The 72,089-nt window shown below is 37.5% G+C and overlaps 1 long non-coding RNA gene across 1 annotated transcript; it reads right to left on the reverse strand.

Annotated features, from left to right (window-relative positions):
- Positions 1-943: 943 nt before the first annotated feature.
- On the reverse strand, positions 944-54,370 carry LOC133597504 (uncharacterized). Its single transcript, XR_009814681.1, has 3 exons — positions 54,244-54,370; positions 15,753-15,807; positions 944-6,529 (listed from the first exon to the last, which is right to left on the reverse strand). It is a non-coding gene; the product is annotated as an uncharacterized lncRNA (long non-coding RNA).
- Between the last annotated feature and the right edge of the window lie 17,719 nt (positions 54,371-72,089).

The following is a 72,089-nucleotide window of genomic DNA, read 5'->3' on the forward strand; positions in this document are numbered from 1 at the left end:
CCCCCACCAAGGACTGTTTTCACTGCTGGACTCTAGAAAGAGGTTCCGCAGCCTCCGAAGCAGAACCTCCAGGTTCTGTAACAGCTTCTTCCCTCAAGCCACAAGACTCTTGAACGCATCATAATTAAATTATCCTCTCAACTCCTCCCAAAATGGATTAACTCGCTGGAATAAAAAAGACCATAAACGTGGACGCATGTGGAAAAGTACAATATATTTATTTATTTTATATATATTTATATATTATTTATATGTATTTATTTATTTATATATGCACCTTATTGCTTTTTTTTATCCTGCACTACCATGAGCTTATGTAACGAAATTTCGTTCTTATCTGTGCTGTAAAGTTCAAATTTGAATGACAATAAAAAGGAAGTCTAAGTCTAAGTCTAAGTCTATTGGAGGACATTTAGACTAGCTGTCCAGCTTTGCAAAAGTAAACACACTGTAACACTGTAAACACACTGTTTGTATTTAAACTTATATAAGATATTTTACATGCGAGACGATCTCATTCCGATACTTGTATTTTTGCCATATTGATATCGGGTTGGGATACACCTAGTAATCTGTGCATCGATAACTCAGACATATGTGTGTCTGTATTTTTCTGTTCAATTCAAACTGAGAGCATCTATTTTGTGAACACGTAAGTCATTTAATCAGCATTCATCACTTTCAATACTTTTAAAATGATATTATGTTATATGGGTCAAGTTTAATCCTCTCTAACCTGGTTTATCGCAGTAAAACTCTCGGCTGCAGGCCATGTGAGGTTAAACATCCCATTTAGTTTGATCCTGGAGATCCAGCCAAAGACTAATCCAAAATGCATGTGAAATAACCCAGCATCCAAAAGGCTGGCCGCGCTGAAATAACACAGCTTTTCCCCTTTCCAAAGCTGCTGTGGCTCTCCACTGACCCAGTATAACAGCACATCCGGAAGTCCAGCATTGCTCCTCAACAGGGGCAAGGGAATCTTAAGTCTGTTGGAAAAGCAAACGAGGTAAGTAATTACAGTATGAATCTTATTATTATGACAATTTGGGTAAACATTTTGAGAAGGCCCTTATGTGTTCCGTGGCCCTAATGCTCGAATCAAATCCTTGGATGAGACCCCGTCTAACACCTTTAGGATATAACAGTGAGCCAATAGACCGTCTCATCCAACATCATTGAGTATTAACCGAAGAAAAACTGATGAATGAACAAATATTACCAAAGACAAAGAAATACAAGTTTTCTTCTGCTTCACATTTTCAGTTGCGGGTAGGGTAAGGTTAAGTTTGGGGTTAGAGTTAGGGGTTTTGGGCTTTTTTGTTCTGTGCTATACCTCCATATGTAAAGAGGCAGAGAATATATAGAAGTATGAGGGTGTATTTGTATAACATAATGCATTTTCTTTGACGCTGTTTATAGAACTTCTCTTTTACAGATGTACTGCATGCACGGTATAATGATGGCTGTCACAAATAGCTTCATGCAAGCACGAATATGGCTAAAAGAAATCCCAAGAGAGTGGAACACTACACACGTATGCAGCAAACTAAGGCCCCAAGGAGTGTGGTTCTTTTCTCTAACTGTGAAAGAGAGGGGCTGGACACAGCTATAGATGGGGGCAGACAAAACACACTTACACACACACGCACACACACTTACATAGAACAACTGTAGCAGCAGGTCAGAACATCTTTGAAGGAATGTTTGTTTTGGACTGACACTCCTGCAAAGGATTGCAGCCTTCTTGATAATGGCTAAACAATGGATGCACAATATAAATGGCTCAACTTGTTAAAACAATTTGAAAGATGCTTCTACAAAGGCTTTTTAGACAAATGGGACCAAATGCAAATGTAAGTTGACTCATGCGATTAACCACAAAAAAAATATTGCATTAATCATGTATATGTGCAGCTTAATCACACCATTCGTTTCAACCACACGAGCTGCTTTACTTTAAATGTGGATGTTTACATTGCGAATATGAATGAGAAGACTCCCACTGTTGTGCTCGCTGGCAAATTTCACTTCAAAATAAACCCCGATGGGAATTTAGATACAACTGTTATCAAGCTGTGAGCAAATACATGACATGCATTTTAGTAAAACTTAAAAAAGTGTTTATTTATGACATTCTGACAATAAAATAGCATTTTGGGCTCTTTTTTAAGTTAATTTAGATGTTGCAAGCAAATAATAACCTGTGATTAATAATGATAAAAACAAATTCAAAAGTAAGATTATTCTGATTAAAAAATAAATAAATTAGATTTCACTAATTTTGTATGTTCAGCACTTTGTGAAACTTTTTTTTATTTTTGAAATGTGCTATATAATTTTATAGTGGACTGTATTGGATTGTATTGGTAAGCGATCTTAAATTAGGGGTGTCCAAAGTGCAACCATTATTGGATCATGGCACATTCTAAAATTAAAAACAGCAAAAAAGGTGGGAAAAAAAAGGCCTAAAGTAATGAGAACATGTAGAAAGGCCATTCCACTGAATTGGTGCTTTTTAGCAAATAAAATGTATAAGGCATTATAGCATAAAACATTTTTTAATGAAGAAAAGTGTTCTGCACTTTGATCGGACTGCTTATTTAGTAAATACAATTTAAAGATTAAATTTAACTACCCTAAACGCTGGAAAACTAGCTTTTGTTGCCTGCAAGCAGTAAAATTAAACTTCACGATAAAATATAACAATTGGAATCCTTCAGAAATGTTTTGTTTTTTTAACATAGTTGTGTTATTCCATATATCTTTACAGTAAACTCTTGGTCATCGCTTTTTAATTGCTTGAGGGCTTGAACGTGTCAAATACATTTCCACCATGTAGAAATTATTAACTACAAATAGCATATTTTCATCGCTATTTTTTACCACCTTTTTAATATGTTTTTTTTTAATCATTTTGAGAGCCCTGTACACATTAAATAACACCCTTTAGTCACCTTTACACTAATTTAATCCAGTACAGTAATGTTGCCTGAGGCTGAGCCAATCAGTGGAACAACGCACTCTGATCGAATTCGTCTCATCTAGTGGCAATGCTACTGTAGTACTGATACTTTTAGTTCATTCAGCCATTTTTATGCTTGAAAACGCTCAATTTCGGCAAAAAATACATAGAATATACTTTAAAAAATGTACGATAGAGTAATGCGCAAACTTTGAAGCGTAATGTGGGCAGGGATGACTGCATTTCTAGCTAATATTTAATGTATTATTTTTTTAAATGTTTTTTTTCTTCTTTTTTTTTCTGAATCACTGTCATGCGCTTAGCATCAACGTGCTGTTAGCATAAATGCCACGTGGCTATATTCCATGTATTTGCTAATGCTATGCTAAAAACTCACTCCTGTTACCTTCAGTCCTGTTACTCAAATGAGTCACGTCACCAAAGAAACCTTGTACAATTTTTTTTTTTGCCCAGGATAGGCCAATACACATTCATAGAACATATACATATTTTAGAAATGTCTGTATTTTTCCACAATGACTACTTATAATAAATAAAAACTGTTTTCTTCTTCCTGAAGGATTTGTCTGTCATTAAGGCTGTCATTTAGCACTGTCTCGTACACCCGTACACACCCGCAGTGCTTGCACATTAAAGCTGAAATGATTAATCGATTCATTTGATTATTAGAAAAAAGCTTTGATTGATAATCTGTTGTTTTGATTTATTGTTTAATCAGCGCAAGTAATAAGAATTGATAAAATCCGACCACATGGGTTGCAGAACTTTAAATATGCATAAATAATTTCCGCACGGCCACTACAATTGAACGCACATGATGGTGGGTGTGGGTGCTGTGCTGTGATCTGTGTGGTGGTGAACAACAGAGTTTTTAGTTATTATATTTACCAATGCACATATTAGAAAATTGCATTTTCAGTGTTTTATAATTTATAAGAAAGAAAAAGAATGAACAGAAAATCATCAACTATTTTACCTAAAATGTGCATTGAGGCTATAAAGTGTTTTATCTGATTGCTCAATTAATCAGACAAACTAATCGATCAATTATTTGATTACTAAAATAATCGGTAGCACTTTAGTATGGGGAACATATTCTAAGTAACAAATGCTCAATTGAGAGTTATTTGGACACTAGGGGAACATATTGTAGGTAACACAGACTTCATTTAGAGTTAGGGTTAGGTTTAGAGGGTTAGGGGTTAGAGGGTTAGGGTTAGTGTAAGGCATTAATAAGTACTTAATAATGACTAATTAAGAGCCAATATGTTACTAATTTGCATGTTAATAAGGAACTAATTAATGGTGACTATGTTCCACATACTAAAGTGTTACCAAATAATCAATAGCTGCAGCCCTAGTGCAAATACCAAAAAGCAAAACAATAACCAATTTGGAGTCACGTTATTGTTACACTGGAATATACATTCAATGACGGCTAACAATAGTAGCCTTGTCAAATTGTTATCATTAGCTGACAACACACATAGCTAATGTTTGTGTGTGTGTGTGTTACATGAGGCGTGATTTACGTTGTAAAAGACGGGATATCATGCTTACAACACTTTAGAATGTTAACGCCCTGCAAACAGCCCCTTCAACAAGCAAAGGGCATCGATTTGGCCCAAAAATGTTGATAGAAATACACTTTGGGCTTGACTTACTAAGATCCAGGATACCACGCGCTAAACAGAGTGTGCAAACTTAAAAATTGCGTGTACTATTAGTGTTGTGGGTTGCGTGTGATCTATTAAGACTGTGTGTACAAATGAAAAGTGTTGCAGACCCCCCTATTTAAATGAGGTTTTTGCGTGTAATACTGGCATTATGTGCCCTCGCCACGTTCATTTTATTGATCTCTCAATGCACTGTTGAATTAACAGCACACATCTATAATCTGTAACACCTTTTCCGTAATATAGAATCACAATCTACAGACAACAAAAACTGTTTTAGCGCGCTGAAGTGCTGCAGGGATGCGGTGGACCATAACAACTCCAGCGCATGCATCTGTCTAGAATTATCCAAAAAAAAAACATTCTTATTGAACGACATATTTTCATACAGGGGGTATATTATAATAATATATTTCCCCCCCTAAAAACAAACAGTATTAAAAAAAACTGCCAGCAGACACCAAAATGCATCAATTGAATTTGTTTTAATCAACCCCTTAAGTCATCCAGCAGCGGTTAACTTATAAAATTATATTGCTTAATAGACAATATCTATTTTTTTTATTTTTTATGGGAGTCCAAACATGTCTGTCCGTGGTCTGTCTTTGCAGCACGAGCAACTCTTTTCTCACAGCCATGTGTGTAACTATGTCTGTTTGCACATACTTTTCAGACGTGCTAAATAAAGACGCAAGATAGCACCCGCAGAACAGTGATCAGCCTTGATTAATCACATTGCACGTGTTTAATGTTAATATTTGCAACTCCTTCCCCTTATATTGTGGGTGTTCTGATGATCAGAATATTTTCTGCTTATTCATGAAGACAGACATGCTAAATGGATTGCACACCTTATTTTGCTCACTTAAGAGACACAATCCTCTGCGCGCAAGTTTAGTAAATCGGCTTTGCGTATGATATCAAGTTTGCACTTGTTTTGATACACGGAAACCTTTAGTAGATCAGGCCTTCAATCACCTGAATATAACTTGTTAGCATATCTTAGTGTGGACACTCCTGGCTTAAATCAACAACTATTTTATTCTACTGGGTATGTTTAAACATTGAAAATAATTCAACCATCCAATAAGGAAAATATAAATTTGTCAAATTTCCTCACCTTTTTCTTGCTTTTGACATACCGGTATGTTATTATGTTGTTTTTCGCAAAGTCCCTCTTATTCTATCCGTTTAGTGGCTTTTGTGAGCTACCTCCAGCTCCAATTAATCAGAACCTGAATGTTGAACAGTAAAAAACAGGCTAAACTTGGCTTCCTTCCAAGGTGAGTGCCCATCACTTAGGTGCTACTTTTGAAAGAGGTCCAGTTGTAATCCAGCGTGTGAAGGAGGATGATACCAAAATCACATTTTAGAAGTGTGCAGGGGGGAACAGTGTAAAAATCGGATTTGACTCTGCCAAAGGACGGATTATGTGGATGGGAGATGTGGGAAACAATATGACCGACAATACTGCTGAATTGAAAAACAAGAGAGATGAAGTGGTTCTTTAGTGCATGATACATTACACTCTACTGTATACAGAGGCACTAAGGCAGGGTATGTTGCAAAATTTAGCAAATACAGGGTAAAATACCCTTCTATCCATTGCAAGTGAGATTTTCCATTGACAAAAGTGCAGACATCAAATGCAATTCTGGGTAATTTAAAACGACAGCCCCGATGACATTTCACCCTGGCTTCAATGAATCTTGTATTATTGCAGTGGCAGACAAGGCTCAGTCCTTGCATCTATACTGCATTAGTGGTTGCCATGGTAAATGTCCTCCATCCTGCGCGTTCAAGAGAGGCAATATACTCCTCATCGGTTTCCGGCAGAGGAATCTGAGGCTCTCAGTGACAGAATCCGCTGAAAAAACATACAAAATGCAATTTGTGAAATTTGAGAGCGAACACCAGCATAAAACCAAAGTGAAATTTGTTCCCATCCAGATTTTAATGAGAGAACTTTGCAGCATTCCTGTATTTTAGCTTATCTTTAAGTACTTTTTGCATTTCTCAACGGGAGACTGGATTTCTATCATCACTGACAGTGTGAAAATGCAGTCCCACTAAGCTACCAGCACATTTCATTACCATGTCATGTTAAAATTCAACTCCACACGGAGAGATACTAGAATTGAAGGGTTTAACGCCTCTAAAAGTCATTTATCTGCTGGATTATGGTCAACAGATGCTCATTAAAGTCAGTCTCATCTGGATTTATAGGCCATTTTCATCACTTTCGTCGCACACCCTACGGATGACTTATTGTTACGGTGGTCATAATAATATGACGTCATTGCATGCTGCACACAAAAGAGTTGCGCTGATAGTTTGATGGGAAACAGCAAGGAAGTATGATTTCAAAGGGAGAAACACAAATTAGGTTGGAAACACATATTATCAAAACATTATTTTTGTATTGGGCGTTTCAGTCATTATTGCACTTCACAAACACGCTGCTTAATTAATTGAAATATTAATTATTATCAATGATGGCTACCAAAAAGGTAGCCAAATAAGGTAAGTGATCAGGTTAATGCACAGCCCAGTGCAAAGATGAGAGAGGAAACCTAATATATTCCAATCAATGGTTACCATGTTTTTAGCAAATAAATTAAGAAAACTTACTGAAGTAAAACATAACCAAAAAACATATTTTTGTATGACTTTCTTACAATAAAATTGCATTTCAAAATACTTGGGTCTTTTTTGGTTTAATTTAAATTATACAAGCAAGTGCTTTACTGTGATTAATCATGAGACTAATCCAAATTCAAAAGTGTGATTAATCTGATTTTTAACAAATAATCATTGGACAACACATACAGTATACATATTACATACAGTATATATATATATATATATATATATATATATATATATATATATATATATATATATATATATTTGAGACATAATACATCCCATATATATATATATATATATATATATATATATATATATGGGATGTATTATGTCTCCTCTCTCAACTTGGCACTGGCGTGTGCATTGATCTGATCAATAACCGTATTTGGCTACCTAAAAGGTAGCCATTGTTAATGTGTGCTCAAAACAATGTGTGAATAATGTATTTATGCATGATTATTGCAATTTTTTTTTGATTAATCACATTAGTCAATGCACTAAATTTGACAGCACTTATATAAATATATGAACCCACTAGACATGTCACTGGGTGTATGCTGAGCTCCACAATTAAACATACAGAACAATTTAATTGAATTAAATTGTACATTTATTCACCATTTATTTGATTCATCAGGCCAATTCATTCTTGAAGGTACATTTATTTTTTTAATCAATATAAACCCATTATGAAAAAAATATAGAAATAATGAGGAAGGGAAATGATCAGGGGCTTCATGTTTTTTGTTTATAGAATTATTTGTTACAAAAATGGCAAGACCCTGCAAATTCATGGAATAAAACAGTCAATGTATTGCATTTATCTGGAACACTCAGCAGCATAAAACAACAAGCTGCATGCTTGGCTCCAGCTCACCTTCAGTGCAATCAATTTAGGAAGGCAATTTTCCTTAACATTTCCCTGAGACGGACACAGTGATTATATCAGCGTTGTTTAAACGGAATCCTTTATCATTAGCAAATCAATTGCACTTTCTATTCACATATAAGATGGGCCGGGCTGAGGAGGAGTCTACATCCTCCCTCTCCCGTGCTAAATCTGCCGCTTAGACATCAAGCTAGCGGAGCCTTTTCTTGCACAAAATATTTGGAATTGTCCTTTAAACTTGTTCCAAAGCAGCTTATAGGCAACAATATTGAGTTGGCCCGTAGACGACCCCGAGCATGACTGATCCTAGTAGTGTGTGTGCGCGCGCGTGTGTGTGTGTGTGTGCGGTTCATGATCTACAGAATGAAAAAAAGAATGTAAAACAGAGGATAGACAAGGACTATTGTGGAGGCTAAACCCTGTTAAAAAGATGTAGGTTCACATGCACACAGTAACACACACCTTCACGACAACACGTTTGTGTTTACATAGACATTGGACGTGAATAGGCGTCTATAGCATGGGCCTCAATGTGAGCTAACAGGAATGAATGGGGCTGAAACATTGAATGGCGAGGAGGGCACCCCTCTTTTTTAAATGTTAAAAAGGCCATTTAGGTTATCCCGAAGTCAGTTGTCGACCACAGACTGACACACAAAGTAAGACTTCTAGACAAATTAAAGAAAACATTGTGCTATTGCGTCATACTATATACCACACCGGACCTTGTTTATACAATTTATATTGTACTTTCACATTCTGGTAAAATAATGTCATTTAAATTGGTTAAACATAAATGTTAACTATGCTTTAAATTCAATGACAGAAAAGATAAGATTGTACTGGCTATAATTTAGACAACACACATGCACATTTTACAGATGATGCATGAAACCTTATCTACTGAAACCAGTTTCAAAAGACAGTTTGGAGAAATTAGAGGAATAAAAAGAACTGATGTTTTTTCAAGACCTTAATCAATTAACATCAGTTTTAAAGCACATTATAAATGAAGCTAATTGCAGTGTACTTATACTTGTAGGTAAGGTTTAGTGCCCACATACAGTATAGACATATCCTATACAGATTAGAAATACCGTTCCTGATAAAATAATAATGCAAAAAAATATGAAAGTACATACCTATTGAGATAACAAATATTCCGAATCTGAAAGCAGCTTTTGATGCATCTGACATGTTTTAAATTGTGTGTCCTCTAATAGACTCTAATAGTCTGATCAAAAGCTTAAGATTGTATTTTTTCATATCAGGATTCTCATCAATATGAAGCATTCATGCTTTTGAAATGATCCATATAGATACACTCGTGTGACTCAGCTGTGAAGAGATTGTTTTTATCTTAACATTTTATCTTATGGAATCGGTGTAATTTGATATTGTGCTGGTTTTAATGCCCATACATATTTTCGACTTGTTTTACATTATTATTAGCAATAATACTAATGCTATGTACTTGTTCAGATGAATTGTAATTGTAGACACCAACTGACAGTCACAGGGGGCGCTATGCTATTTGTGACGTCATATTGTGGGCAAAATGAATTTAGTTATTATTTTGAGGCGTTACTAAGTAAATAAGTGAAATCATTTTAATGTACAAAGAAAGCATTGTATTTATACTTTAAAAATGGGGATGATTCCACCCCTGTTGTTTGACTAAATGATAACAATTTAAATAATAATACTGTAATAATTAAAACTATGCTGATAATATTGATATGTTTACAGATTTTAAGTTCTGTAAATAAATACATGTAAAATAATTGTTGTATAACGTTATTTTTTACATTGCACTGTTTATGCCAAATCATCTATAGTTTAATGAATACACACTAAAAAGAGTGTTATTAAAAATGTGGCCATGTCTTGATTTTTTACAGCCGCTATGCAAACTATCCAATGCATCCCACAATTAATCTAATTAAATAGATGTATTTAAATAATTATATTGAAAACTAAAATGACAATTGTGTGTTTTTTCAACTACATTCAACAAAAACATTATGTTAACAGTAAGATTTCTATGTAATGGTTTGATACCTAATAGCATATTCTAATTCACTGGGGTTGACAATTTAAGAGCCAAGATATTTCATTTTATTTTACATTTTACATGCTGAAAAAAATGAAAATAAAAAGATCTAGTTAAATAAGGCACACACTTTACAATAGCAGTATTTAACTTTAAATGTGTAATTTATGCTAAAAATAAATAAATTACTTGATTGTGCCCCTATACATGCTTTGATAAATACGATTATGCAATGCTTTAGCGGTAATGCAATATGACAACAACAAAAAAGGTATTGTAATGGTTTGCAAGTGTGGAATAAAAAGTGGAATAGACAAAGGTGGCAGAAGCTTGTAAACAACGGTTCTGGTTGCCACTTTGACTGTGTGTCTCACACACCGCTCTGTTAATCCACTTAACGCACAATAGACAGCAGACCGAGTGATGTGGGGGCTCAGCACCTTGCACAGCGCATTCCAACCATTTTAAATGAAAAATAATTTATTTTGCATTTTTCTTGTTATTGTGAAAAATGATGACGCTCGGGAAATGAATGCTCAAAATGCGGAAATGCAGAGATTAAAGTGGAAAAAAAAGAGACAAAATACGGTTCACAGGGACTGCGGTTTGTAAAATTTTGCACGGTGTCTTCTCACTCGCTCGTTCTCTTTTCTTAACATTACTTGACAAAAGCCTCTCTCTCACACACACACACACACACACACACACACACACACACACACACACACACACACACACACACACACACACACACACACACATGCACACACGTGCGTACACCCCAGCAGTGTGGCAGACAAAATGGCTGAATAGTGATGGAGGGGCTGCCCGATGTGTCCACTAATCAAACAACATTACACACACTCATCAGAGAAAGAAAATTGTGACGCAGAAAGAGCGAAGAACTGACACTTTCTTTATACCTCGCCTCAAAACATCATGGTCGGGTTTAGTTTAAATTCAATTCAAGGTTTTCATGCGCGCGTACGGCGAAGGTTGTTCAAACAACATCTCCACTGTCACAGAGAAAGGCTTGCCGCAGTCCAATGATTCTGATGCCGACTATTCAGTGTCATTACTGTGCTGCAAAAGTGGCCTCCATCAAACCCTGCTGCATTTTCATTCAAATCAAATGCACCAGCCCTAAATGCGAAGAAAGCACAATAGTATGGAACTACATTCAACGCAGGCCCTTGATAACATGCATGGTGTATATATACGTGTTTTAATGAGTGCATTGTTTAGTTTTTTTTTTTACCCAGTATATTTGTTCAGTTAGAGCCAACAAAATGTTTTCTTTATTTTAAAAAAGTCTATACATCTGTGTTAATATTACTATAATATTCAACAGCTAAATTGTATTTGTAAACTGTGAAAATTGTCGCTGTAAATTCACAGCAAATTACTGGGAAATAATGACCTTATCTTTACTGCAGAGCTGTTATATTACAGTAATTACAACAAAGTTACAACTGTGAAGTTACTGTTGTACTTTTACGCTAAAGGTACAACTAAATGATGTGACTTCACATTTTATTTAACATGAATTACTCTCTCGTTGTAACAGCATACCGCCGCCTACTGTACAAGCAATGTAGTCTATGCAACCCTTTACAGGGGTCATATTATGATTATTTTCTACATTTAATACACTTCCTTGTGGTCTACATAACATGTCATAGTGGTTCTTTGGTAAACATCTTGCATAGATAATCTTTTACAGACCACCTTCTCGCTGCTTTCTGACCGGTCTTATTTACGTGCCTCCACTCCGACTGCGCCTTCTCCCCATCAGCCGTGTTGTAGTTTTTAACGCTTCAATATGGAGTCTATCGAAAGATATACGTTAAAACTGTACGCTACTTTGTATTAGAAATGGCAACAGCATGCATGTGCGTTTACGAGCCAGTCTGCCCCACAACAAGAGGATAGTGAAAAAGAAGGAATTTAATTACCGTATTTATCGGACTATAAGTCGCACCGGAGTATAAGTCGCACCTGCCGAAAATGCATAATAAAGAAGGAAAAAAACATATATAAGTCGCATTGGAGCCCGGCCAAACTATGAAAAAAACTGCGACTTATAGTCCGAAAAATACGGTACTACAACGCCGGAATACCATGGCGGACTCGCGCAAAGCTCTTCAGGTAAAACTTTACCATATATGGAGATATCCTCTGACGGCACCGATGGGAAAAACGTCACAAATTGGACACATTCCAAACAGCTCGTTTGGAGTAAGTATGAAGGAAGGTAAGACTGTTCTATACAAATCTCAATGGTTTGATTCCAAAATTGTCCCGAACTTATGCAGATCACTCAAACACAAAAACAGGTACCAATAGGTAAGAAGAGTTGATTTTGCAGAATAGGTCAAATCAGTTTAAATTGACAGTAATTTGTTGAAACATTACAGACTGTATTTACAGTATTTTACTGTAAATATAAAAGTGTACCATAATTTTTGATGTACAACATTTGTTGTGATATTACAGTCAATTTTGATTACAAAATGTACTGTGAAAAATACTGTTAAATCTGATTCTGATGACATGCATTGATTGGAATCAGACAGGATTCACAGTAGTGCTGATAACGTCCACATTTTCGGATTTACATTGTGGAGGTGAAAAAGTCGCCTCCTTTCTGTCCAATACCACATCAAAGTGGTTGGTTTTTGGCATCTTATTTGTCCAGCTTCCATATTAATATTTATACACTTTACAAGAAATTCATTGACGGCAAACCATGTAGCTTGCTAGCTTGTGTGCGGCAGCTTTCTAAGACTCTTATTTTGTTAGCGCAGGCAGGATGGAGCAGCACTTTTGTTGTGAAGACAGGAACTGTGCTGTCTTTAGGCTTTTGACAGCAGAGAGTCTGTTGAAATAAAAAAAGTGTTTCTCGCCTTCCTGTCAGTCGTTTTTTTCCTACAGTTTTTTCCATTTGCTTACACACAATTTGACTAACTGTGTGTTTTTTTTTCAAAAGGATTTACACACTTTTCCAAACACAACATTACATTTTCTTAATTCTTAGATTATTTGCAAAATGACACACTTTGGTCAAAACATATGCCCATTCATCAAAATAAAGCAAGCATTTGTAAAAATGCAGTTATATTGTCATCTCACTCACACAGACTTCAAATGATAAGACACTATTGGAGTGAGTTACCCACAACAGTGATAAATACAAACCACATTTGTGAAAACCCCTATTTTACTATAAGAAATCACATGTTTGGGGCATTTTGTCAAACCTTTTTTAGCATATGTGATGAATGATTACTGTAACTTGACAAAATATATTGGCAAATCCATAGTAATCGTCATTGTTTACTTTGAAGTGGGCCTATAAGTAAGGACGTAAAGAGAAAGTAAAAATATCCTGTAATCTTTTCAAGAACTGCTCAACAATGATGCTGCAAACTGCATATACAGGTCACATATCACAGTAGTCAACAATAACATGCAGTACAAATTAAAATCTGAGACAGATAAAAAGGTTTGAAAAAAAATAAGATAAATAAGATAAAAATTACAAATGGAAAAAAACTGTTTAGCTGGAGCACCCACTTTAAGGCTGTATTTTCTATTTATCACCTGTGTGTCTTTACACCTGGTGGATGTGATTATCCAATGTGTTCAATTGTGTGGTCGTTGGCAAGCCAGCCCTTGGGATTGACCAGGAAGTAACTTCTAAATCCTTATCTTTCTGTAAGATGTAAAGATTTGTGTATCACAATCCTAGTGTGTGTGTAAAGTGTGAAAATGTGTGTATCACAATCGCTATCTGTGTGCAAGATGTGAATATGTGTGTATCACAATCGTTATCTGTGTGCAAGATGGGAAGGTGTGTGTAAAGCATTGTGTGTAATATTTCGCAAAAAATGCAAAGCAGAGTCTATGCCTAATATTAGGCAAATCTGCACAGTGGTTTTGTTTACTTTGTGTGGACTTTGTTAACTGTGTACAAATGTAAAATTTAGTGTGTAAGTAATTGGAAAAAAACTGTAACACTGAGCTCGCAGCAGCCAGCGTCATCTCACAAGATTCTCGCGAATGTTAATAAGTGACGAAAGTGACGTCATAGCGAAGATTGATGATCACTATTTTTTCGGACTATTTTTTTAATGCCTGGCTGACGATCCACTGACACACCCTCCGCGATCGACCAGTAGCTCGCGATCGTCGTAATGCTGCAGGGCCTCTGAATTGTTTTTTTCAGAGTATAAACGCCATTGCGAGAATCTATTTTACTAAAAATATATAAATGCATCAGTAAGGTTTCAGTGTAGGAGAGCATTGGCATTGCTGCTAAGCCCCTTTTCTAATGTGAACTATTGACATTTAAAGATATTTGCTGGACTAGTCCACATGTGCATGGATAGAATCCGCTCACACCCTTGCACACGTGAGTGTGTATGTGACAAGACAAACAGCAGGTGGACAGAAGATTGCTATGCTATCGCCCACTGCGTTAATGTGTTAGTCCGGGCAACGTCGCTTGTGAAGTGTAACGCCTGTGTTTGTAAGTGACACCTCTTGTGACACATGCACGCCCATGTCGAGAGACAAAGATGACGCCGGGCCTAATGGCAAAACTGAAACGATGCTGACAGAAATAAATATTCGCCACAATGCCTCGCGCACGCAAACAAAACACAAAGCGGTCTCTTCTGTCTCGGTAAAAAATCATATTTCTCCTCCTCCATCTTAGCGCTGGCAGGTCGACAGGCAGACAAAGAGGCGCTGCTGCAGTGTGAAAATATACTGACGTAGCTGGCTTCTCCTTAGCTGAGGTTTAGTGTGTGCGTGTGTGTGTGTGTGTGTGTGTGTTTCAGTGCTTTACACAGCCATGGTAGCCACAATGTTTACACTTGCTGTACTGAGACAATTTACAGTTACTTCAAAGATTACAGGAGTTTGCTGCAAGTTTATATCCATATTTAAGTGGCCATTAATGTGCATGTATTTTCTGTAGGTAGGACTTTGATATATGCAGGATGCTGCTGATATGTTTATGTGTATTTCATATTAGGATCAATGGGCAGATACTAGCCATAAGACTCTGAATTTTTATCATCTCGATGTCTGATCTTCGACCGGCCCCAACCACTCGTCTCACTCTGCACCCCAACCATCCCCCTTCTCTTCTCCTCACCTTACAATGGGGACGGTAAAAAAAAACCCCCGGCATAAATGGCAAAGAATATTTTTTTTCTCACAAATCACACAGTGAAAAAAAGGCTAATCTCAGGGATGGGATATAAGAAAACCATCTTCCTAATGATGCAGTGATCATCAAACACTTTACGATACAACTGGTTGCAATATATGATTTATGAGACAAACCATGACTTAATTGGTTAGCTGAGCCACAATACTCCTTTTTAATAATACCATCAAACAACAATGATTTTGAGTCACATAATATTGTGCTGCAACAAACAATGCAGTGCACTGGGTTAATAATTTAAGTGTGGTGGGCATGCTCACCTGTTTGAGGCCGTTTCTTCAAGCCTAACCACGGTCTGTGTAATGCAGGCCTGACCTTTAAATAAACAAAAATAAATGAGATAATCCATTCAGTCAAACAAAGGGTAAAAACGGAACCAAAAAAGAAATGATGGTGTGTTAAAATAAGAAAAAGATATTGATAGTGAGGAGAGACATGCGAGCACTTCACTGATCAACTTTAAATTTTGGGAACAAGAGCAACAGATGCAGCGGTGGCGCATTGTGGAGGGTATTAAAGTGAGGGACACCCCAAAAATGTCCCCCGCTGCGTGCATGGGTTTGTTTGTGTGTATGAGTGTGACAGCAGGGAGCAGCTCAGCGCAGGACGCGGCACGCAGCAAGGGGCCATTAGACATGGTGGGGTGACCCACTTAAAAGGCTACACACACACTCAAAGCATGAAACTTTCCTTTTTAGCAGCCAATGTGCCATGATAACCATAAAGCTGTGATTCTTAAGCGTCGGGTTTAGACCCGGCCTTAGTCACATAGTTTTCACAGTGTCAGATTTGGTGGCCAAGTGTTGGTCCAGTCAACCTAAAAAAACATGCAGAAATCTAACAAAGTCTTTTCTTCTGGTGAAGCACATTCTTCTTGCATGATGTTCACACTATTTAAACTCCTTTTCATTATTTCTTGGATTCCTGCCAAAGTGTTATGATACCAGCAACATGATTTCAAATGAATGTAGTTGGATTTTGCACAAAAAGTTCTTTATTGTAATCAGTAGAGAATTGACCAATCCATGGGCAAAAATGGTTTGGTTTTTACTGTAATTAGTTAGTAATTGGTTTATACTGAAGGATTTCTCGCTAAATATTCAAATCCAACAAACAAACATGACATTGTAGATTGTTTCCGTGTTTGAATTCCAGGGGTGTCAAACTCAAATACAGAGTGGGCCAAAATTTTAAACTGAACAAAGCCGCGGGCCAAGTTTGAACAAATTAACCTTTTTGATAGGGACCCAAACAAGTTTTGCTTTAAATATTAAACAAGCAAGGCTTATATAATTGTATAGTGACATGCACAATCGAGTTTCAAATAATAATAATAATTAAAAAATATCAATGGCATATCAAATACAATTGAAATAAAAATGTAATGCCTCTTTTCTATTTGCAGCCTTCAGAGGTAAATATCAACATTAACTTTTTACACAAGCTAATACATTTGAAAATAAAATAATGAATTAACCAACCATGCAGGACTTTAAACTGCTCAGTTTGCAACACACTGATCTAATCTGATGTGCCCAAGCCAGATACCTGCCATCTTTTCTTGGATGCTAGTTCATTAATGTCTGGGCTAAGGCTTTGAGCTGAGGCATCCCTCATTATCGAACAAAGGTGTTCATCAGTCATTATATCTCGTATTCCACAGTCTTGGGGTCGTGCCTTACAGGCACTGCTTTTAACGTTCCCTACGAGCTGACGTCACGTCCGCTTTTCATCCCTTCTAACAACGTGCCCGTCCAGTCACAAGATATGAGCGGCTCCTGTATGCGCACACACGTAAATGCAAAGCATATTTCATCAACAGCGATACAGTTTACACTGAGAGTGGCCGTATAAGCAACTTTAACATTGTTAGAAATATACGCCACACTGTGAATCCACACCAAACAAGGATGACAAACACATTTTGGGAGAACATCCGCACAGTAACACAACATGTACACAACAGAACAAATACCCAGAACCCTTTGCAGCACTAACTCTTCCGGGACGCTACAATATACACCCCCACTACCTCCAAACTCCCCCTCTTACATACACACACACACCTTGTAGCGTCCCGGAAGAGTTAGTGCTGCAAAGGGTTCTGTGTATTTGTTCTGTTGTGTTTATGTTGTGTTACTGTGCGGATGTTCTCCCGAAATGTGTTTGTCATTCTTGTTTGGTGTGGATTCACAGTGTGGCGTATATTTCTAACAATATTAAAGGTTTTTATACTGGCACTCTCAGTGTAAACTGTATTGCTGAAGATCAAGTATGCGTTGCATTCACTTCTGTGTGCATGCCAAAGCCACACATATTATGTGACTGAGCCAGCACTCGTTGGACTGGACGAAAAGGGGACATAACAATTCTCAGGAGGGGCACTGAAATTTGGGAGTCTCCCGGGAGGTTTGGCAAGTATGAGAATTAGGTGTAAATAATCGGCGGGCCAGCTGTAGTGTTAATTTGATATCACCTCACGGGCAAAGTGAAATTACACGGCGGGCCAAATTTGGCCCGTGGGCCAGAGTTTGACACCCATGGACTATGACAAGGTAATGGATAGTATGTTTTAGATCAGTGTTACTCAACCATAGGGCCGTGGCCCAACAACGGGCCAAAAAAATATGTTTTTCAGCTGTGGTCCTTATGGGCCGCGGCGATACTCAGTTGTAATACACTTTTCCACCACTTGTGGCAGTAATGACTATATTAAACAAACAGAAGAAGTCTGGGGCTAAAGTTTTTTAAGCGCAAAAATTATGACTAAAGTGGTGACGCTGTATTTTCATTTGCACTTACATTTAAATTAATTTAGATTTGTTTTTATATATTTGTATTTGATTATTTGTCATCAGTTTTTATAAGTCTCTTCTTTTGCAGTATATTTGATGAGTATTTATTTATTTATAATCCGGCTGGTTTAAGCCTTGATAATAATCTTTCTAAATAATACATACAGTATTTTCAAATCATTTGACAAGGTTTATCCTATTAAACTGTAAGTTGGTTAGATGTTAACATTTATTACGATTAAAATCAACGATAAAACAATTAATTCAGTGTTGATATTTGAGAGGGCCCAGGCCTCTCTCTAGTAGAAAAGTTGGGTCTCAATGTCAGAAAGGTTAAGAATCCCTGTATTAGGTGTCAAACTCAAGGCCTGCCACATTATTTAATGTGACCTGACATATGAGTTTATGTGGCCTGCCACATCTTGATTTAATGTGGTTTGTCACATCATCTATATGTCTTGCGAAAGGCTAGAAATAGTTCAACTCTTTCTGGCGAAATTAATTTTTTTCTTTCTATCGACAGAAAAATGTACTCCATGCAATTATGACAGAACAATCTCAGAACAGACCATACATGGACCTTGATTCAAAAGCGACTTGGATGATTTAGAATTGGGTTTTGAAACATAGTGTGTGCCCATCTTTAGGAAGGAGGAAAGCCAGGCCAGTGACATTTATGTTGCCATGAATTGCTTCAATTGAGAATGAGATTCAGATTTGTTATAGTTTAGATTTTAGAATTAAGAATATTATTTATCATTGGATACCTACAATCGGGCATGGTAAAAATTGCTGTAAACAAAATAGTTTTAGTTACTTTCCAAAAAAAGTAACAGACTGAGTAACATAATAAGTACTTTATAAATAAATTAGTTGCCAGGAAAAGTTATTATTTAAAACAAAAACCTCCAAGTATCTGCCTTGGGGGCATGGAACGTTTTGAAGGGGAGAAAACGAGAAAACATGTGGGAGAAGTGTGTTCACAGTTTCAATTTCAATTTCAATTCTTCATTTAAATTAGGGTCCGCACATATTAATGAACATATATGTATTATGTAAATACATCAGGTTTTAGCCAAAGGCTTATTTCTGCCTGTGGTCCCCAAACAGGTTGGTGTATACAATCATACAATAACATTCACAATAACATTCACACAAAATAGAGAAAAGTCAAGATCATCACCACATACTCCGTAACATTCAGGTAAAACAGGCAAATTACTTTAAAACTAAGAAAACAATAAAATAACAAAATAAAATAAAACGGAGGGATGTAAATGTATTGCATTGCAATTAGCCTGAATAAAGTGCCAAGACTAATTTCTCACAGCCCGTATAATGAGCCAGAGGGAAAGCGTCCGGTGGGGCTGCACACCGTGGGAAATATAAGAAGCTACTTGATAAACCATCACCCGGAAACGACATTTAGAGCCAGAAAAACTAAATATACATTTTTGAGATATTTACATGATTAAAAGTTCAATTGTCAGTTAACTTTACAGAGTAACAGCATTTTACGAACTGATATCAAAATGCCCACTGTAGACAACACTGAGAAAAACAGACTATCCTTAAACCTCAGTAAAACAAAAATAATGTGATTTGGTAACAGTAGAAGAGAAAGTCAAACACAAATACAAATAGACAAAGTAGATATTGAAAGGGTAAGCAAAAACACACATATTGGTGTAATATTAGATTATAAATGATCTGGAAATGTCATAAAAATATACAACATAAAGCACTTCAATATGAATAAAGCAAAACATGTTCTGGACCAAAAATCACTTCATATCTGAGTTATTGTGTAGAAATATGGGGAAACAACTACAAATGTGCGCTTCATTCACTAACGGTGTTACAAAAAAATCAATTAGAATAATACATAATGTTGGATATAGAGAACATACAATCCCCAAAAAATAATTAAATTACTTAGTGCATTTGCAAACAGCTAAAATTATGTGGAAAGCAAACTATACCTGCTACCCAAGAATGTACAACAATTCTTCTTAACAAAAGAGCAAAAATATTACCTTGGAGGAAAATTAAATTTAAAAACATTTTGTTTGCTCGTACAACACTTAAACACTTGTATCAGCAGACCACTCGATGATGTAAACATAGGGACACATGGTAGTGATCACGGCACCGATATCAATAGTTTGTCTGCGTTAGCGCTTAAAATAACAATATGACTAATACTTGGTTAATATTCAAGTCACAAAATGTAAATGGAGTATTGCTGGTGGTTTTTGAATGGTTTTTTATTGGATTTTATGGGCAAAATAGTGGCGCTCCCATTGGCTCCACTGTTAGCAGACTTCTATTTACGTTTATTTACAAGTTAGAATGTATTAAAAGTTCCCTTTTAAGAGCTTTAGCATATCTGTATGTGGAATGACATTTTTGAATGAATTAAGCAAGGAAATCAAACAAAAAACTAATATGATCCACTTTTAGAAACCCTTCAAACTACAAGTGTTCACAAAGTACGAAAAAGAAGAATTATGATAAACATCTCAAACCTTTAAAAGAATAAAAGTAAAAACATGACATAATATCATTCATCTCCTGGGTGAACCCTAAACTGCTTAACTATGTACGTTTGTATTTATGACAACTTTAATTATTGTGTATATGTTCATACGTCTAATATGTATTTATGTACTCAATATTTGTTTACTGACTTGTGGTATATTTATTTATTGTCTTATTTATTTCTCACTGTTCTGTTACAAACAGAGAACAAAGGAATGGGGTTGGGGTTCGGGATAAAACTGCTATTATATGAAAAGGGCAGTGGTGTGCCGTCAGGGCCAGCAAGGCCTTCTCTGCTGGCCTAACATAACCAGAAATCATGATCATAATTAAAAATAAAATTATTTTTTTATTTACTTTCCTTAAATATCTAAAAGTATTCATATTCTCTTCATGACATATTATGCTCCTTCCAGTGTTGTTGTTTTTAGGATAGAATTTGTATCCGATTAGGAATTCAGCTAGTTTATGTCGCCATGCTTTACGAAATCGCCCGGGGCCTTCAGAATCAACTATACAGGTGTCTACAACAATGGACACAAACAGGTGATAGACAATTGCGATAGTCAATCAGATCACAAGTTGTTGTCAGTAATGCCTTCTCGCTGGCCTAAGGTTGAACGTGACATTTACGCGTCCTGTGATTGAATACTCACCAGGATCGTTAGCGGATGAATTTGAGGACACACACAGTTGATAGACAGTTGCGATAGCCAATTAGATCACAAGTTGTTGACAGAAGCCTCTCTAGGTAGCCTGATGTTAACGAGACTATGATTGGATACTCACTTGTCATTCCAAAGTGAGTATCCAATCACAAGTTAGCAATTTTGGAGGAAGTGGCAAGTGTTGACCCACAAAGAAGGAGAACAAAACGTTGACTAGGTGGCAGATATACATTTGCAAAGCCATTTTCAAGAAGGATATTTAAAGAGAAACTACATCTTGTGAGACAATGTCAGCGATGAAATGGGAAAATGCCCGCCATTTCCAGTCGAATCAACCGACTATGAGGGGCTGTACGGCGCGGATGTGTGCTACAAATTGTGAGTTCAAATATGTTATTTCTTTATTTTTTCACGTTTAATATGTTTTTTTTGCAATTTTAATTAAGATATGTTTTCATTGCTGATGCGGATTTATAGATTTTTTAAATGCGCCAGAAAATAATCCGTTTTGTACACTGTTGGTGGTGATTCAATTCCAAGTAGTGTGTAAATGTGTTCCTGTATAGTATTTATCCAGCATTGGTCATGTGGGGACATAAATAATGGTATTTTGAGAGGTAATCATTGAAGTCGGACATCACTGAAGGCCTAGGTGGGAAACTTGCGGCCTGCCACTGGAAAAGGGGTAGGATAAATAAGCTCAGCTTCTTCCTACTCCTTTTCGGACATGCTGTAATGAAACAACTGGAAATATGTGATGCATTGCCATATAATTGTATGTTCGAAATAAACTGAAGCTGAAACTAATATCGTGACAACATCGTACAGTGAGATTTTAATAACGTTACTTTCCTCGTATTTACTGATACTACCTCTGTTATCTACACCACGCTACTTTACTTTAGTGTTCTGACTGGGGCAATGCTGACACACCAACAGTGGTTTTTATATTATCCCCTATAGACTCTTATTAATTTATTTGTTAATTACCCGTTAATAACTGCTTACTTTCTGCTTTGCTTCCATCAACACTTCTTAAACTTCACTAATCACCTTTTTCTTGGTGTTGTTTTAATCTAGTTTAGCGGTTAGCTTAGCTATTAGCATGCCTACTCTTGGCTTACTCTTGGTTTGTTACATGTTTAGCCTCCTCCTCCAGCGATAATGATAATTGATAATGAAACTTAAGAAACTAGGAATTGCAGTTTATTTACCGTAATGGAGGTGATTAGGGATGGGAATCAAAAACTGGTTCTTTTGCCAAACCGGTTCTCAGTTTATCAATTCTTTGGAATCGCTCACCATGTTTTTAATACGATTCCCTTAATGATTCTTGCAGGGGAATGACGTCATTACGCAACGTTCATAATGACGTCAGGCGGCGCCTGGACTGAAGAAGCGCTCCAAAGTTTGCCGACATTTTACAAGAAAAGATTGCAACAGCGCTACTTAGAATAATTGCTATTTCATCAAGATGAGGACATACGAGCAATATACTAAAACATTTGAATATGCAGCATGCAATAATTATAAATAAAGGTTGTGTTTTTGAACCGTGCCGATCGCATCCTCCCAGTAGCAGTCATTTGGCGTAATTACTATAGGTACTCACAAAACACTGGCCATCATATTAACGCTACTACCTGTTAAATTAAAATGAATGCCTTCTCATTCAGATGAGCAAGACGAGACCTATTCTGACTGGTTTGGAGGCGGGCAGTAATAGCTCCAGTTCACAACTGCCGTTAGCTTTCACCGCAGCAGGGAAGCGTACACTAACGCCAGGAATAACTAATGTCATTAAGCAGTGACTATAGCAAATTCCGGCCAATATGCCAATACTTTTTTCCTACGCTTTGAACCCTGCGGCCTATAAAGTGGAGCGGCTAATTTATGGATTTTTCTTCGCTGACGATGAAAATGCAAATAGTAAAAAAACAAAACAAAGCAGATGCTCTGAATAGGTGTGTTATTGTATGTGCTATGGCGCCATCTTTTGAATGAGTTTGCTCACTGCAGGTGCTGCAGTGCCCTTCTGTGTAGACTGGCTTTCAATTGGAAGTAGAAGTCTTGTGCTGTCTTCTAGCCGTTCAAAGCGTTTTTACTCGTATGGATTCTTTATGCATCATGCCAAGCAACTTTTGTAAATTTTACAAAAGAAGGCTTAAAATATCTTGCGTTGCATGTCATGAGCCTATGTCACATATCAGTGTTACCTTGTAAATCTAAACAAACCTTTGCACAATATTATTTTTTTATAGTTTCACCAGTATATGTTCTAAGTAGATGACAAACATTGCTTAAAGTTTTGAAAATGTTACTAAATATTACATTCTTGTGTAATTTCCACAAAAATTGTTAAATTCTACACGTGAATATACATCCATCCATCCATTTTCTACGGCTTGTCCTTTATGGGGTCGCAGGGATTTCTGGAGCCTATCACAGCTGCACATGGGCGGAAGGTGGGGTACACCCTGGACAAGTCGCCACCTCATCGCAGGACCAACACAGATAGACAGACAACATTCACACTCACATTCACACACTAAGGCCAATTTAGTGTTGCCAATCAACCTATCCCAAGGTGCATGTCTTTGGAGGTGGGAGGAAGCCGGAGTACCTGGAAGAAACCCACACAGTCACGGGGAGAACATGCAAACTCCACACAAAAAGATCCCGCGCCCAGGATCGAACCCAGGACCTTCGTATTGTGAGGCACACGCACTAACCCCTACACAAGAATATTTATTTCTTATATCTATTTTTTTTTTTAAAGTTATTTTTCTATCCTATGTGCCTTCTAAGACGTCGCTGTTGGCTTTTTAAGGTAATGTTAGCTCTAAACTAAACACAATTGATACTAATCCACCCTTTTTTAAAACTTTTTTTTCTAAATAAGAATCGATAAGGAACAGAATCGGTAAGCAGAATCAAAAGTGGAATTGTAACCGGAAAAATCGAATCCATTCCCATTCCTAAGAGTGGCTGTATATGGAGATGCATAATTATCTGCTGGCCGCTTGTCATCCGGGGGACTAAGGCCCCTTCTACACTAAGGTTATCCAGGATAAATCCCACCTAACCTTATCCTTGTCCACACACACACAATGGTCGTTTAAGACCCCCTCGCCCCCTCCGTCAGCCGGCGCAACGCGACCGAGTACGCATGCGCGGAAAATGCGCACGTCATAGTCACCTCCAGTGTTGCTTTGTGTGCAAGTTCTTAAATGTGACTTATCTGAACAATATCCAGTGTTGTGGTATTTCAATTAACTGGAATCCAGTGTGCTGCAGGGCCCTATTGTAGTGAATCACACCAGAGCCGTCATAAATTAATCAACTCTTTAATAAACACATGAAAGTAAACAATGTGACAAAGAACATTTTACATCAATCAATCTCGAGATCTAGATATCTGGTCAGGACACTCCTCACTCTTTTGCCTTCACCTTCATTGTCCATTCCTTTTTGGTGACTTTATATACTCTGGACCTAGACGTTGAGTCCACGACATACATGGCGGACAATAACTGATACAGTCTGCTTTGCCAGTCCAAAATGTTACACCTACACAGTGGCCTAGTGGTTAGAGTGTCCGCCCTGGTTGTGAGTTCAAACCCCGGCCTAGTCATACCAAAGACTATAAAAATGGGACCCATTGCAACCCCTGCTTGGCACTCGGCATAGAGGGTTGGAATTGGGGGTTAAATCACCAAAAATTATTCCCGGGCGCGGCACCGCTGCTGCCCACAGCTCCCCACTGCTCCCCTCACCTCCCAGGGTGTGATAAAGGGGATGGGTCAAATGCAGAGGACAAATGTCACCACATCTAGTGTGTGTGTGACAATCATTGGTACTTTAACTTTAACTTTAAAAGCATTCACAGTTTTCCGTAGTCTTCCCTCGACGGCCAGGTAATACAAAGCACACGCTCCCTTTTTTATCACATCCACGGGAGCTCGCATTCTCGTTGACTCTCTTTTGACAAATGGACTAAGTTTTTCGGTGAGTAGAATCACAGCTGACCCGGACATTGGAAAGTTATCTTGCCGTCTGAGAAGTGTTGTATCCCCAATAGCTGCAATCACTTTCTCACAATACGAAGGTCCTGAGTAGTCCTGGGTTCAATCCCGGGCTCGGGATCTTTCTGTGTGGAGTTTGCATGTTCTCCCCGTGACTGCGTGGGTTCCCTCCGGGTACTCCGGCTTCCTCCCACCTCCAAAGACATGCACCTGGGAATAGGTTGATTGGCAACACTAAATTGGCCCTAGTGTGTGAATGTGAGTGTGAATGTTGTCTGTCTATCTGTGTTGGCCCTGTGATGAGGTGGCGACTTGTCCAGGGTGTACCCCGCTTTCCGCCCGATTGTAGCTGAGATAGGCTCCAGCACCCCCCGCGACCCCGAATGGAATAGGCGGTAGAAAATGGATGGATGGCACTTTCTCTTAAGGTATTCATGTGTGAATTCCACAAGCGTCTGTACAGACGGAAGGAGAAACACGGGCATGTCTGGATGATTCGCCTTCATATTTCCAGGGGTTAGCTCCGAGTTACGAAACCGCTTTATTATGAAGCTGGCTGTGGCGCGTTCTTTCTGACGTCACTTTCTGTGTCTGAAGTCACTATCTCTCCGATCTCAGTTTGTAAACGATCAATGAGTCCATACAAAGCTAAGAGCCAGAGATTCAAGAAATACACGGCGCACTTACCCGTGTAAAAAATAGTTCAAGGAGGGGGACATTAAAAATGATAGTTTAGTGAGCTGAAACCGGGCTTAGGCTAAATAATTATTTGTTTAAGGGGTTATCCAGCTTTGCGTAGACATAGCCTAAAAGTAACTAATGTCAGGCAGACGGGATCATAGTTTGTGGTCGGCATTAAAATACATAAATCGACAATGGTCTATCACATTCTTTTTCACAAAAATCAGATAATAATGATTGACCGCCGATCGATCGGCACATCCCCAGTAAGTAACTCACTTAATCACTTTATTGCTTTGGCAAAGTTTTGGGGCACTTCTGATAAAGGCTGAAAAGTTGCTAAAATAAAAAATATGTTCCAGGTTTGCAAATGCATACATAATACATTTCTCAGCTCCTTGTTTATAGCATCAGTCCATCAAATTTGGCGTTCTTAGTACGAGGCATATTTGCCCGGATTGCGGCAGTTTTAATTATCTTTTCGAACAAGTTAAATGAACATCAGGTTCCCAAGCAACTCCACAACAATGCTGCGCCATGTTTTTTTCTCTCTCAGATAATTACTATTTGGCTGCACAGCTTTACTTCCTCACAGCAGACAGATTGTTGAGTTGGTGAGTTGGCCTGCAGTTCTAAAACTCTCCGCCTTTCATTATTCTTATCTCCCCATATCTCTCTCTCTCTCTCCTACCCCCACCACGACACACACACACACACACACACACACACACACACACACACACACACACACACACACACACACACACACACACACACACACACACACACACACGCGCGCGCATATACTGCCAGAGGGATTTGCAGCAGCTAGGCGGCAAGCGCATGTGTGTGTGTGTGTGTGTGTGTGTGTGGTGTATGCGCGCAGCAGGGAGTTGCCAATTACAGCAGTGATTAAAACCCAGCAGTGTGGAAAGAGAGGGTGAGAGAATGGGAGTGAGAGACTGGTGGAAAGAACAAGGAGAGAAACATATGTAGTGACAGATAGAGATACAATACACTGTGTTTCTCCACATGCAGCCTTCTCCATAATAGCGACAGAATAGTGCTTGTTATGATATTTGTGGACAGCCAGAGGAAAACATGTCAGGAAATGGGATTTGGCAATTTTTGGTGTGACTCCTGAGTGCAATCTGTGCAAATGTGAGTGCATTTATGTCTAAAAAAAGGCCATCATCATTATAGAAAGTAGGATGATACCACATAATCATAACCGAAGTGCATTTCCTCGGAGAGTAAATCCAAGGTGACAAAGTTTTGCTACATTATGTTTTGTAGGTTTTTTTTTTAAAACAGTTTAAGTCAGTGTCATTAGTCTCACCGGTAACAAATAAATCAAGAAACATAAATTATTATTGGTAATTGTTCATTCATTTTGAGTTATCGATTACCTTCCTCACACTGGGGGCAGTGATTTCAGAAGACTATAAAGACAATTTTCCATTGGGCCGTGGACCAAACAGCGATTTTAAGTGTACAGCAGCACCATGAGTGAGGAGTGTAGCTCCTTATCGCCATATATAATGTAGTGGAGTTTTACTGTTTTAATAAAGTTTTTGTAGACATGTCATTAATGATTGCGTGAGCTTGTAAAAGATCTGTATGAATAAGTATTAATTTACTTTTGGCATCCATGATTTAGCTTTTTAGGAACCTTTGTTGCTGGTGTGGATTGTATTCTCTATTCTGAGTCTAATGTACTCTTCCTAGTTGTTTACTATTTACTGTAACATAATTTACATTAAAAAAAATGTACAAAGCATGTACCTTTTCTTCTTGTTTCACAGTTAGCATGGCTTATTAGCCTCTTCTCTGTGTGTCCACAGTAGTTGCACACTTAAGATCCGTTCGTATTACTTTATGTAATACACTAAAATAAACTATATTTGGACGGGTTTTCATTGATTCAGAATCGCAGAAAGCAATTAATTCACGTCCGATTCACTGTTCTTGTGTATTACGATTAGGAATTGATATGGTATTTTCAAAAATGTTTTTTTGGGGCAACATTTTAAAATGTTTACTCATCTTACCTATTATTACCTATAATTACCTCTTATCTCGACTGCTCAGTGGCCTTGTGGTAAGAGCGTTCGCCCTGAGATCAGTAGGTCGTGAGTTCAAACCCCGGACGAGTCATACAGAGTCATAAAACTATAAAAATGCTTGGCACTCAGCATCAAGGGTTGGAATTGTGGGTTAAATCACCAAAATGATTCCCGAGCGTGGGCACCGCTGCTTCTCACTGCTTCTCTCACCTCCCAGGGGGTGGAACAAGGTGAGGGATGGAACAAGTTAAAGTTAAAGTTAAAGTACCGGTACCAATGATTGTAACACACACACTAGGTGTGGTGAAATGTGTCCTCTGCATTTGACCCATTCCCTTGATCACCCCCTGGGAGGTGAGGGGAGCAGTGGGCAGCAGTGGTGCCGTGCCCAGGAATCATTTTTGGTGATTTAACCCCCAATTCCATCCCTTGATGCTGAGTGACAAGCAGGGTCCCATTTTTATAGTCTTTGGTATGACTCGGCCGGGGTTTGAACTCACAACCTACCGATCTCAGGGCGGACACTCTAACCACTAGGCCACTGAGTAGGTCAAGGGAATAGGTCAAGTGTGTGTGACTATCAGTTGTACTTTAACTTTTAATTTTACCTGCTGTGTTCACAGTTTGTCAGGTAACGACCTCTGTAGTGTAGTCTTCCAGCAAGTGGGTCCAGTCAGGTGTGTTGATAACAATAGCTGGTTAGTTTTAGATGTCCCTAATATTTCAACATGGAGGAGAACGAATTACAGTCAACCCCCATCATTGCTTTAGGCAAATGTTTGGGTTCACCTCTGTAGTGTATTATTACAGCAAGACCGGCCAGTCAGGCATGCTGGTAATCGACATATCGATATATCAATTCATATTCCTTAGATTCAACTACATCAATCCGTGCTCTGCAAGTTCACTTTCTCGAAGTCAGGTATCGATCTAACATCGTTTTAAAAGGAAATCGGTCTATTTTATTGATACTAGAAAAAGGAAACCATTGGATTTAAGAACGGCAGACTTTATATGAAGTTTAACACTTTTAATGATAAGAACGTTAAATGTTATTCAAATCTGTCTGCCGATATAATCGGCCGATAAATGCTTTAAAATGTAATATCGGAAATTATCGGTATCGTTGTTTTTTTTATCGGTATCGTTTTTTTAATTTTATTTTTTTAAATTTTTTTAAATCAACATAAAAAACACAAGATACACTTACAATTAGTGCACCAACCCAAAAAACCTCCCTTCCCCATTTACACTCATTCACACAAAAGGGATGTTTCTTTCTGTTATTAATATTCTGGTTCCTACATTATATATCAATATATATCAATACAGTCTGCAAGGGATACAGTCTGTAAGCACACATGGTTGTGCGTGCTGCTGGTCCACTAATAGTACTAACCTTTAACAGTTCATTTTACTCATTTTCATTAACTACTAGTTTCTATGTAACTGTTTTTATATGGTTTTACTTTCTTTTTTATTCAAGAAAATGTTTTTGATTTATTTATCTTATTTTATTTTATTAATATTTTAAAAAAAGACCTTATCTTCACCATACCTGGTTGTCCAAATCAGGCATAATAATGTGTTAATTCCAAGACTGTACATATCAGTATCGATTGATATCGGTATCGGTAATTAAAGAGTTGGACAATATCGGAATATCGGATATCGGCAAAAAGCCATTATCGGACATCCATGGTCACAACAAATGCAAACGGGACAAGACAATATCATTAAGTACAACACAACAACTTTCAGCTGCAGCACGATTGCAAAAGCCAAAACAAATACAAACGCCACAACACAATGGGCCAGTGTGGCTCGATTGGTAGAGTGGTCGTGCCAGCAACTTGAGGGTTCCAGGTTTGATCCCCGCTTCCGCCATCCTAGTCATTGCACTTTGCCCACCTGCTGCTAGTTCCGTCTCAGTGTTGTTGTGTTTTGGCTTATTGTTGTTTTGTTATGGCTTCATTTGTTGTGATTTTTCTCTGCTATCGTAGCTCTTTAATAAAATGAGAGTAGTAGCAGGTCTTGCACTTAATTTTTTAGATACATTTTTTTTTAATTATTATTATTTCTATGTCGAAAAACAACAGCAAAAGTAGCAGGTAATTCTAATGTTAAAATGTTGGTTACTGTACTTTTGGTAAACATTTTTTGAATATTGAAAATTAGAGCAGAATGTGTTTCTTCTTGTTAATTCAAACTAAAGTGGATGCACTTTATTCAAACAAGATGTGATTGTATTGGTCATTAGTTGTTGTTTACTTGCTTGTTTGTATCCATAATTCATTTATACATAATACCCTTACAAGAAATAACTGTTACGGCGGGGTCGCATGTTATGCACTGGTCGTTTCCCCAAAATACAGACGGAACTCCGGAGGCAGTGTACAGGTAGGAACATTTTTTATTTTCCATAACTCAGTCAGGAATACACAAAATGCAGGAAAGCATGCCGATAGCGCAGACGCCATGGCAAAGCTTAGAACAGGAATCAAAAAGGTATACAAACGTAACTGTTGCGTGAAGCAAACAAGACAGCCAGACTGAATTTGGCGAAAAGCAGAAATAAATAGCTCTCTGATTAGTGCCCGGGAGCAGGTGAGCATCCCAAACACTAATCAGAGGCAGGTGAAAATAATCAGCACCTATGGCAACCAAGAAAACACAAACCCAGGGGTGCTGAAACAGAACTAAGGGAGTCTTTAACTAAACAAAACACAATGGGGAGAACAACCATCAATGATATTGTTGTCTGTGAGTTTTGAATCCAGCTGACCATCGTCATAATGACACACTGTCACATTCAGTTCAAGTGCTGTTATACGCACGGGCAGATGGTAATCAGTTTCGACTAATCAGAAATAAGTAACCAACACCACACAAAAGTTTGTAACACAACCATATTTCCTCCTATAGTCCCCAAAGTCACACACTCTTATAGGAGTTAGTGTCAGTTTGAAGTGAACACGACTTAAAACACAAGCACCACTATGGCACACTTCATCAACCCAACTGCCCTCTAAGCATCCAGTAATCCACAGGCAATTATTAATCCACTCAAAAAAGTGAAACATTTAAATAATCACTGGGTCTTTTTATTTATATCATACACACACGACACAGACACATTCTTCAGTGGCTGTCAACACTGGCTTCTGATTCGTCACTCAAATAGGTCCATGTGCAACATAAACGAATAAGAATTCCTGTTGTTAAAAAATACACACCCACCTAATATGCGATTTGATTGTCATATCATGTTAAAGGTATGTGAATGAACACGAACACCATACATTAAAAATATGATTTTATTATTTATGATTTTATTACTAAATCCATCCATCCATCCATTTTCTACCGCTTGTCCCTTTTGGGGTCACGGGGGGTGCTGGAGCCTATCTCAGCTGCATTCGGGCGGAAGGCAGGGTACACCCTGGACAAGTCGCCACCTCATCGCAGGGCCAACACAAATAGACAGACAACATTCACACTCACATTCACACACTAGGGCCAATTTAGTGTTGCCAATCAACCTATCCCCAGGTGCATGTCTTCGGAGGTGGGAGGAAGCCGGAGTACCCGGAGGGAACCCACGCAGTCACGGGGAGAACATGCAAACTCCACACAGAAAGATCCAATATTTTAAATGTAATCTTAGGGCGAAGCGGTAGAAAATGGATGGATGGAAATACTGAGTGTGACTGTAATGAATAGAAACACAGTGATGGATCGATGTGGTCTTTACAAGACGATGACATAACAACTGCATTCATAATTGCACATGCCCATATAGTGGACTTGTTTAAGACCTAAAAAGCAGGTGTTGATAAAATCCTCCCCTGCTGTAAGATGTTATATCATGATGTTGCTGGTGCACTGCTTCTTGTGCTAGTAAAAATGCTGATAAAAATGCATTTCTTCACATGTTTATTTACACAAATTACATAGCGTACCAAAACGAGTACCAATGAATACCTGTATTAATAAGGAATATTGATATTGAAATCGGTGTCGATAAAATCCTAACGAGATACGTCTCGAGTCCTGGAACATTTATGCCAATTTCAAGGAGTTTGTGCAACCGTTGTCAACATTCATTATTTCATGTAGTGGATTTAGGAAGAGGGCAAGAATTTTAGCTTTTGGTAGTGGACATTATATTTTAATCACTTCTAAAACATCATCTTTTCACCACTGACTGTTTTCTGCTCCTTACTTTCGCACCTGTTTTGGGCAAATAGATTTGCTGTTTGTCACCTTTCAATTATGTATGGGTTGGATGAACAAGACCTGAACGTTCCGAATACAGTCACATCTGAAACATATCTAAATTATATCCGCATACGAAAAAAGGCCTGTGTCGGATTTGAAAATATCCAAATTGTATTCTTCATAATGACATGAAACAGTCCTAAAGTCAGATTTAAAAAAAAAAATCGGATTTAACCTGCTGTGTAAACGTAGCCACTACACCAGGGGTGTCAAACGTATGTCCCGCGGGCCGGATCAGGCCCGCGAACAGGTTTTATCCGGCCCGCGAGATGAGTTTGCTAAGTATAAAAATTAGCCAACATTTTTGAATTAAAGAAACCACTGTTCTAAATGTGTCCACTAAATGTCACAATAGCAATTTTTGTATCTTTGTAGATGATGCTACATATGTAAACAAAAATAAACATCAGTTGAGGAAAATGAGCAAATTACAAAACATACTGTAATTTGATTTTGATATTTTTTTTTATCTTGATGGATTGAAAATTAACACCAATGAGTTGACTGATGAATTTTATCACACAGAAAGTATAAATAACGACAAATAAAGATACAACACTATTAACCGCAACATGTAAGTGTAAAATAAAACCCAACACCATTATGATTTGTACATTTTCAGAATGTGCTTGTTCTACTTTTAAACAAAGAAAACAATCTGAAGTTGTCTTTATTTTTAAGTTGTCGTGCTGTGATTTTACCAGTGCGGCCCACTTGGGAGTAGATTTTTTCTCCATGTGGCCCCCGATCTAAAATGAGTTTGACACCCCTGCACTACACATTTTGTAAGTCATCTATTTGACACCTTCTCAATGATCTCGAACTGGTGTGGTTGATTTGGTCGGCACCACAGTTTGTTTACAGTGTTCATGTCTGACTGGACCACACCAAGGTGGGGAAATGAACTCGAATTTGCTGAAAATGGACACAATATTAAAAAGATTGTTTTCCTTGTCTGATGACTAAAATACCCATTGTGTGCATTAGTACGAAAAGCTATGCCCTGTGATTGACTTCCGACAAGTCCAGGAAGGAAATTATGCGATTAAAATAAAATAAAATTAGGGATGTCCGATAATGGCTTTTTGCCGATATCCGATATTCCGATATTGTCCAACTCTTTAATTACCGATACCGATATCAACCGATACCGATATCAACCGATATATGCAGTCGTGGAATTAACACATTATTATGCCTAATTTGGACAACCAGGTATGGTGAAGATAAGGTACTTTAAAAAAAAAATTAAATAAATAAGATAAATAAATTAAAAACATTTTCTTGAATAAAAAAGAAAGTAAAACAATATAAAAACAGTTACATAGAAACTAGTAATTAATGAAAATGAGTAAAATTAACTGTTAAAGGTTAGTACTATTAGTGGACCAGCAGCACGCACAATCATGTGTGCTTACGGACTGTATCCCTTGCAGACTGTATTGATATATATTGATATATAATGTAGGAACCAGAATATTAATAACAGAAAGAAACAACCCTTTTGTGTGAATGAGTGTGAATGGGGGAGGGAGTTTTTTTGGGTTGGTGTTGGTAAGTGTATCTTGTGTTTTTTATGTTGAATTAATAAAAAACAAAAAACAAACAAAAAACAAACAAAAAAAAAACATACCGATAATAAAAAAAACGATACCAATAATTTCCGATATTACATTTTAACGCATTTATCGGCCGATGATATCGGCAGGCCGATATTATCGGACATCTCTAAATAAAATCAATGACCCATTATGATTTTCTGTTATGTTAACCCTGACCACAACCTTTGGTCTTTTTTTTCTGATTTGGCTTGTTGTTTCTCCTCGAAACCACCTAATAACTTGTCCGACTGATGTTACTAATGAAGAAATGTTAGTCCTTTTGGTTAAACTGACGTTACGGTGACAAAGCTATTTATTTTGGTGGCCATCATTGTTTACATGACACTGTCAGCTTTTTTTTAACAGCGACCAGCCGATTACCTTGAAGTCTAAACTCCATCTGTCTCACAACGTTAACATGAGCCTTAGTTCAGTCGCGGTGCTGTTGTTGTGTTAGCTGATAGTATCACTATCTGATTTTTAAAATTAGACTAAAAGGTAATGAAAGATTGGAAATATAATTATAATATTTGGTATTTCAAAGCTTATACCAAGGTAACTTTATTTATTTAATTCTTCATATCGAAAGCAGGCAGTTTGATGTTCGTGTGTGCCAGTGAGTGGCAGGTGAAGGTGCTATCTGCAGTGCTCACACACTCGCCCCCTGCTGTGTTTAATCAATATCATTTTGAATTCAGGCCTTCACTCATGCCTATGCACACACACACACAAACACACACACATGCACACACACACAAACACGGACGCACAAACGCTTAGACGTACAACCTCACAAACATGCATGCACACTCGCACTCACACACACACACAAAACGCACACACATTTACACACACACGCACCGATATCTTTGTGTGCACCAAGGGAATACAGTATGAGTAACTTCACACTCCTCACAGCCTCAGCACACAAACCCCAACATGAAAGGTGAATGTGTGTGTGTTGTTTTGTGGACACTTGACATATATGTGTCCAAACCTTGTTAATTAAGCACCCGCCATCCTGGCCACGGGATTAGGACCCGGTAATATCACCACAGAACGATGCATGTGTGTGTGCATCTGTGTGGTTGAACGTTTGCGAATGTGTGTGTCTCAGTGCATGTGCAGAATGTGTGAATATTGCAGCATATGTGTGTGTTTGTGTGCTTGTGCAATAGGATGGTTTGACAATGTGCTTGCTCAAGAGCAGCACGGATCATGTACGCCAGTGTTTTCCAACCTTTTTTTGCCAAGGCACATTTTTTGCGTGTAAAAAATCCAGAGGCACACCACCAGCAGAAATCGTTAAAAAAACAAAACTCAGTTGACAGTAAAAAGTCATTGTCGCAATTGTTGGATATGACTTTAAACCAAAACCAACCATGCATCAATATAGCACGACCTGTCACATCACGGTGTGACTTGTTTTGTGTTTTTTGCTGTTTTTCTGTGTGTGGTGTTTTAGTTCTTGTCTTGCGCTCCTGTTTTGGTGGCTTTTACTGTTTTGTTGGTATTTTCCCGTAGGAGTTTCATGTCTTCCTTTGAGCGATATTCTTCCCGCATCTACTTTGTTTTAGCCATCAAGAATACTTCAGTTGTTTTTATCCTTCTTTGTGTCGACATCGTTGATTGTCATGTCATGTTCGGATGTACATTGTGGACGCCGTCTTTGCTCCACAGTAAGTATTTGCTGTCGTCCAGCATTCTGTTTTTGTTGACTTTGTAGCCAGTTCAGTTTTAGTTTCGTTCTGCATAGCCTTCCCTAAACTTCAATGCCTTTTCTTAGGGGCACTCACATTTTGTTTATTTTTTGTTTAAGCATTAGACATCTTTTTACCTGCACACTGCCTTCCGCTGTTTCCGACATCTACAAAGCAATTAGCTACCGGGTGCCACCTACTGATATAGAAGAGTATTACACGGTTACTCTGCCAAGCTCTAGACCGCACCGACACTCAACAACAACACATCATTTGCAGACTATAATTACTGGTTTGCAAAAAAGATTTTTTAACCCAAATAGGTGAAATTAGATAATCAGTGGTTGCAAAACACTGATGTATGCAATACAATGAGAATTAAAGTAGCCCAAAAAGATTAATTATCTTCTTGTTTACTTTTTTGTTTATTCTAGTCCAGGGGTGTCAAACTAATTTTAGCTCAGGGGTCGCATGAAGGAAATTATTTTACTGATAAAATCATGGCATAATAGCTTAAAAATTATGCCATGATTTTTAAGTAAAACAAAGTTTTCTTTGTTTTACTTCGGCCAACAATAGAACACACACATTCTGAAAATGTAGACATTACACATATTCCTTTTGGAAAAACACTTAAAGTTAGTTGAAAATTCTGAGGAAAAGAATTGGTGCATTTTCAAAAACACCATGAAGAACGCAATTAACTTAGACTTTGTCTCAGTGTATTTACAAGGCCATTAAACTTTAAACATTTCCTGTTTGGCATTTCCATGTTGGCAGTTCAAGACGTGTTTAGAAAAGCAACCGAGTGTTTCCTCAAACCGTCGCATTGGTGACATCTGCCATCTGCACATTCATTTATCATCATACAAATATTACACTTATAATAAACACAAAACAATTATCAAAATGACACCATAGCCGAAATCAAAGTGACATAACTGCAAACTTAACTAATGTGAACATAGTAGATTTGAGCATAAATTATCAATCAATCAAAGTTCACTTATGTAGCCCTTAATTACAAATGTTTCAAAGGGCTGCACAAGCCACAATAAACCCCCTGATCACCAACATCATCAACCTCTCCTTTCAGACCGGCCACATTCCATCAACTCTTAAGAGCGCCATCCTCACCCCTCTTCTTAAAAAACCCTCCCTCGATCCAGACACCCTCTCCAACTACAGGCTCATCACAAAACAGCATTCCTCTCTAAAATACTGGAGAAAGTAGTCTCCTCACAGCTTCAAACTCATCTCAAACTCAACAACATCAGCGAGAAATTTAAATCTGGTTTCCGTTCTGCCCATAGTACAGAAACCGCCCTGGTCAGGGTCACTAACGACCTCCTGATGGCGGCGGACGCCGGCTCCCCCTCTCTGTTAATCCTACTGGACCTTACAGCCGCATTTGACACTGTCGACCACAACATACTAATCAGTTGCCTTCAATCCACCATCGGTCTCAACAATGCAGCACTACAGTGGTTCAAGTCCTACATCTCCGGTCGGTCAGAATATGTCTCCCTGGGAGGTTCACATTCGCGCACCCTGCCTGTCACCTGCGGTGTACCCCAGGGATCTGTCCTCTGCCCCACATTGTTCACCTTGTATCTGCTACCCCTTGGCCGTATCATCAGCAGGCATGGAATTTCCTTCCATTGCTATGCTGATGATACGCAGCTCTGCCTGCAAACAATGCAAACCTCACCCTCATCTCCAACGCCCCTCTCCATTCTCACCACCTGCCTGGAGGAGATAAAGGCATGGATGAGCATCAACTTCCTGCAGCTCAATAGCTCAAAAACAGTGGTCATGAAAATAGGCACCCCACACCAGATCAACACATGTCCCATAACCAGCATCACCTTCTCTGGACATGACCTGCCACTCTCCCCACTTGTCACCATCCTGGGAGTGAAAATGGACCCCCACCTGAACTTTGAAGCCCACATCAACCATCTGTGCAAAACCTCTTTCTCAAGACTCCGCCCCTCACTCACCCCAGCCGACACTGAAAGACTCGTCCATGCCTTCATCTCCTCCAGGCTTGATTACTGCAACGCACTTCTCGCCAGGGTCCCCAAAAAGAGCATCAAAAAGCTCCAGTACATTCAAAAAAGAGCAGCGAGGATCCTGACGAGAGTGCGCAAGCGTGATCATATCACACCTATTCTCAAATCACTCCACTGGCTCCCCATCGCACCCCCTCAAGGACCTAGTTTCCCCTCAACCTCCTACCCGCAACCTCCGCTCCTCAAACACTAACCTCCTCAAACCCATCAGGACAAAGGTACAATCTATGGGCCGCCAGGCTTTCTGCTAGACTGCTCCTGAACTTTGGAACGCTCTCCCCGGCCATCTTAGAGCACCACAGTCGGTCGACCATTTTAAGAAGTGACCCACCTTTTTAGCACAGCTTTTATCTAATTTTTCTGCCTTCTTGTTTTTAAATACACTGCTTGCCTATCTGTTTTATCCAGTGCTTTCATGCTCTTGTTTCTATTTTTATCTATGTTTCTGTTTTATCTAGTGTATGTCATGATTTCATCCATCCATCCATTTTCTACCGCTTAATCCCTTCGGGGTCGCGGGGGGCGCTGGAGCCTATCTCAGCTACAATCGGGCGGAAGGCGGGGTACACCCTGGACAAGTCGCCACCTCATCACAGGGCCAACACAGATAGACAGACAACATTCACACTCACATTCACACACTAGGGCCAATTTAGTGTTGCCAATCAACCTATCCCCAGGTGCATGTCTTTGGAGGTGGGAGGGAACCCACGCAGTCACGGGAGAACATGCAAGCTCTACACAGAAAGATCCTGAGGAACCCAGGACTGCTCAGGACCTTCGTTTTCATTTCTATTTACATTTTTTATTATATATTCTTACTTTCTATTTTTATTTTTAATACTTTGTAGCACTTTGAGATTTTAACAAATGTAAAGTGCGTTACAAATGCAATTCATTATTATTATTATTAATGACATCCTCGGCTCAAATCCCACATCAGGGCAAGAAAAAAATTCTACCCAATGGGAACAACGAGAAACCGGTGCAATGGTTGCCGAGTGGATACGGTTAATAATGTGAGAGTCCAATCCATAGTGGGGCCAGCAGGGGATCCTTAGAAAAAAAAAAATAAAAATAGAACTAACAACAAATGTACAAACACATTTTTACAATGGAGTTCAGGGTGTCCATCATACCATCAACCAATTACAAGCGCTGCACGGATCTATAACTACAAAGATGATGATCATGTTGACTTAAGTCTTTGCATCTTACTAGTTTGTTATTTTAACCCCTGAGTAGATACATTTAGAACAGTAGTTTTTTTTCATAAAAATATTGCAGCTAATTTTTATACTCAGCAAACTCATCTTGCGGGCCGGATTAAACCTGTTCACTGGCCCGATACGGCCAGTGGGTCGTACCTTTGACACCCCTGTTCTAGTCGAACAATATTTTGGTATAATAGGTGGGAAATACTTATTTTTATGGGTTATTCTGTCAAAAATCTCATTTATTACACCAACATTTTGTCTGCATTTAACAAACTTAAAAGTACAGAAGTAAAATACATGATATAGAATCCCTCTTTACAATTTCAATAACCCTTTTCATATCCTTTTAAAAAAAATAAAAAAATAAAATTGAACCATATAATATTCCATATATATATATATATATATATATACATATATATATATATATATATATATATATATATATATATATATATATATATATATATATATATATATATATATATATATATATATATATATATATATATATATATATATATATATATATATATATATATATATTTCCAAGAGGCCCTGAACCTGAATTTTTAATGATTTTGTTATGAATAAAGAAGTAATGTAAAAAGTAGCTTTGCAATGAGTCGAAAATTAACTCATTTTTGAAATATTTCGTACAAATAATACGCAAGTCGTAGCATTTTAATGGCATGATATAGCATTTTGTTTGTTTGTTTTATTCCAGTATGTCTGCCATCTTTGTGGAATGTTGTGACAGAGTTTGCTCATATGGCGTAAATAGCTAACTTTGATAAAATGTTACATTTTTTTGCAGCGTTTTATTCTACTAAATTATCTAAGATGATTTTAATAAATGCTTAATCCTTTAATTGTTCTTTGCTTCAAATGTCAGGTGCAATATGCAAGGTTATACTTTGTACATTTTTATACAACTATTTTTTTCCAAAGTTTTCTGCATTTTCAGATCTTTTTCTATTTTTAATTAAGTAAGTAGTTTTTACCTAATTTGACATTAAAAAAATCTGAGCACAACTAATCACAGCACCCGTTTCGCATAACATCATAAATTAGTAGTTTAGGTAAAAAAAATACTTATTATAAAAAGCGCAGATGTGCCTACTGAGAGTTTCTTACACTGCATTTGTGCATTTATATGAGATACATTCAGGTGAGGACTATTAAATGTTGTCTCCTCCAAGGCCTTGCAAGTTTCAAAATGCTTCACAGTCAATATTTGCTCAAAAGTGAATTTAAAAAAGCTGACTTTTAATTAGAAAGCAGTGGGAGGTGGTTAATTATTTTCCCCGCTAAAAAATCCTGGGGGTAAACAGGGCAGAGGTGTGAAGCTTTGTGAGCATAAATGTGACTCACACGCTTATTTACAAGCTGCTTCTGGGCCTCCCCTTCCCAGCCCGGCTGCCTATATATCCAGCGGGGGGAGAAAAAAATAACTAGAAAATGTGAAAATTGGCTGCTTTATGATGGAGGATAATGAAGCGGAAGACAGAGCTGGTCCTCTCCTTTCCCCTCTCCTCCTCTGTTTTCAGGATGTTTTCTGTCTCTCCTGACACCTTCTCCGCATCTACTGACACACCCACCTGCAACACACACACACGCACACACACACACACACACACACACACACGAGCCACCAAGAGGCTCCCCTGCTGTGACAGCAAACATTCATCGCACATGATCACCATGACGATATGGAAATATGAATTATGCATAAAGGCAGCCTCGCCTCGGCTGCGGGTACAAAGCCATGTGGGTGATATTCTCTTTTCAAATCATATGGGAAATATCTCCTTAGTATTAATAATATAATAAGCTATCCAGCTACATCATTCTGTGCCGTTTTACTGCCCTGCAGATTCGTTGCTATGGTATATTTCACACACTTAATGCACACACCTTTATGCTAAACATGGCTTTATGAATAAATACACACGTCTGTGCTTAATATCAAAAACTGTATTTTTATATCCAAAACACAGCATTTCCCACTTGACCCTTTGTTAAACTCTTACAGCTTTCGGGGATGGGTGTAATTATTTTTGCTGACGTCGCTTTTAAGATTCTCCAGTGTGTCATTTCAAGGTTACAATGCAGCTAAAAGATGAGTCCATCACAGTCATATGAAAATGGTCTGCATTATTTATAAATCCAAATGATATCGCGCACAAGCATTTCATCAGTGGAAGTGTGACAGTCAGACACAAGTTGTGGTATTTTACCATCCTGCAGGCTCCACGCATGCACCTATCTATAACTCTTTGGCTATTATTAGATATTTGTCTCAAACCAATTTGACATTGAGATTACTGAAGTAGCACCACGTTCAGTGTTGACAGGCAAACAAAAGACATGTCTGTCTGGCTATATTTTCCAGAAAAAGGCAAGGAGGGGGGAAAAAAGGCCCAAAGAGACTCTAAAACATGATTTGTGCACTGGACAGCAGTTCAAGTCCAACTCACAGGTTATTACAGAAACAGATGAATAAATAAATATGTGAAAATGACTACAAAATGAGGAGTAGTTTAATACACCTCTATACTTGTACTTTAATGTTTTGTCATATTGGCTCAATGATGGCAACAGTGATTTTTTGATTATCAAAATATTGAACAAAATGTATCCATCCAGCTATTTTTGTTCAATACTTATATCATAACCCTGTAGAAAATAGTCTGTGGTGGAGTGATAGCTGCTAAACAAGGACATTTGGCCATCCCCTTTTCAACACCAATTAAAAACATTGACAGCCACAATTGCTTTTGTATAACATATTTGGAATTGGAATGAGATTTTGTGGACACACTGTATTATTGGTAGTATTATATTATTTTGACAGAAATAATGCAACTAACGACCAAAGGGGGTAAATGACATGTTTACCCTTTTATCAGCTGACTGTTTTGGGGCCTTTAGAGTATTTCACTCCTATCCTAGCATCTCTTCTATATATGGCTCTATTAGATACTGTATATCAAAATGTAATACACAAAATCTCATGTCCATCCACCAATTAAAAAAAAAATAAAAAAAGAATGTCGTAGATCTACGGTCAATTTTGTCAGAGGCTAATATTGGTCTCTCAGAAAATTAACATAATGTGTCATTATAGTGAAATAAATACATAGATTAATAATATCCTTTAATATTAATATACATTTTATTTAAACAATTTCAGCCCCTCTATAAAATGGTCTTATTGGGTTATTACTCGTGACGTAATAATTCGTGACCTAATAATAAGAAAGTGACGTAATAATTCTGACATATACAGAAAAATTGCATTCATTTTGAGTCTATATTTAAAAAAAAAAGCCCAACTGCAAAAAAAAAACCATCACCAAATATAGTGCTTTTAGATTAAGTTCATACACAGACTCATTTGATAATATTTTTTTTTAGAACAGTTAGTTGTAAAAATGTTTTATTTCTATCTAAATTGCCTCTACTTAAAAATGGATGCCACTCTAAGTCCCCTTTTGGAATGAATACTCTGCTAAAACATGTTAAAAGCCACGCAGTCTTGCAATAATGCCCTGCAAAAAAAGTATTAACAAAAGCAATGTTGGTAATAACAGTAACGAGCTGCTCTTTAAATGAATATTCCGCATGTTGTGCTTACATGGCTTTGCCTTAATTTCTATGGCTGTACCGCATAAGTCCCTCCAATTACCTGCAGAGTTTCCACGCCGTGTGAGCAAGACATGACAGCAGCAGAGAGCGGATGCGGATGTGAACGTGTCATTTGGGTGGGGTGTGACGCTGCCGATGTTCCCATAACTGTCTGCTGACACCTCCTCAGTATGTAACAGCCCTCGCTCACACCCTGCATAATTTAAAAGCGTAGAGGGAGGGAGACATGGGGAGGAGAGATTCAGGTATTCTACCCCAATGTGAGGGCGAGAAACCACCCAAAACCTTACTAATTACGCCACTCTCCCCGCTCCCCTTTCCTCATCTTCATCTCGTCTCGTCTCACTTTCACTTTGCCTTCGCCTCTCTGCAGCTTGAGTAACGAGCAGAAACAGAAGAGCTTCTGTGGCGGCTCCTTCTGCATCCTCGTCTCCCCTCTCATGCTTGCCAGAAGGAATATGATTAGCTCAGTGGAGAGCTGAGAGCCACAGTTTGCTGCACACACACACACACACACACACACACACACACACACACACACATATATAGACCACATTCCCCTCAGTGCAGCACTGAGAAAAGACGGCAGAGAGGTGAGACAGGGTGGGGCTGGTAATGAGGCCAAGCCGCACAGAAGCCCACCGGTAGTTCAGTTAGTTAGTTCCTGTGTGGAGCGTGCACGAGTCCCCCTTGTTTGCCCTGGGTTTCCTCCCACGGCTCAAACACACGTCGGACAGGGTGGTGATCGGAGCATCTAAATTGCCCCCAAGTGCGTCTGTTTGTCGGTCTCATTGTGCCAAGGCGACCTCCACACAGAGTTTTGTCTGTCTTCTGCTCATTGCATGCAGGGAAACGCTGCCCTCTCTGCACGCCCCTCCCCGGGCTGGGGGAGCGTGCGGAGGAATAATTAACGAGGACCAAAAGAGTTGTCATATTAATGTGTCACCCCCTCGGCGAAAAAAAGACTGCGCTTTTTAACCTGAATACATATTTATGATGGTCACAGGTGGAAGTCGCGCTAGTTGAGGGAATGAAAACACTGAATACTGCAGCACAGTTTAAGGTCATGCTCATTATATGAAATTATGAGCAGGGCTGGCCAAGTTCCCAAATTGATCGGATTTTTATAAGGTTCCAAATCGGTTAATTGCGCTTCGATCTGCACTTTAATATTAAAGGGCACCTATGATGATTTTAATCTACATTTAAAACACTTCATTGTGGTCCAAATAACACAAATTGGATATGCTTTGGTGTAAATTTTGCGTACGTTTTGCTCCCCAGTCACATTTATAACCCATTTTAGAGGTGTTCCCAGATTGCAAATAAAGTTAAGTTAAAGTTAAAGTACCAATGATTGTCACACACACACTAGGTGTGGTGAAATGTGTCCTCTGCATTTGACCCATCCCCTGTTGTTCACCCCCTGGGAGGTGAGGGGAGCAGTGGGCAGCAGCGGTGGCCGTGCCCGGGAATCATTTTTGGTGATCCATCCCATCCATTTTCTACCGCTTATTCCCTTTGGGGTGGCGGGGGGCGCTGGAGCCTATCTCAGCTGCACTCGGGCGGAAGGCGGGGTACACCCTGGACAAGTCGCCACCTCATCGCAGGGCCAACACAGATAGACAGACAACATTCACACTCACACACTAGGGCCAATTTTAGTGTTGCCAATCAACCTATCCCCAGGTGCATGTCTTTGGAAGTGGGAGGAAGCCGGAGTACCTGGAGGGAACCCACGCAGTCACGGGGAGGACATGCAAACCCCACACAGAAAGATCCCGAGCCCGGGATTGAACCCAAGACTACTCAGGACCTTTGTATTGTGAGGCAGATGCACTAACCCCTCTTCCACCGTGCTGCCCCATTTTTGGTGATTTAACCCCCAATTCCAACCCTTGATGCTGAGTGCCAAACAGGGAGGTAATGGGTCCCGTTTTTATAGTCTTTGGTATGACTCGGCCGGGGTTTGAACTCACAACCTACCGATCTCAGGGCGGACACTCTAACCACAAGGCCACTGAGTAGGTTAAGACCAAGATCTACCCTCTCTAAGGTCATAATTTTTCTTGTTCAATTTACACTGTTTAGATGTACTGCATAGCTTGAAGTCGTCACTGCTATTTATTTTCAGACACGGTCGAACATTAATTATATAAATATCAGTGGTGTGCTGTCAGGGCCAGCAAGGCCTTCTCTGCTGGCCTAACATAACCAGAAATCATGATCATAATTAAAGATAAAAGTCATTTTTGATTTACTTTCCCTAAATATCTAAACGTATTCATATTCTCTTCATGTCATATTATGCTCCTTCCAGCGCTGTTGTTTTTAGGTTATAGAGTTTTTATCCAATCAGAATTCAGCTAGCTTATGTTGCCATGCTCTACCAAATCTGCCACAGGCCTTCAGAAAAAACAATGTGGGCGTCTGTGCACTGTAAGTGAACGGACACAAACATTTGACAGACAGTTGTGATAGCCAATCAGATCAGGAGTTGTTTTCAGTAAGGCCTTCTAGATGGCCTAAGGCAGATATATATAGTGATGTTATGAGCTACGTATTATAAGAATTCCGTTACCCAGCATGCCACAGTAGTGAAGAGCATGTGCAAAAGCCCCGTTTAGGTTGTTGAATGTAGACATGCCGGCAGCTGGATGTTATTGATGAGCACGCTGTGGAGTAAACTTTAAGAAGTCAGCCAACACGCCTCGTCTGCATCTTTTATGATTAGACAAGACAACAATTATACAGTATTTGCAAGGCCATTTTCAAGAAGGATATTTAAAGAGAAACCACATCTTGTGAGACCATGTCGGCCAACCCCGGAAGCTAGCTTAGGTGAAATGGGGAAATGCCCGCAACACAATGAGCGGCACCACTGGATTATACGGCGTTGAATGGGTTCTACAAATTGTGAGTTCAAATATTTAATTTCTTAATTTTTTCACATTTAATATGTATTTTGCAATTTTAATTTTGACAGTACCACATAAGATATGTTTAAATTGTTGATGCGGGTTTATTAATTTTTAAATGCACCACTCTCCAGAGAGTGGTGAGGACGGCGGAAAAGATCATCAGGACTCCTCTTCCTCCTATCATGGAGATCGCAAAAAGCCACTGCCTGACCAGGGCTCAGAAAATCTGCAAAGACTCCTCCCACCCCACCAAGGACTGTTTTCACTTCTGGACTCTAGAAAGAGGTTCCGCAGCCTCCGAAGCAGAACCTCCAGGTTCTGTAACAGCTTCTTCCCTCAGGCCGTAAGACTCTTGAACGCATCATAATTAAATGATCCCCTCAACTCCCCCCAAAATGGATTAACTCGCTGGAATAAAAAAGACAATATAACATACATCCATAAACGTGGACGCATGTGAAAAAGTGCAATATATTTATCTGTACAGTATTCTAATTATTTATTTATATATATTTATATATATTTATTTATTTTATATACATATTTATATATTATTTATATTTACATATATTTATTCATTTATATATGCACCTTATTGCTTTTTTATCCTGCACTACCATGAGCTTATGTAACGAAATGTTGTTCTTATCTGTGCTGTAAAGTTCAAATTTAAATGACAAGAAAAAGGAAGTCTAAGTCTAAGTCTAAGTCTAAATAACCTGTTTTGTATACTGTGGATGTGGTTCAATGCCCAGTAAATATGTTTCTGTATAGTATTTCTCCAGCAATGGTCATGTGGTGACATAAATGATGGTATTCTGAGAAGTAATCACTGAAGGCCTAAGTGGGAAACGCACGGCCTGACACAGATAAATATTATATGGATTTACACGCTCCAATCGATTCAGAGTGCATTAAAAAAGCAGCTTTTAGCGACATTTATGTCACTACATGTCACATATCGGTGTTACTATGCCATTGCCTTTTTTCTACCTTTTTTTGGGTTTCCTCGTAGCCTAAAGCAGAGCCTCCCCATCCGGCTGAGAGCTTGACTTAATGTCCAAATATGTACGTCCACCTCGCTGTGATGTCACAACGTAGCCAGACTTCTAAACCCCGCAAACGGCGGCATTTCGTTGTACTTTTGAAGTGCAATGTCAATACATTTGTTTTCTTTTATAACGTTATTATTTGACGTTTTTGGCATTGTTTATCATGAGTATCCAACATTGTAAAATTTTAAGTCAGAAAAGGTTAAATTTATTATAGGTCCTCTTTAAAAATGTCTCAAATCTGTTACAAAATAATAATACAAATGTACTTTGTTTTTTCTCTTCACCATAAACACATTTTTGGAACTTTGCCCACCATTTAACACATGTTTTTATTTTTTTTGTGCGGTCTAAATTTTAATTCATGGACCGCTATCAATGTGGCTTAAAAGGGTCATCTATTCTGCCTATAAAGTCTTCTAAAAACATTTAAAAACCGCCAACAATAATCCATTTACATCTTGTGATCTGAATATTAACCAAGCAATATTGTTACTATAAGCGCTAATATTGTTATTATAAGCGCTAATGCTCAGTCCCCCTGTGACCATGTCAAAGTATCCTTGAGCATATTACTGAACCCCCAGTTGCTCCTGATGCTGTGTCATCAGTCGGCGACAGTATACACTGCAAAATAAGAGCTGTCATAATATAAGACAAGAGGACTAGATTTCCAAGAAAAATACTAACAACTAAAGAAAGTAACTTGCTGCAGATAGTTTTACGAATAAGACATCCCAAATTAAAATTTGTATACCTAGAAATCAGCAAGAATTTTTAAAGAGAGAAATAAGTCCTTTATTCTGACCACAAGCATTATTTAACTTGCAATTCTTAAATGAAGCATCCTCGAGATGTTGCAGAATCTTTAAACACGATTTTCTATTTTTTAAACCAAAATATCTTATTTGAATAGTTATTTTCTCAATTTTAACATTTTTAAACAAGAATACAAAAATATAATTATTCATGCTAAAATTAAGATTAGTCAATGACTAAAAACAAGTGAACAGCTCTTAGAAGTAGGGACATTTCGAGAAGTAAAACTTCAAATCTTGGCAAGTGGATAAGAATTTGCAGTATATGCGCGGTGGAAATTGTTTTTATTTGTATTTATTTATTTTTTGGCTAACTCTTTAGTATGGGGAACATATTCACTAGGGGTGTGGGAAAAAATCGATTTGAATTCGAATCGCGATTCTCACGTTGTGCGCTTCAGAATCGATTCTCATTTTTAAAAAATCGATTTTTTATTATTATTTTAGTTTTATATATATATATATATATATATATATATATATATATATATATATATATATATATATATATATATATATATATATATATATATATATATATATATATATATATATATATATATTTTAAATTAATCAATCCAACAAAACAATACACAGTAATACCATAACAATGCAATCCAATTCCAAAACCAAACCCGACCCAGCAACACTCAGAACAGCAATAAACAGAGCAATTGAGAGGAGACACAAACATGACACAGAACAAACCAAAAGTGGTGAAACAAAAATGAATATTATCAACAACAGTATCAATATTAGTTACAATTTCAACATAGCAGTGATTAAAAATCCCTCATAGACATTATCATTAGACATTTATGAAAATAAATAAAAAAGAACAATAGTGTCACAGTGGCTTACACTTGCATCGCATCTCATAAGCTTGACAACACACTGTGTCCAATATTTTCACACAGATAAAATAAGTCATATTTTTGGTTCATTTAATAGTTAAAATAAATTTACATTATTGCAATCAGTTGATAAAACATTGTCCTTTACAATTATAAAAGCTTTTTACAAAAATCTGCTACTCTGCTTGCATGTCAGCAGACTGGGGTAGATCCTGCTGAAATCCTATGTATTGAATGAATAGAGAATCGTTTTAAATCAGGAAAAAAATATTTTTTGAATCAAGAATCGTGTTGAATTGAAAAAAAAAAAAACGATTTTGAATCTAATCGTGACCCCAAGAATCGATATTGAATCAAATCGTGGGACACTCAAAGATTCACAGCCCAAATATTCACCATCAATTAGTTGCTTATTAACATGCAAATTAGTAACATATTGGCTCTTAATTAGTCATTAACAAGTACTTATTGAAGCCTTCTTCTGCATGGCCTTATTATACAACCAGTAAGCCATTAACTAAGAGTCTTCCTTCAATAACCTCAGAATTATTGCTTATTAGTGACCTTAACCCTAACCCGTACCCGTATATGTTCCTCTCGTGTCCAAATAACTCTAAATTAAGTCTTTGTTACTTAGAATATGTTCCCCATACTAAAGTATTACCATTTTTTGTTATCAAAATTTTGCATACAAAAATCACAGAATGTTAATCTAATAAAATAAAATAGAGCAACCCCGACTCCAACCCAATCCCAGCGTTAAAATACTTCGGATAAGAATTTACAAAGCAATTGAAAGGACATACAAACACAATACTAAAAAACAGTATCAATTATAAAATAATATAAATCATAAATGTTTATAGTTTTAATCAAAAAGTTAATTTAAAAAAAAGAAACGTGCAAAAAAAAAATGTTTTTTTTTAAATTAATAGATTCATAATTCAGGAAAAGAAAAAAAAAAGTATCGATTCAAAGAAAAACAAAAGAAAATATATATATATATTCAGTAACACTTTAGTATGTGGAACATATTCACCATTAATTAGTTGCTTATTAACATGCAAATTAGTAACATATTGGCTCTTAATTAGTCATTACTCAGTACTTATTAATGCCTTATTCTGTATGGCCTTATTACACAACCAGTAAGCCATTAACTAAGAGTCTTCCCCCAATAACCCCAGAATTATTGCTTATTAGTAACCCTAACCCTTATATGTTCCCCTAGTGTCCAAATAACTCTAAATTAAGTATTTGTTACTTAGAATATGTTCCCCATACGAAAAGTGTTACCAAACACAAACTAAAAAAGGGAAAACCAAAAATGTATAAAAGCAACAGTATCAATTATAAAATAATATCAATCATACATGTTTATAGTTTTAATCAAAAAGTTGATTCTTAAAAAAGAAACGTGCAAAAAAAATATATATATATATTATTTTTAATTTATAGATTCATAATTCAGGAAAATAAAAAAAATTATCGATAACAAAAAAAGAAGAAAAAAAAAACTCGTATATAATTTTTTTTTTTATTTATGTTTAAAAATTGATAAATAAAAATCGCGATTTGTATGGGAATCGATTATTTGGATCACCCCTAAAAAAGTGGTGCCAACAAACTCAGCATATGAGCCAAATTAAGCTGAAAAAACCCCACTGCAACAACTGATGCAATACAAAAATATTTCAAGTGACTTAAGAGTGTGAAAAGTTTGCCTGAAAAAACTAAAGAAGCATACAACAAGAAGAGGTGGGGGGGAGCAAGAGAGAGAGACTTTGAGCTTCAGATTGAGGGAATGCAGCACTACAGAGGAGGTGAGGGGGTGGAGGGAGTTTGTGGCACAGAGGCTGCCGTGAAAGCCAGGAGGTCACAGAGGTTCCCTTTAAATTTAGAACAAACCACAAACGGTGAATGTCTCCTCCAAAAGGCTGAATGACTGATTATAATGGCTGCCTGTTTCCATCTCGTCCGGTCAGCTTCACAGGGTCGCCTTTCTTTAAGAGCGCCGTACAGCTTTAAAGGTGCCGGCGGGCTTGCGATTTAAAATGACAATTCGGGGCATTTATAGATGCCCTTATCCCGAAGAGGCTGACAATGAGAGCAGGAGCGGGGAAGAAAAGCTGGTGTTTGTGTGTGTGTGTGTGAAGCCTGTGATCGTGGAGCAAGGAGGGACAAGAGGACTTAAGAGCAGGTGCAGCCCAAAGACCTTCAAAGAGTAACTGGCACGGCAACAAGAGCACGGTACAAAACGAAAGTATGTGTCAACATGTGTAATGAATAGAAGAACTAAAGGAGGGTCAACAATACGTGCTTGCAAATAAATGTGATTCATCTGGTCAAAAGATCATAATGAATTGACTAGTTATTAAAGTTAAAGTACCAATGATAGTCACACACACACTAAGTTTGGCGAAATTATTCTCTGCATTTGACCCATCATCCTTGAACACCCCCTGGGAGGTGAGGGGAGCAGTGAGCAGCAGCGGTAGCCGCGCCCGGGAATCATTTTTGGTGATTTAGCCCCCAATTCCAACCCTTGATGCTGAGTGCCAAGCAGGGAGGTAATGGGTCCCATTTTTATAGTCTTTGGTATGACTCGGCCGGGGTTTGAACTCACAACCTACCGATCTCAGGGCGGACACTAATTAGGCCACTGAATTATTGGCTACATCTGCACACAAATAATGACTGCTTACTTTAGACTGACACTTTGTTTTAATCTTGCAGTTGTGCTGTAGTACACAAGGCTGCGGCTCCAAATCCTGGGCCTCCATACACAACACACCTAAAAGGCGCCCCCACCCCGCACTAAACCCAACGTCACCGCCCCATACACATACTAGGTGTGTTTACACGCAGTAAAAAACTCATTATTGAAACACATGTACAAATCTTGATTAGGTTTTTGACTTTTTAAAGATAGGATTAATATATAGAACGTAATCAGTTATACAACCTTAAATAATTTAGTTTTGTTAAAAAAAAGTGCCAACAAATTAAATGAATAACGACTAAAATATGAATATATGGTAACACTTTAGTATGGGGAACATATTCACCATTAACTAGTTGCTTATTAACATGCAAATTAGTAACATATTGGCTCTTAATTAGTCATTATTAAGTACTTAATAATGTCTTATTCTGCATGGCCTTATTATACAACCAGTAAGCCATTAACTTCCCTCAATAACCTCAGAATTATTGCTTATTAGTAACCCTAACCCTAACCCTAACCCTAACCCTTATATGTTCCCCTAGTGTCCAAATAACTCTAAAAGTTACTTGTTACTTAGAATATGTTCCCCATACTAAAGTGTTACCGAATATATATATATATATATATATATATATATATATATATATATATATATATATATATATATAGTGTCCAAATAACTCTAAAAGTTACCTGCTACTTAGAATATGTTCCCCATACTAAAGTGTTACCGAATATATATATATATATATATATATATATATATATATATATATATATATATATATATATATATTCGGTAACACTTTAGTATGGGGAACATATTCTAAGTAACAGGTAACTTTTAGAGTTATATATATATATATATATATATATATATATTCGGTAACACTTTAGTATGGGGAACATATTCTAAGTAACAGGTAACTTTTAGAGTTATTTGGACACTATATATATATATATATATATAAATATATATATATATATATATATATATATATATATATATATATATATATATATATATATATACAACATGTCATTAGTCATTTAAATATCATTGTAAATATGTCAAGTTTTCCTTTACTTTAGATTGTAAAGACAAAGGATTATCATCAGTGTTTAATACAATTCACAAAAATGCATCATCATTATTATGACTATGGGGTTATTATTATTATCTCCCTCCCGTGTCTTTAAAAAGTAACGACACCTCCGTTACTTTGAACATGCCACAGCTATCAAAAGTGAAAGTGAAACTTTTCTCCTATGCCGCCACAGATAGATTTATTATCTCTCCATCCTTGTTCCAAAAGGTTAGCGCTGTGTGCGAATGCTTAAAGGTGATCTTTAATGACCTCATGACGTCTTGGTTGAGTGAAGTTTGAAGTTAGGTTTGCTTATGTTACCTTGATTTCGCCGTGGTGTCATTTTGACAATTGTTTTGTTTGTATTATAATTGTATTATTTGAATGATGCTAAATGAATGTGTTGTGTTTTACTTGACTTTCTCCACAACACAACATCCCAAATGATATAGCGAGACCAGCAGCTTACCATGGTTTGTTGTCAGCTCAAGGGAGGAGACTAAGCATTATGTAGCAGTATTGCTAAGTGCTAAACGAGATATACAAACATAATAAAACAATCACTTAGTGTACAATGTCTGCTCTCACTGGGATAAAGAATGATGGGATGTTTATATATTCCCGTTTAGATGAATAATTTCATCATATTCCTCCCATCCAGGTGGAACCAACCATTTTGTATTTTTGATAGGGGGGTACAGATAGTTTTTAGACATTCTTAAGTTGACTCAAGCAACTTCCTTATTGAACGTTCATGGCTAAAATAATTTTATATTAACATTCATGATGTCTTCTTTATAATTTACATATTTGCACACGTTGTACAACTGCACTGTATCATACTGGGACCAGCTTTGAATATCCTGTATAGTTGCCTGGGAGGGATTATATCCATGCAAAACAGCATACTCTGCAGTGGACGTTTTGAGTTTTGCATAACAGTGCTTTTTTTTCATATTACCAACATGCAGCACTACACTAAACAACAACCACAATAATAAACACAGTGTTCAAATTACCACCACATTAACACAAACTCAACATAGTTGTGTATGCAGGTGTACCTGATCTGGTCTTCTGGAATTGTTCGGAAAAATGCAGACTGAATTGTTGTGATGGGTCACAAGAAGGTGATATGAATGTACATCTGGCATAGGAGAATAACCACATATGCTATATCAACATACGTTTGCTTAAGGTTAACACACGCAAAGGAAAAAAAGTATTAATGTTATTATAATAGAAATACAAGCAAGTCCTTTCATGAGAGGTTGCATCATGAACCGATGCAAAAATGATGTATTTTGCGTGAGAGCCATAATACATAGGTCCTCCTAATTGAAGTCAATGTCTTTCCATTATTCTGACTTTGACTCTTATATAAACAAATCACGTCTGAATTGTATCCAAGGGCTTACTATTTTTTATATATCACATTTCAGTGCATTGTAATACATCGTTATTGAATATGAACACGTTCCTGCTTAATACAAAGTATAGCTATAAAGGGCACTTTATTTTGTCAATTAAACCTTCACTTTTTGCATTTTCTGAGACAAAACCGCTTCTTATCGCACACAATGATTGGTTGGATGAGGCTGGTGTCCCCTCCCAGTTTTGTGGAAAAGCACTACACTTATAGATACCTGTTGTTGTTGTTTTGTTTAGTATCTAAGATACATTTTAATGGTAGCTATAAGCAAGAAGAGGAAAAAACTCTCCATTAACTCCAATAACAAGGTGTCATCTTGCTACTAACATTAAAAGTGCTCTCTAACCCAAAGGTCACCATGAAAATGAAGCACATGCTCAATGCTGCCCAGCACAGCAGAAAGTTGTGTTAACCCTAAATCCACTATTGTCTGACTGAACTGTGCATGGGAAAAACAGTAAAAAAAAAAAAAAGGGTTCCTATCTACGAGCAAATATTAAGAGAATTGTCATGCAGGTGGCCAACATTTTGCGAAATAAAAGCAAACAAGTACTCACTCAGATTGACGAAGAAATAGCCCCCATATGACATCAGTAAAATGCAGTGAAGTGTGTCTACTGTGCTGCCGTGGTGCAAGCTCGTTGCCTTAGTCTCAGCTCAGCCAAATCCTTGAAGAACAAGAAGCTTTCTCTGTGCCTAAACCTGCCGACAGACAGGCGGCTTTGAAGGCCCCCAACTGAGCTTTGAAGCCAATGAAAAACTCTGCTCTATGGGGCCAAATGAAAATGAGCTGGGGCAAACTTATACGCATCTGATACAGATGCTAGAAATATATTTTTTTTAATCTATTGAGTTTATGTTTATAGTCTATGCCAGCTCTTGCTTCACAATACCAAAAGTATATATGTTTCCAATCAAAAACAACTGACTTTTTTTTGGCATGAAACTCCACATAGCTCTTGTTGAATAAACATGTCACAGAATGTGAATTTAAATATAAATAAATTACTCATTATTCATGTTAGTTTGATGTTAAATCACCATCATATAAGGGTATGGTGAATTAAACTTAACATTATTGGAGTAAAAAAAAAACTTGTTGGATTAAAATCTTTATCTTTTAAGGCCAAACTAAACATTTACTACACGAGGCCTCAAGTAATAATGATGCTATTTCGAAAAAACCTATTCCAAATGTTATTATATTATAATTTGTTATTTTTATATATTTATTATAGCATCATCATGTTTTATTTTATAACCATGCCGTTGTTCCAATTCATTATATGTAGGGAGTGTTCTGAAAATTACGTAATTAATTATAGTTACTCGTTACTTTACCAAAAAAGTAATTGAATTACTAACGGAACTACTCTTTAATAAATCTAATTATTTACTAGGGAAAGTAATTTATATGTTACTTAAAAAAAAACAAAAAAACATTATCTGGTATATGCATTTGAGAGATGTTAAATATAAGAGGACAGTGTGCAGAGTCTGTGCTTTTTAAGAGGCGGGGCCTGTTGCCTAGTGATGATGACATAATCGAGGGTTTTTTAGCTTTGGCAGTTAGCAGCACTCTTTTGAATATTTTCACCAGATTGTGTCACCTATGCTTAACAAAGAGATTGAATGTGCTTTGATGGCTGTCATATCTTCTTGTCAACAAACGGGGTATTTTTTGGATGGCAAGCTTGTCACTTGCATGATTGATTTGTTATTCAATATTCTCATTGTGTAAGTGTGCGTATGTTGTTGTCTGCTGTGTCACAGTGTGATGGTGATATCAAGTTCATTTTAGTGCGGTGCTGCTTTTTGCTTTCACGAGTGAAAAGATATTTCCTGCATTGAACTTGCTGCACTTAAGACGCTGTATTGTTGTTGACATAAAACCACATCAAAAGTAGCGTGCCACGTTACATCAAGCTATCGCTAACGGCATTGTAACGGACCTAAAAGTAATTAATTAGATTACTCGTTACTAGTAAAAGTAACGGTGTTATGTAACGCCGTTATTACGAACATTCATTAATTAATTAAATTATGCACGCAAATAATTTACTGCGATTTATCACATCTCAAAAGTGGGATTACTCTGATTAAAAAAATAATAATTTTGACAGCACTAATTATAACATATATAAGCACTTGCACAAACCCCCGTACTTGGTAAGCGAAATCCTGCAAAGTCGGCACACTACTGATCACATGAATGTTAGATGCATTTAAAGTAGGGCTCTCAAAAATCACGAGTTAACCCATGTGATTGATCAGACAAAAAAAATCGCATCATAAGCAGACTAATCAAACAATCCTCTACAACTCCTTTACCTTAACTGTGGATAGTTCTGATCAGGTCAATGCATACGTTAAAGATGAGGGAAAGAAGACTGACTGGTGTGCTTGCTAGCAAATTTTAATTCCAAATACACCTGGACGCGAGTTTAGATAAACGTTTTGAGCAAATAAACGACATGCATTCAAGTAAAACATTAAGACAAAAAATGTTTCCGTATAAGATTCTGACAATGACATGTGTGACCAAATATTGGGGTCTTTTTTAAGTTACTTTAAATAATGCAAGTAAGACATAACCTGTAATTAATCATGATTAGTCCGAATTCCAAAGTGTGATTAATCAAATTATCGGAAACATATTCACCATTAATTACTTGCTTATTACCATGCAAATTAGTAACATATTGGCTCTTAATTAGTCATTATTAAGTACTTATAAATACCTTATTCTGCATGGCCTTATTATACAACCAGTAAGCCATTAACTAAGAATCGTCCCTCAATAACCTCAGAATTATTGCTTATTAGTAACCCTAACCCTAACCCGTACCCGTACCCGTATATGTTCCCCTCGTGTCCAAATAACTCTAAATTAAATGTTTGTTACTTTAATAAGCAACTAATTAATGGTGAATATGTTCCCCATACTAAAGTGTTACCAAATTATCATTTGACGGCATTAATTTTAAGTCTTAAGACTCTGAGAACGCTTCATCGTATTTTCAATATAATATTTGGTAACACTTTAGTATGGGGAACATATTCACCATTAATTAGTTGCTTATTAACATGCAAATTAGTGACATATTGGCTCTTAATGAGTCATTATTAAATACTTATAAATGCCTTATTCTGCATGGCCTTATTATACAACCAGTAAGAGTCTTCCCTCAATAACCTCAGAATTATTGCTTATTAGTAACTCTAACCCTAACCCTAACCCTTATATGTTCCCCTAGTGTCCAAATAACTCTAAATTAAGTCTTTGTTACTTAGAATATGTTCCCCATACTAAAGTGTTACCTAATATTCAAATGCTATGTGAACATTTATAGAAAACACTGCATTGTTTTGTCATTATATTTTTAAAGCTTGTTTTATGATCTAATATCCTGCACATTATTAATCCAAAATCTCAATAAATTAGAATATATTTTTAAAAGTGATTTAATATAATTAATTCTTATATTCTATAAATTCACTGCACACAGAGTGAAATATTTCAAGATTTCTTAGTATTACAATTGTAATTTACATCTTAAAATAACAGGAAATTTAGTATAATTTTTTCAAAAAGTTTGATATTGTAAATGACTGGTTTACACGGGTAGTCAGACCAGTTGGCCCGCACTCCATTGGTTACCCGGTCCTTTGACGGAGTCCTTTACGGACACACAGACCATCTCCAACAAGACAAAACCGTGGACAAGTGTCTGTGATGTCCCGACTCATTCCTCTCCAAAGCCTTGGGCCCGACGCCGTGGGACCCAAAACCAACACGCGCATAATAGGGCCTTGTTGGGACCGCCTTGCAATGTGATGTAAATGAGGATGGACCAGCAGGGCAGGAGAGGAGACGAGAGAAGCCGAGTGGAGGAGGAGGCAGACAGGGTGTTTGTGTGTCCGAGGAGGCCGCTAAGCTGCCATTACCGAGGGATTAGGCAAATGCTGCTGTTGTATCGATGCTGGTTCGACAGCGGACCGCCAACCCTAATCCCCTCCTCTCTTCTCTTTTCGTCAACGCCTCCTATACGCCTCCTCTCCTCCTCTTTACATCGCCCCCTTTCTTTGCTCAGCAGTTTGTAAAAACAAAACAAAAAACTGAACTTTCAACGTTCCCATGCATACACACACACACACACACACACAAAAACAATTGGGCCGCAGCCAGTGTAAATGTGTGCGCTCATTGATTTCCCTTACACATGATGTGTGTGTTTGTGAATGTGCGTGCGGTGGTCGATACTAAAAAAGCAGAGAAAGAATATTTGTTTTGTTCGCCTGCAGCATCATGAAACAAACCATGACCTTGTGCCTTCTCAGCACTTGTCAGCGTATACTTGGCAAGGTAAAGGACGTGTGCCGGAGTCAGGCTGCCTTAAAAACAGTAGTCGGTACGTTGACATGCACACGTTTATCTGCTTACTTGCATAGTTTTTTAAGTTTTTACACTTCTCTATGAAGGCCTAGTTTCAGTCCCATTGCTGATTTCGCAGCAACATTTTTAAAAAGATGTGGCAAAAGTTGCAATGTTATAAGGTAGTGTTATAACGATACCAATATTTTGGTACCGGTACAGGTACTAAAATTATTTCGGTACTTTTCTAAATAAAGGGTACCACAAAAAAATTGCATTATTGGCTTTATTTTAACAAAAACTCTAAGGGTACATTAAATATATGTTTCTTATTGCAGTTAAGTCCTTAAATAAAATAGTGACCATACTAGGCAACTTGTCTTTTAGTAGTAAGTAAACAAACACAGGCTCCTAAAAGGTCTGCTGACATATGCAGTAACATATTGTGTCATTTATCATTCTATTATTTTGTCAACATTATTAAGGACAAGTGGTAGAAAAATGATTATTAATCTACTTGTTCATTTACTGTTAATATCTGCTTACTTTCTCTTTTAACATGTTCTATCTACACTCCTGTTAAAATGTAATAATCACTTATTCTTCTGCTGTTTGATACTTTACATTAGTTTTGGATGATACCACACATTTGGGTATCAATCCGATAGAAAGTAGTTACAGGATCATGCATTGGTCATATTCAAAGTCCTCATGTGTCCAGGGACATATTTCCTGAGTTTATAAACATAATATACATTTTAAAAAAACGAAAAAAGATGTTGTGATGCCAAAAAATATTGACGTAATCACAGTAGTATCGACTAGATACGTGCCTGTACTTGGTATCATTACAGTGGATGTTAGGTGTAGATCCACCAATGGCGTTTGTTTACATTGTGACGCCGGTGAGCTACGGTGTGTAGTGAAGCATGTTTAGCTATTCCTCGTCCTGCAGGGATGATACTTGTAAGAAACATACTTTATTTGTCGCCATGGAGGCGAGGATTAGTGATTTTGAAGTAGCTATAACACTGCCGATGGCGGATGGACGAAAGCCATGTCTTAAAGCATTTCTTCCTGAGGGCGTTTCAGTGTTATAACTTCACCTTTATTGTTAGTTTGTAAGCCAAAATGCGTCCGTTCTCACTTTTCTGTCTACACACTGTGTCTGTTTGTAAGTACTCTGTGATTGTGTGCCGCCGAACATGCTCGTCTACTCGTAAACCAGCAATGTCACGACGTGACTTCGGTGCGGGCGCGGGACCGGTACGTTTCAGAGACGGTATCATACCAAAAAGTATTCATTAGTATCGCGGTACTACACTAATACCGGTATACCGTACAACCCTATTATAAGGCTTATTTTTTTCAATAACATTGCATCCGCTTGTGTTCTTATGAATTTCTAATCATTTCTAATTTGTAACCCTAACCCCCAAAAAGCACAGGATTTTAACAAATCTAACACAATATGCTTTATTTTCATCCATCCATCCATTTTCTACCGCTTATTCCCTTTGGGGTCGCGGGGGGCGCTGGAGCCTATCTCAGCTACAATCGGGCGGAAGGCGGGGTACACCCTGGACAAGTCGCCACCTCATCGCAGGCTTTATTTTCATCTTAAATTAAACGTTAAAACATAAACTCCGTGATTATTATCATAGGGACATTTGCTGAAGAAAACATATTTAATGAACTGATAAAAACAAAAAGACAGAGAAAGGCATCTTACTAACATGACAAACACATGTGCAAAATAAGCTTAATGAAACCACTACAAAGTACATGTGTATTACTGCAAGGAAAAGACAAAACATTACATGAGAAAAAATATTAACTTTTGCAGTTAAAAATTATTCATACTGAAGACAAGTAAACAATACAAATAATCTCAAAATGACATTACTATAGAAATTACACTTTGTATACCAGCTATACACTGACTACTCTAAAGTGTATCAAACTTCATTTATTGTATTCTCCCTTGAAAATATATACTGTAGTAAAGATAGCTTAAGAGTGTGTGACTCTATAGGCATACATATGCAAAGTTATTTTTAATTTACTCTTCATCCCTTAACTGTAGATTTTGCCTGTGTATTTAATCCATATATTAACCAACAATGTGCTCCATCTGCTGACATGTTTACACATGTGGCCAATTCACACACAGCCGTGCATAGTTTGTCAAACAAACACCACTTATGCTGTATTTTTGTCTGCTGTCTGCTGTGTCGTCTGCAAGTTGCAGACATTGCCATGCACAATCGTACATGTTTTACGTTGAAAGTCGATCATCAATGTACGTTTGAAAACGTGAAGACGTACAATAGAGCGATGAAGGGAGACATTGGAATGGTTAGACAGTTGCGTTGCGTTTGAGTGATGCTGGGATAAATTATATTGGCAAAAATGTTGATGACTGGCGAAAATGTGTCTGTTTAATACATTGATCGTTTACATAAGGTCAATGCTATTGTCTTACCTGTTGTGTGTGAGCCATTTTTTCTTTACTGAATACATTTTGATTTAAAGCCTCTTGTATCTGTATCTGTATCAATTACATTAAACAGAGGCACAGTTAAAGACTAATTAGTTAGTTTGTTTTTAGTTTACCTGCATTATTGTGTCGTTATCTTACATAATACAGACATACATACACACACATATACACATTATATACATAAATAAATCTCCTTCTCACCCCGGTGGGGTGGTATCTGTGTCATCCTCAAGCTTGGGTCCTCTACCAGAAGCTTGGGAGTTTGAGGGTTATGCGCAGTATCTTGGCTGTTCCTAGGACTGCGCTCTTCTGGACTGAGGCTTCAGATGTTGTTCCCGGGATCTGTTGGAGCCACTTTCCCAGTTTGGGGGTTACTGCTCCGAGCGAACCCAACTACCACGGGGACCACTCGAGCCTTGACCTTTCACATCCGTTCCAGCTGCTCTTTCAACCCTTGGTACTTCTCAATATATATATATATATTGTAACAACATGCCGCCATAGACGGAAACACCTCCTAGGTAACACATGAGCCAATCACCACGCCCCTAGGCCAGCCTGTACCCACCCACTCTGTGCCCTATATAAACCATGGTATGCGAATGCTCCCATTAAAATCTCCTGATGATTGAGGGTACACCCCCTCATGAAACAGGCCTGTAGAGATGAAATAGTCTTGTGATTGTTTTCCCACACATACATATATATATATATATATATATATATATATATATATATATATATATATATATATATATAAATATATATATATATATATATATATATATATATATATATATATATATATATATATATATATATATATATATATATATATATATATATATCAGTGTTTCCCCCAGAAAATGTGTTAGTTAAGGTGGTGACTCTCCAAGGGGAGGGGACCGGGGAAGGGGGTGGGTGGGTGTAAGGATCGGTGTAACTCGGCCTGTCACCATCACGTCTCCACCTCGTCGCTGCCACCACAGCCAGGGGTGGGCAATATACTACAGACTGTGGTGATGTAGGCCGGCCTCGTCGCGTGAAGAAGCCTACAACTTTGGGTTGTGTTTTCCACTCCATTTGCTGTATGGCGATATACGATATACCCCAAAAAGGGACAAGCGGTAGAAAATGTGTGTATGAATGGATATATATCTCGATATTTTTTCCGTAAAGTAAAAACAAAACGGTCCTAGGTACCTGAGATACTAAACTAATGACTTACAAAGTCAGATTAATGACTTACTGTAAGTAAGCGTTTGCAATAAGCGTTTGAAAAAAAAGAGTTAAAAGTGGGACCACATGCTGACATATGCTCAACTCATCATGCTTAATTTATTACAGCATTTGGGAAGCCTGTAGTTGAGTTTTATCATGTAAATTGTATATTCTTATCAACATGTGATAACAGGGACCCTGCCATTCAAAACTAGACTGCTATATTACTGATGATTAATGTAACTATAGCTGAAAACATAGCTGAAGACTATTCATCCCTGAACACCATGGAGTTCATGTAGGCTTTATGATGCAGTTACATTATTATATCAACTATCAGAGACAGCTTCAGGAAACTCTTCTTTTAACATAATGTCGTTTTTTGCTGCTTCAACACAGCTCAATCAACACAGAAAAAGGTAAAGTGAAATAACTTAGTTGTTAACTGTAGGTCAATCATGCTCGTCTTTCTCTCAGACAGACAGAGCTTTGCTGTCCGTTTAATGTGGGGTGCACACGCACGCACGCACACACACACATACTGCACAGTGAGCTAATGTTACACTAAAAGCTAATTAGCCTTCACCTCAAGGACTGCAAACGAGCTGAGCTTCCGCTTAAGTTTCTAGAACGTCAACGGGCTCATAGTGATGTTACTAGCAGTTGACTGGGAGGTGTTTATTATAATTTGGAGAGAGTCCGCTGCCTTATGCTTACCTGCAAAACACCTATCTGCTTACCCGCACCGCCTCTCCTCTCCTCTCTGCCTGCCTCTGTCGTGAGCACTGACTCCATGTGCTCCAAATACGCACTGCTGAATGGCTGTTACATGCGCTCTGAATACGCACTGTTGCTTGGCTGTTACCGCTCTGCGTGTAACCAATCAGATGGTTCTGTGGGTGGGACAATGCTGGGTGCTGCAGAGACGAACTGACAGAGGCAGAGGCATAACTAAGCTGAGCAGTTTGTTAAGGCTTTAGTTTAGGCGGTGGCTCTTTGTTGCGTGAAACCCTGTATATATATATATATATATATATATATATATATATATATATATATATATATATATATATGAATATAGTTGACACAGGGGTAGATCTTGCTTAGGCTTTTGGCTGAGACCAGGGATCTTGGACTGGAAAAGGTTGGTGACCACTGCTGTAAATGTATCACTAATTAATTATGAATTGCTTCCTTGTGATGTCCAGTGGCATTTGTCTCATCTCTACTAGAATTGCTGACACAGGTGCCAATTTAAAAGCACCACTGCTTCTTCTAATCAATTTATTTAAATGTCAATTACAACGATTTGGTATTAAACTGCGCTTGTTTGATACGTGTCCGCTGAATGTAGATTTGCCAAAGATTTACCATTAAGTCACTCTGTAACACTGCCCTTCTAGAACACAAAAATACCTCAACTTACAAGCTCAATCGATTCTATGACAGCGCTCTTAACTCAAAACACTTATACTAAAATCAACGTCTCCCTCCTGCTGCTTCGCCAACAAACACCATCAGCAGCTTATCCATATTTTCATAGATAAATGTCCGCAGTTTAGAAATTATTTTAACATTCTGGGCTGGCGTTAGACTCATTCTGCTTCAGTATGGTGCAGACTTGCAGTGATACATTCATATTGCTTCGCCAAGTTGGTGGCACGTTCGGCTATGTTTTTGAAGATTCATTTTTTCTAATACAATGAATATCAGCCACTTCTTCTTCTCAGCACTTTCCTTCACAATCACTGTCTTCCTTTCTATGCAAAAAAAACAATGTTATGGCGATCTTTAGCTGTAAACTAGTGGTAGCAAGTAAGACCAGATGTTTTGATCAGATCCTACAGGTTCGCTGTGACATTTACTACACCAACCTATGACCAGGATGCTTGTAACGCAAATGTTTGCTTGCATCTTAAAGCATAACAATTAGCCGAGAGACAACTCTCATCTCATGAATGAATGAATGAATGGGTTGTACTTGTATAGCGCTTTTCTACCTTCAAGGTACTCAAAGCGCTTTGACACTACTTCCACATTTACCCATTCACACACACATTCACACACTGATGGAGGGAGCTGCCATGCAAGGCGCTAACCAGCACCCATCAGGAGCAAGGGTGAAGTGTCTTGCTCAGGACACAACGGACATGACGAGGTTGGTACTAGGTGGGGATTGAACTCATAACACTTTTAATTTGGTGACATACCACTGAATTCACTTCCTAAAACAGGCAGGTGTTTCTTCTATCCTCAGTAGGGATGGGAATCGAAAAACGGTTGTTGTTCAGAACCGTTTCCCAGTGTATCATTTCGTTGGAATCACTTGCCATCTTTTCAGATGGTTCTTTTATCAATCCTTCCGGGTGTGGATGACATTGCCTAGTGTGGTCGGATCTCAGAATGGCAGAGCCCGGGCGTTACAAACGCTCTACCAAGAAAAGATGGCAACAGCACTACTTGCAATAATTATGAGGCTGCTAGTTCATCAAGAAAAGGATATACGAGCAATATGCTTGAACATTTGAACACACAGCATGCAATAATTATAAATGAAAGTCTGGTTTTTAAACGCGCCAATCTCATCCCAGCAGCAGTAAGGCTAGCACGTCATCTGTATACAACCGGTACTCATTTAGTACCTGTTGTATTCACGTGTGCCGCGAGACTAAGTTTGTGGTCAAAAGTTTGCATTTTCGGTAGGTGAATGTTCAATTGTAGTCAGAAAGAAGTTGCATGTTTTCCTGCAACCAGATGTTCTCTCAGTCATTATATTATGTAGTTGAAACTCATAAATTTAGAATATGGTGCAAAAGTCCATGCATGTCAACAGTTTAACTTCAAATGTGAAATTAAATCTTTATCATCTTTATGTGCTCGACGCCTCAATCATTGGTATGTTTTCATCTACAAAACCATTCTGGGTATCACTCCATCTTATCTGTCTTGTCTTTTAACAAAGAAACAAGGAAGTCACAATCTTCGTTCAATGAATGTTCTGCAATTTGTCGTCCCCAAAGTAAGAACTGAACTGGGCAAGAAAGCATTTAGGTTTTCAGCACCGAAGGCTTGGAATAACCTACAATCGAACATTAAACTTCAAACCCTAGTTATGTTGAATGAGTTTAAAGCTTCTGTGAAAGGATTGCAGTCTACCTTGTCTGTATGCACATGTGTCATGTGAGCAAGTTTTAATGTTGTAAATGTGATGTTTTATGTATTTGTTTACTGTTTTTAATGTAACCTTGCTGCTGCCCTCTTGGCCAGGTCTCCCTTGGAAAAGAGATCTTTGATCACAATGGGATTTTACCTGGTTAAATAAAGGCTAATAATAATAATAATAATAAATCAACTTTGTACATGGAAGCCTTTATTTGTTATAATTCTGATCATCATGGCTGAGATTTTCAATTCAAGTTTGTATAAACTGTAAGCCGTAATCATCAAAATTATAACCATTAAAAGGCTTAACATACCCCTCACTTTGCATGTAATATGTTAATATCACATGTTACAAAATGTTAGATTCATGTGTAATTTGCACATGATTAAATTCTGCAGATGAATATTAATTTCTTATATTTACAAAAAATTTTTTTTTTTTCTTCTGTACTATGTATGTGCCTCTTTGTAGAGTTTGTAAGGTCAAGTTAGCTCCAGACTAAACAAAGTTATTTCTAATCCACTCTTTTTTTGTCTTTTTTTTCCAAATAAGAATCGATAAGAGAAACGTTAAGGAACCGAACCGTTAAGCAAAATCGAAAGTTGAACCATCCCTAATCCTCGTCTGTAAAAAGACCGACTTTGTCAAACGGCTGGAATATTTATTTACTCTTTTGGTCTAAACTTGCTCCTCTTCATCTTTGGCTTCTTCTATTGTGATATTAATGGTGTCATCCCACTGTGTGTTATGGGGTTAGAATCCTTCTCCTTGTCTAAACAATTACTGTGTGAAGTGTAAACATTTTTGGAATTATTGTAAAAAATATTAAAAAAAATGTAAATTGGCAAATAAAATAAAGTATGAATAAATATATATACAAAAATAAAATAAATACAAAAATAGAATTATAAAGAGAAAAAACTGAGCAATTTAAAATGAATGAATAAATAAGTGAATACAGGGGTATACGTTTAATAGAAATATACAGTACATGCATAATGTGTGAATAAATACACAATATAGAACATGCAAAACAAGTTGGCTTACAATCAAATAATCAAATAGTTGATCCGTGTCAAATTAAAGTGTTACATACATTTTAAGTCTGGTTTGAATCGTTTCAATACAATGGTTCAGTTTTCTGACATACTGTACAAGGTCATGGCTCCATAAAAATTTTAGACCCATCAGGTTAGATCTTTCTGTAATAAGGCACTTTATGGTACGAAAACCAAACTAATGCTACACACACAGAAACTAAAAACAATTGGGTTACATTCACTTAAAAATAGCAAAAAGGGAACATTATGTATGTAAAATATTTATTGTAAAGACAACGTCAAAGCAACATGCACCCTTAATATGTGGCTGCAAAGACGTCGAGGCTGAAATATAAACATTTTACTGTACATGGCAGGCCATGAGTTTGCAATGTCACTCCACAAAGTTATCTTCACCCACTGCTTATCCTTAAGGGTCTTATCCAAAACTGTATTTTTGGAAGGTATGTAGATACTAAAGGAATTCTTAAATGCTGGTCACAATAAGCACTTAATAAATGACTAATTTTATAAATAACACACTGTTGCATTGATTTTTTTTTTAAATATAGGAAGTTAGTGAGATAAAGTTTATACTTGTGTTAGGGCTTGTGTACATTATTCATATAGCATCAATGGAGGCGTCACATTTAGCATTCGGCTCTTTTAAAAACGACAAGCAGCAACATTATGTACAGTACAGCATATTAAATATGCAAATTCTGCAGAATATAATCATGTGCAAATTACATAACTCGCATTTAGTAACATGTGATATTCACTTATTACCATATTGTACGGACTATAAGGCACACTAAAAAAAAAATGTTTTCTTAAAAACTCGACAGTGCGCCTAATGTACGGAATAATTCTGCTTTTGCTTACCGACAAAGTTTTTTGTACATGGTGTAATGATAAGTGTGATGAGTAGATGGCAGTCAAACATAAGAGATACGTGTAAAATGCACTATGATGGCAATATGACTCAAGTAAACAACACCAACATTGTATATGTTCCATTGAAAATAAAGAACATTACACACGGCGCTCAAAAATATATCAAAATGTTTTAGTATCATATATGATATGCTGTACTGTACATAATGTTACTGCTTGTTGTATCGTCATCTATGTGAATTGAATACATGGTGCCATTGTTACATTAATAATGTCTGTCTTTGTGGGTGTACTGTATGTCAGGTGGTGTTTTGAGCACGTCCAATTTAAAAGAGCTGAATGCTTAATCTGGCGCCTCCATTGATTCTATATGAATAATGTAAAATGCATAAACCAATTAGACTAAAATAGCAGTGCAGTGAATATAATTGTAATGAAAACCATAAACTTCAGGAACTCAACAACAGCCTCATTTTAGGAGCATAACAGAAACAAATTAAGCAAATGCAATATACACATGAAAGCATCAAAAAATATTCCACATGCGTGCCGTGACCAAGTATGCTGAAGAACGCCATAGAGATGCGTGAACGCTATTTTGAGCCAAGTTAGCTGCAAGGGTGCATGTGTGAGTAAGTGTTTGTGTGCATGGGCACATAGTTGCAGGCAGAACCAAGAATTCTCAATTATCACATTAACACATCCTGGGAGTAGCCGAGAGGCTAAACACACACGCACACGCGGACGCACGCACTACCCCTGCATATCTCTGGAAGTGCAGCCCCCTGCTGAGAAGCTCAAACACACCAAGGGTGGGGGTGGTGATGCTGTTGGCTGGAGGAATATGAGGCTGGTGAGTGACATTGAGCCCAAGGTTGAACGCAAACCATCCATTCTGCTCTGCCATAGGCTGTGGTGTTGACTGACAGCAGCACTGGGGCACAAAAAAACCAGCCTACTCATTAATTTTGATGAGATGGCACGTGTGACCACGGGGTGATCCTGACTCTTGCACTTGTCACCGCACTTCAGCATATCGGCTTTCGCGTGACGCTCTTTTGGATGTCAACTTTGCAGACAGGCAACTTTCCAAAACAAGGAGCTTTAGTAACAGCTTAGGCTGGACCGGCACTCCAAACCGCATCAGATTTGGCAAGCTTGCTTAACTGCTAGCTTTGTGGCTGCAAAGGCGCACGCACGTCGTGTGGACTGGTCAGCCCGAGTCCGATTAAACTCATCACAAATCAACAAGATCATCAACTTTGTCACAGGGTCCGCATTCTGATAATATGCCTTTAAAGTTAACATCATGCAAAACTATCGCACAATACGTTTTACTGATCTTTATTATATTTTGTGGGGCAAAAATTAAATGCCAACCATTTTAGCTGCCCAGGACGGTATGACAAATTTAATAACAAGCCAACAAAAATAATGGAAACGGAAAATAGCATGTAATGGCTACAGCCCATAACTTGTCTGCCTCGCAGTCAGGATGCTGTGGTTGTGACAGAAGATTTTTTTCTGGGTAACTGCTTTGTAAAAAAAAACCTGCATGGACATGGAGGGATGTTTACCAAATTTTGTACTATTACAGATACCAACTGAGGCAGATTTAGGATCGAAAACTGGGGTGTCAAACTGTTTTCTCCATGTGGGGGCCACATGGAGAAAAATCTACTTCCAAGTGGGCCGAACTGGTAAAATCACGGCATGATAACTTAAAAATAAAGACATCTTCAGATTGTTTTCTTTGTTTGAAAATAGAAAAAGCACATTCTGAAAATTTACAAATCATAATGTTGTTGGATTTTTTTACACTCACATGTTGTGGTTAATAGTGTTCTATCTTTATTTGTCGTTATTTAAACTTTCTGAATAATTTATGTGATAATGTTCATCAGTCAACTCATTGGTTGTAATTTTCAATCTATCAAGATAAAAAAAATAATATCAAAATCAAATTACAGCATGTTATTTATGTAGTTTGCTCATTTTCCTCGACTGGTGCACTAACATCATATGGTTTCTTTTTTGTTTTACATATGTAGCATCTTCTACAAAGATACAAAGAATTGCTATTGCGACATTTAGTGGACATTTAGAACAGCTGTTTCTTTCATTCAAAAATTTCGGCTCATTTTTATACTAGGCAAAGTCATCCCGCGGGCCTGTTAAAACCTGTTTGCGGGCCTGATCCGGTCCACGTGCCGTACGTTTGACACCCCTGATCTAAAAAGATCCGATCTTAGCCCAGGCCAATGAAGGATTTTTTTAGCATGTGCCAAAAATTTGTGTTTTTTTGTTCAAATGATACGACGTCTCAACTTTGAAATTTTGGAAGCAGAAAAAAACACTGGAACTACATGTATACATTTTTATGCTATACTGAAGCAAAAGTATTACTATCCAAGCTTGTTTGGATTCTTCCTACTTAAAAATGTGCTAGCTAAATGCTAATTTACATAGGATTTGTCATATATATATGCTGCTGATTAGCATTAGCGATTTTTCATGGCGATTTTAAAACCTCCAAATTTGGTATTCAAACCCTGGAACTAAGATGTTCATTACAATCAAACATAATGTGTATCTTAAGTAAAATACTTACAGTGTAAACACTTTGTAGGGCTCAACATAAGACGAGACTGGCACACATCAACTAAATGGCAAAGACTACTTCCACATTGTAGTCTATACACTACTGCCATCTAACATCTTAGAATTGGAGCTGCATGCAATGTCTACTATATAATACCTGCAAATGAGACTTATAAATGTAACAACTGGAAAGCACAGTTATAATCAGATCAGTGTTAAATGAAAAAAAATGAAAGTTTATTATGAAACATTAACATTTATTACTACATGAACACACAGAAAATAGGTGCCATTGAGTGTGAGCATCAATTCCCAGGCACCGAGAATTGGTACCGCATCAATTCAAATGTGAAATGTACCCGTCCCTATATACATGGAAAGGAGGATCAAGTCCTATATTCCGCCTTAAGAGGTATTGCCAAAGTTGTAGCAAAGTTGGAAAGACATCGTCACACGTCTAATTGTCCGATTCCAGGATGTTGGCCGTGTGAAATCACTCAGTGTTGCTTCAATATCCTCCCCTTGTTAAAATTCTGCGTAAAAGGCGAGCAGGGTTTATTGCTGGATCTCCAGTTATGGCTATTTTGTAATCTTCTTGTTAGAGCAGCTAAATTGTGGCTTCAATATGGATTTGTTAGTCTGTGACTGTACAAACTCCAGAAGCACTTAGTCATGGCCGTGTTATGGGGAATAAGCTGAGAGCCGATATGTCTGTCTGCTGATACGTTGTCATAAGTAGGGGCTATTTTTATTGAGTGACAGTCTCACTGCTGGTATGCAAAGAGTGTGTGTGCGTGTGTATGTCTTCCAAGCATGTCATGGTAAGGTGTTTGGGGGATACTTGAACTGAGTCAGTATGTTGTTATGGTATGTGGCGGCATGCACAAGGAACATGAACGGCATGATAAGTCTGAGTGTAATGAGCACATGCTATGTGTGACTCATTGGGATTTGTTCACTTCCATTTAGTCTGGAAAGAGACCACTTTGTAAGACTACAGTTATTGGCGGTGTTAGATTCTTAAGCCACCCTAAATAATTTGGTGTGATTTTTATTGATTTTTTTTACAGAAAATTGCAGAAGAATTCAATATATTAATGCAGGAATATGAGTTTAGATAAATAATAATATAACCTGTCATTATTCACTATGATTATAAATTAGAGATGTCCGCCGATCAGCCGATAAATGCTTTAAAATGTAATATCGGAAATGATCAATATCGTTTTTTTTATTATCGGTAACGTTTTTTTTAATGTTTTTTATTTTATTTTTCATTTGTTATTAAATCAACATAAAAAAACACAAGATACACTTACAATTAGTGCACCAACCCAAAAAACCTCCCTCCCCCATTTACACTCATTCACACAAAAGAGTTGTTTCTTTCTGTTATTAATATTCTGGTTCCTACATTATATATCAATATATATCAATGCAGTCTGCAAGGGATACAGTCCGTAAGCACACATGATTGTGCGTGCTGCTGGTCCACTAATAGTACTAACTTTTAACAGTTAATTTGACTAATTTTCATTAATTACGAGTTTCTATGTAACTGTTTTTATATTGTTTTACTTTCTTTTTTATTCAAGAAAATATTTTTAATTTATTTATCTTATTTTATTTTATTTATATTTTAAAAAAGGACCTTATCTTCACCATACCTGGTTGTCCAAATTAGGCATAATAATGTGTTAATTCCACGACTGTATATAACAGTATCGGTTGACATCGGTATCGGTAATTAAAGAGTTGGACAATATCGGAATATCAGATATCGGCAAAAAGCCATTATCGGACATCCCTATTATAAATCCTTTGAAGACCTTTTGTCAGCGCTTATTATCCAATCCAATCTGTTCCATCGTTACTATACTGAAAATCCAGTCCACATTTTTACTGTTACCGTAGCAAGGTCGAGCTAGACCACAGCAGCATTAAGGCGACGTTCAGTGCGTTCACAACACTGCAGGGTATGATGTCCAATTCAGATTTTCTTTTGTCATATTTGATCTTTTTATGTAGTCGTTCATATTACAAAAAAAATGTGTCCTCAATGCTAACGAGGGGAAATTACACTTCAACGACTGTTGTTGACTTTGACAGTTAGGATTGCTCGTTTACATTAAAACAGTTGTTTTTTCCCACTACGGTAGGGCAAAACCATTCTTACCCAGGCACACCCTAAATATTTGGAGTTTTGGCACCGGCCGCTAGACTAGATCTGACCAATCTAAGTCTATGACAGTGACGTGCAGTCACTAGCGGGGCCTCACCTGCCATCATGGAAAGAAAAAAAATGTAAAAAAAAAATAAAAAATTAAATTGTTATATGTATCCAGTGATTACACTATAAAGTTTTCCATTTAACTTCACCAGTTTTAGATTATTTTTATTCAAAATCGCTGAATTTTCACATTTGCCGTTCAAATACTGAGAAGAGACGGTGCGGTGAACAGCAGCCAGTTGAGGCACGTCACTCAGTGCCGCAACATGGATTGCGCAATGACTCGGCTAACTGCTGTCCTGCTGTGCAGTGAGACTGTATTGCTATATGAACTATATTATACATTTCCATAGTTTAGTTAGCTGAGGTATAT

The sequence above is a fragment of the Nerophis lumbriciformis genome, linkage group LG04, assembly GCF_033978685.3.
Source record: "Nerophis lumbriciformis linkage group LG04, RoL_Nlum_v2.1, whole genome shotgun sequence".
Classification (NCBI taxonomy): Eukaryota; Metazoa; Chordata; class Actinopteri; order Syngnathiformes; family Syngnathidae; genus Nerophis; species Nerophis lumbriciformis.